This window comes from Temnothorax nylanderi, unplaced genomic scaffold, assembly GCF_030848795.1.
Source record: "Temnothorax nylanderi isolate EJ_2023f unplaced genomic scaffold, tnyl_v1.0 TNYL_tig0004_pilon, whole genome shotgun sequence".
Classification (NCBI taxonomy): Eukaryota; Metazoa; Arthropoda; class Insecta; order Hymenoptera; family Formicidae; genus Temnothorax; species Temnothorax nylanderi.
Genome location: NW_027249066.1, coordinates 3,403,506 through 3,475,594, shown reverse-complemented (window position 1 = coordinate 3,475,594; position 72,089 = coordinate 3,403,506). Strand labels below are relative to the sequence as shown.

General features: G+C 41.7%; 2 protein-coding genes across 3 annotated transcripts in view; one reads left to right on the top strand and one right to left on the bottom strand.

Moving 5' to 3' along the window:
* LOC139775035 (solute carrier organic anion transporter family member 1A2) overlaps positions 1 to 3,703 on the bottom strand; it is a 5,841-nt gene extending 2,138 nt beyond the window's left edge. Inside the window, exons 1-8 of the mRNA XM_071710687.1 lie at positions 3,498 to 3,703; positions 2,833 to 3,101; positions 2,260 to 2,469; positions 1,849 to 2,107; positions 1,562 to 1,703; positions 1,107 to 1,392; positions 538 to 727; positions 122 to 380 (exon numbers count right to left, since the gene is read on the bottom strand). Coding sequence (XP_071566788.1) covers positions 122 to 380; positions 538 to 727; positions 1,107 to 1,392; positions 1,562 to 1,703; positions 1,849 to 2,107; positions 2,260 to 2,469; positions 2,833 to 3,097 — 1,611 coding nt within the window. The 5' untranslated portion in view covers positions 3,098 to 3,101; positions 3,498 to 3,703. The remainder of the gene's footprint in view (positions 1 to 121; positions 381 to 537; positions 728 to 1,106; positions 1,393 to 1,561; positions 1,704 to 1,848; positions 2,108 to 2,259; positions 2,470 to 2,832; positions 3,102 to 3,497) is intronic.
* Positions 3,704 to 26,553: 22,850 nt separating this feature from the next.
* On the top strand, positions 26,554 to 71,358 carry Dve (SATB1_N and homeodomain domain-containing protein dve). Of its 2 annotated transcripts, none has more exons than XM_071710676.1 (7): positions 26,554 to 27,716; positions 35,502 to 35,772; positions 64,640 to 64,782; positions 65,127 to 65,351; positions 69,213 to 69,749; positions 70,002 to 70,388; positions 70,749 to 71,358. In XM_071710676.1, exons 1-7 carry the CDS (start codon positions 27,642 to 27,644, stop codon positions 70,923 to 70,925), a joined length of 1,815 nt encoding a protein of 604 aa, XP_071566777.1. In that variant the 5' UTR covers positions 26,554 to 27,641; the 3' UTR covers positions 70,926 to 71,358. The 2 variants fall into 2 exon arrangements, with proteins under 2 accessions (XP_071566777.1, XP_071566768.1); XM_071710667.1 differs by having other exon boundaries at positions 26,556 to 27,716; positions 65,127 to 65,429.
* Positions 71,359 to 72,089: the final 731 nt, after the last annotated feature.

Here is a 72,089-nt window from a genome sequence, read left to right as displayed (position 1 = left end):
AATTTAGTTATGTATAATATAAAACACAATTAAAATATAATTAATTATAATTCCAATTATAATCAATTAATTATATACTTATTACACCTTTAAAAACAAAACGAGTGAAAGGTGTAATTACCTCAAAAAGCATCCAGGCGGCCTGGCATTTAGTCGAATCGCACGGGCCATCTTTCGCTTGGTCATTACCCCATCCTGTCTTGTCCTCCACGCAGCTGCAACCGCTGTAGATCTTCACGTTGTCGACGTAAATGATTACGGAGCAGCCGGCGTAGCAAGGGCTATAGTACGTGAACTTTCCCAAGCTGTCGCAAATCGGTCGGAAATCGGCGTCCTTAGAGCAACGACAGTTTTTGTTGCAATATTTCAACAATGTGTTGCTACAAAAGCGTCAGTCAATAAATCTCACTTGTATGTGCAATTACCGCGAAATAAAACGGAACGTCGCAGAATGAGATACGTTAATTACGTTTTGTCTCTTTATTTTTAATATTAATGCTATTCAATAAATGTTAATTTAAGTATCGGAGTACTTACGAGCCTTTTTCTAAACCGACGACAGGTGGTTTGTCGCAAGTGCCAAAGATTAGCGCGATGATAATCGCTATTGTCAGAAGCACGATAACGAAACTGTAACCAACAATAAATCTCGCTCGTGGTTTTGCCTTGGCTAATACTAGGCCACTGATGATTACGACCAGTCCAATTACGACGGGTCTCACAATAGCTAGAACGGAACGTAAATATTGCATTTATTTTACATACAAATTATTTTAACTGTTACTTATGTAATATTTTAACTTTCTATAACGCCTTGTGACTTGGAAATTATATATATATTTTAAGTCTCAATAATTTAATCATTATGTTCCATTTACCGGTTACGTAATTCTTCTTTCATAAATAAAAAAATAAATTATAGAGATTTAGTATTTACACTTAATCTCTCTTATAGATCGATAATTAAAAGAAGACAGAATTTTTGTTTTCGTCTGTATAAAAAATAGCTATTGATAACTCCATGTTCCAAGAATTGACTTTTTAGCTGATATAATTTTTTTCTTCTTTTATCTATATGCCTTAATAGAGATATTGCTTAATCTTACTGATGATTAGCCTGGACAACAGAGGATCGTTAAATCCACGGAACATTCCTGTCGGTCTAGGTACGTGAAATCTGGACTCTAAGAAGATGTCCTCGTGCGTCATAAAATTTACAAAAGCCGTGGCGCTGAGTACTGTCGCTAGAATATTGCATATTAAAATTTTGTTAGTGATCAATCTGCATAACGACGGCCAAAAATCGGGACTGCCGACATTGGTTGTTCGGTGGGGTGCTCGGTTACGTATCGCAGCTCGATCGAGAAGTGAAGCTGCAGCTTGTTCGACAACCTAAGACAAAATAAGTATAACTACATTAACTGAAAATTTTGATCTTTTTTTGTTACAAAAAAATGCAATATAATAAGAATGGATAGATTAGTATTAATTCGGAACGCTTGCATTATAAAATCATATAGAATTTCAATTAATTTAGCAATTCGTGTTTATGTTTCTATACCTCTGAGGGTAGTCTTCTTGGGAACCACGAAAGCAGCAAGCCAGGAATCACCAATAATATGGAGAGAATTGGGAATCCAAGCCACCACGCTCCGACTTGATCCTGATATGATTGTATAATACTGAAATCTTCCGCGTCTATCCTGGGACACGAGTTAATAAGTTTAAAAATAAATGTACATATCTGTGTCTGTTTTATAATCACATTAATTAATGTAATTAATTCTTAGAGTTAGCAAACATAATAATTACAATTACGTAATTACTAAAACATATCGTAGTACTCACCAAAGGCATCCCCAACCTAAGAAGTACCCGAGAAAAACCCCGATGATCCTTACGGCGATTATTACACCGATGAAAGCGGTCACGTTCTTCCTTTTTGTGTTATCGTCTAAATAAGAAATTCCTAGTGCATAGTATGTGATATTTGCAATCCCGCTTACGATTAGTACTAGAATTAGGATAGTCATAGTAAAATAGCAAGGCTCGTCCTCCTCTGTGATGATCCTCGATGATCTGGCAGTGCATAATTCTGGACTATCATCTAAAATCCAAAATACATACTTAATGCGAAAGAAATTATTTTTTTTAAATAAATTAAATGCTAACGTGATTTTTATGTAAAAAATACTAGTATCATTTACGTATTAAATTAGAATTATTCTGTTTTGGAGTTTTATTGTTTTGAACACTAACCCGCGTACAATGACATATGAGTGATGTTTTGTGTTTCCTCGATCACACGGACACGATGTGTTAAATGGGGTATTATCAAAATGAAATACGAGACGCTTTGTAAAAGGGTTAAAGCTCCTATCCACGAAGCCCTGTGTATTCTGTCGCCCCAATATGCTACCATCAATCCTAATATAACAGGTGTTAATTCTGCTACAACAAGAATCCAATCTGAAAAAGATAAGTTTATTTAAGAAATAATGTACCTTAGATTTTTGCATCAAGAGCATCTTAAATTTATATCCAATGATTTTACGTGGCATATTGAGAAAATTTTGAAGGTTTTGATTTGTGAATTATTATTTTTTTTATTATCGAAGTTATTCTTGAAAGAAGAAAGTTACTGATGCCGAATTTTTCATATGTGATATGTTAAAAATAGCGTAATCTTATGCGAAAGACTTATATAACAATTTAATAAAGCAGTTTGCATATTTCATGCATAAAATATTTTTATGTATATAATATTGTGCAAATTTCTTTCAAGAGTTCTTTTAGTTAAATATTTTTTTACGTTGTCTATGATATACGCACCCATTAAGTAAGGATCGATTTGAAATCTTCTAGCTATTGTGGATCCCGTCACATGAAAATAAGCATATGATGCAGTTTGCACCACACCGATCCAACAAATCAATCCCACGAAGAGTTTCCGCGTTGCAAATTTCGCCAGTTTCGGGCATTGCATTTGTCCGCAACCACAATCGATTGATTGGCTGGGTATTGGATTCGCCGGTCCTGACAAACCGCCTTCCACCTCCGATCCGCTTCTTATTACTTCCGGGAAACGGACCGTCATTTTTCTGGAAAGGAATATGTGCCTTTTAATCGAGAGATCAAATATATTAAAATCTCACTCGCGCACGTGCAGACGTAGCTTTTCATTTAGTTAAGTACCGTGGAAATAGACGTAAAAAAAGATATTCCGCTACTTTCAATAAATTTTACATTATAATTTGGAATATCATGTGCAATCAAAATTAAGAAGAAAATTGCGGCAATATCTGTCTGATATCGACTTATGTGTCATCGTGAGTCATGGCGTTAGTAGAATCGTAGAGGCCTCGTCAAAAGTGATTGCGATATTGAGCGTAAATTTTTAATAAAATTAAATAATAGGAAACATTATTCGCGATAATTATTTAAGGAATCAATAAAGTTGTGATATGGAGACATACGTTGCACAGTCGTCTACTTACGTTTATTCAGGTTTGCACTGATGATAAAAACAGTTATTTTTTCGTGCTAATAATTCACCTTTGAGGTAACTTCACATGGCGACAACATCTCGCGTAAAATTTCACTCCTCGGGAAGCTCGTTTTCCGTCTTCTCACCTCTGTCCTTGCGGACAAGAAACGAAAGCGTTCAACGTGGGCGCACAGGCGCGGCACTATTCGACGACGAATACGCGCGTTATCTTCTTACAGATATGCCGCTGAGATATCTTCCGATAAAGTTAGAGTGTAATACGCTCCACGATAGGGATAACATTACCGACACCGACGTGTCGCGCGGAGGTGTGTGTATGGCGTTGGTGCTATTCGCATGAGTGCACAAGGGATAATTGTACAGCGTTCATTCTTTATCACAATACTATTGGCATTCGAATTAAACACGTATGCTAATTACGCTTAAATTTAATTTAACATTTGCTTGTGTTCGAAGATTCATTTGACAAAAGGTCAATTCTCTCGAGCAAACGCAGATTTGTTAATTCATTGAGTATGTATTATTGTTATTAACATATTAACATGGCTTAATCGCGATTTAACAGTAATTTTGGTTAGAACTTTATGAAAATTGTATAAGAAATTCTTCTCTCTCGTACATGGTTTTGAATATACAATGCATTCTTTCACACAATTTAAAAGTATTCTGCAGATTTTCTGCCGGTTAATTAAAATAGAGAACCGTAACATAAAAATATAAAAGATCTTTCGTGCTGTAAACGATCGAAGTTGACACTGATATCACATATAATTCGAGCATATAAGCATGTACAATAAGAATTATCTTTTGTCTTTATATGTAGCAGCATTATGTAATGATAGCAATCAGTTGACATTAACAAATTGATCAATCACAACAAATTTTAACATAATTATATGCAAAAACATTTTTTTTAAATAAAATTCGCAATTAAATAAAAGTCGTCATTACCTTAGATCAAGTTAAAAACTCCATGAAGCAATGCGTAAAATGTGTAATAATAATCAACTTTAGTTGATGTTTAGTGAAATTTAGTTTGAAATACAACGAACGAAATATTTGGCATAAATTTTATTTTGTAAATATTAAATATTAAATATTAAATATTTTGTAGTGACAATAAACTTGGTAACGTTCGATGTTTAGTGTTTGTTTTTTGCAGTGTACAGCGGACTTGTAAGATCACAGTGTTATCATTCGCCAAGGACTCTCGAGCGAACAGGTAGTGGCGCGAGTCGTTCCGTGTATTTTATTAAAAGTGAACTTTTAACACGAAAAGAGCAGCTTTTATGGAGACCGAAACGAATCTGCGCGAACGTAAGTAAATACCTCTTGTAGTGTATGACTTTGTATAATATTCATTTTTTACGTAATTATTACGCGAGTATATATCTTCTATTGTTTTATTTAATTAAAGTTTGCATTTAGTTTCCGATATTGCAAAATCTCTACGATTTTCTTTTCGAAGCATTGCGACAAGTGCCAAAGATTATACAAGTAAAAAGACTTAACATTTTTAGAATATAAAGCACGTTTATTTAATTATATTTTTCCTTCCTTTTTCTCCCGACTGCTGCCAACCTTCGGTTGGCGAAGAATTCGCTCTTCCTGTCCACGAGAAGTGGTCCGCTTATTACCTAACACCCTGTATATACATGTTTAAATAATTGTAAATTTAAATTTATTATATATAAATAAAAATCATTAAAAATGCAAGGTACAATATATGTGTTAAATAAGTATAAAATTTGGCGTGACGTCTCCCGACTGTTCTTTTTAAATGTGCAATTAATTATAGCGTAAAAATAAAATGTATTAAATTTTTAGAAAATTCGTATTTTTTATTCTTTTAAACTTTTTAAAACTGTTTCTTATTTATTATTATTTCGAACTTTTTAAACTTGTCTTTTTTACCGTTTAATTTTTTTAGTTTTTTGTTTTTTTATTATTATTTAATTTACTTTAGGCAGCAGTCGGGAGTCTATTTTTTTTGTTAAACTAACTCTTTACCAATTAATTTCTAAGTTCTTGTTTTTTGTATTTTGTTTTCTATTATTTAAAAAAATCATGCAAATTCCCTATTAATCGCATGTCGTAGTCGGATGTCGAAACGCAGCCATCCGATGGTCCAATGAGATAATTTCTTTTTCGAAAAAGAATTTTTCTCATTGGACCATCGGTTACGTTCCGACATCCGACTCCGACATACGACTGATTGTAGAACCGACCTAAATGAACATTCGGTGTATCACAGTTTTCTGTAATCTGAATAATTGGATTTTGGCGATTCGTATATTACTCCGCGATGCGATCCGCGAACAACGACATCAGAACGGGCCGCGGGCGCCGCGGTAACATGAGCAGTGGGAACAGAGAGGGGTAGGCTTTATACACGCATACCCGGCATACCGAACTAACCGACCGCGGCGACCGCGCATCGTGTGTAGTCACCTTACCCCCACTCTGTCCCCACTACTCATGTTTACCGCGCTCCCGCTCCCGTGAGTCCCGTATCCCGTATCGCATATATCGCGGAGTAAATACACATCGCCGGGTCCGATTGTTTAGCTTGCGAATTGCGAAAAACTGTGATACAGCGAATGTTCATTTAATTCGTGTGCTTCGCGGATATACGGATTGATATACGGATGCCGAGGTATGTCGCATTCGATAATAGTGACTTAATTTCTATTACATTCTTTCGGACGATTGATTTCGCTTTTCTCAACCGTCAACTAGATTCGCGTCTCGCTCGCGTCGTGTCACGCGATTTCAGAATCAAGTGGCCGTCGTCCGTCGTTTTCGGAACACGGATAAAGAATACGAGTGGACCCTGTGTGTGTGTGTGTGTGTGAATCGAGTGACGCCGCGAGCCGCGAGCCGCGACGTGTTTAATTAGCGACAGTATCTATTAACGATTTAACCTCATATTTAATCGTGTTTGACGATTTGGCGATCGTGGAGGATAGGTAAATCGTTCATAAATCGATGATTTAATTGCATGTAGTTAATCAAAATGGCGTAATCGCATTCTCGCGACAGTTGCTCCTGGCGAGTGAAGTTGGCCGTGCGATTTACGAATTTCTCTCCGCCACCTTCGCTTCACTTGTCGCGTCTACCTGCGCGCGGGATGACGGGAAGTCACGGCGCGGCGTCATGGGTGTCAAGCGGATCGTATATATATATACTTTAGTTTCGTTCGTAGTTTCTCCGACCGCGACGTAATTCTTCCGTCGCCGTGTAATTAAGTATAAGTACGCGCCGCGTCGCGAGATTAAAATCGGGAGTGCCGTGCTTTCAGTGTCGCGCGATCATAAGTGACGATATCGTCGATTTTCGGCATTTTCGCTCGTGAACGTCGTCGCGTCGTGAGTGAGTGCGACAATGGACCAACGGAGGAGGATCGAGGAGAGGAGGAGGCGGCCTGGGAGGCATCGGGCAACGGCGGAGCGACCGTGAGGTGAGTAGTTGTTATTCCTTTATTATTTTGCTGTCCTGTCAGTCCTGTGGCGGATGGCAGATTCCGCCACTCGAACTCCTTTTGAGATTCCACTCCGGCGCAATTTCGCAATTTCGCAATTTCGGAGTTCGATCTCCGGCATATGCGAGAAGAGACATTACGTCGCGAACGTCGATCGCGTCTCTCTTATTCGCACGGTCGTGATATTACTCGCACGATTTTTCGCGCGAACGAGTTAATGCGCGGAAATATGCATTAGCATCTTAAAATCAAACGTATCTGTTAAAATAACGTTTTAGAAAATTAACGGGCGCGATATAATAATTATGTACTTCAAGTATACCTATTTATTTTCTTGGACGCACTTGCACTGCTTTAATGTAAAAATATTTCTATGTTACAGATCATCGCAGGGCTACAACTTACAACTCCGCTGTTGCGCATCGGCCGGTGAGTTATTTTTTTTTATTTTGCATGTGAGCGCGAGTCGAATCGCGAGAGGTCCAATTACGAGGACGCCGGCGAGGCATAGCCAGCTCTCTAACGCCGGGAAAAGGAGTTAGCAGCCTTAAGCACATTTAAGTCGGCGCCATAAGAAAATGACGAATGCCAATTAGCATATGAAAAGCTCCCACCCCGTCGAGGTGGCGTCTTCGTCGGGCAAGCTACGAACCAGTTCCGGCACTCTTGGTAGGGCGATCACGTTTTTGAATATTAAGGGCAGGATTACACCAAGGGCTTAACGCGCGAAATTTAGTCCGGCGCGAGGCCGAGGAACGAGAAAAAATCACCCTTAAGACCCTCCGCAACGGCCGCCCGGTGAAGCGGAGCCGGTCTTAGAGATGAGACGGAGAGGAACCGATACGTATAGATCCTTAGGCTTTCCGTCAGAAAAAACGCGTGTTATCCCCTTAAACATTCTTCCCAGACAATCTCCGGGATTTCTACTTACTGACGATCATTAAAACGTTCATTTATCAACGACAACAGCGTGGATCTGAGAAACGATTGCGTTAAGATTAATAATATTGAATAAACAAGTAGGATGAAAGTAGAAGCAGAACTGCTCGTTCTGGATTTAAATTCAAGGACATTAAATTCAAGTGAAATAATAAAAGTGGACATTAATTCTGGACATTAATTCAGTAAAATAATAAAATTTAATAAATTTTTACATTTACAACTTAATATTTCATTTGCTTCCAATATTTAAATCATTTATAGTAAATTTTGAATTAAATATTTTACTGAAATATTTTTAACTAAATATTTTAACCTAATATTCTAAGAAAATGTAAACGCAGATCATTATATCTCGTATTATATTGGATGCATTATTAAAATCGTAGATATATAAATATCGAACATTTACACGAATATGCTGCAATAATTTATTGCTGAAATGCATGTAATTTAACAGAAGAGCGATAAGAACAGCTTGTGAAATTTGCACAACGTTTTTTACAAATAGGTATATAAATGCATTATAAATATATATATGGAATTATAGTATTTGTATAGATATAGTATTTATATAGATATATATAAATGTCTATACGAAAAAAATATATATATGTGTATGTATATATATCTCTTGCAGGAGGATGCAGGCTTTCCATTAGTGGAGTAAGTGACCAGCGCTCGCATTTTCTTTGATGTCAGTTAATTTACTAATAACATCGCTTCGCGACCACCGTGCGCTCGCCCTCTAAATATTTGTACCGCCAACATATCAACTTGGTCTCATGTAATTAAGTTTCATTATTATTTGAGGGCGATCGGCTGGGAAAAAGTCCTTTCGCAAGGTATATTTCGTATCAGTTGGTCGAAACTTCATTTCGCTCAGTTTCACCAGCGAGGATGTTCGGTTTTTGCTTATCGACCAAGACCGCGTAAGCATGAAGTAGGACTCTTTTTGTACCAGAGATCCAAGATCCAGCCGTTTTACTTAACTTTCAGATAACAGCTAGCACATTCATCGAGAAATCCTTTCATTTTCTTACACAAACGTAATCCTGAATGATTAGCAAGCGACAAAGAGCATATCCTTACGTGGAGGGAGAATGAAAATCTCGATCGACCTTACTTGAAGCGGAAGAGCGTGGAAAGGGGTGACGAGGTTGCACGAGGGGGAGGAAGGTTCGGCGATCTTAGCAGAGGATTACGTAGAATTAAGTCCAGAACAGGGGCGTGCCCCCGTAACACTTAATTTTTCCCTCGATTTTTTAATCTCCTGGTAAATATCGTTCGCCCGCCCGCCTCTCCGGCCTGGTTGTCGTAGCCACCCCTACTCGCCTTTCGCGTTCTCTTACCACCGTCAAAGGAGAACCCATTTAAAAACCTCATCAATGCTTAAGCCCCAGCGCTACCATAGGAACTAATCCCTCCTATTTTAACGCAGGACGAAGAAGAAGAAAGAGAGAATGAGCGGGACGGAGGGAGAAGGAGAGCGAAGTGCGCGCTTTTAAAAGTAAGACTCCGCCTTTATTAGTAGATACAACAGTTTTATTTCTCCACCGAAAAAGGCGAAGGTAGGAGGGATTTCGCCTCGTATTTTTCTCCTTGTCTCTCGATGCCTTTGTCTATCTCCGTTTACTCCATCTCGCTCGCTCTGTCTGCTCTCGGTCTGACTCGGTTCTGATTTATTCTACTAACGTTGAGCGTACACGCGAAAGTCCTACGCCTAGAGACAGCCTAATTGGCTACTTCTATCAATACCAAATTAGTAATATACCGTTTTTTCAAAAGCGTCGATTAAACGAGCGCAAATTATTTCTATCAAATTTGAAGCAATGCGACGACAAAGAACTTGATATTTATATACGTCATTCGAATATCGATTCCTCTCGCTGCTGTACTTTTTTATTATACTACTCTTTCCAAAATCATGTTATTCACTTTCGTTAAATAAAAACTAAGTTCTCTTTAATAATCTATAATGTTTTATTAAATACAGATGTAAAAAAAAAACGATACTTCTGTCTATTTGTAACAATCGCATACAAGTTATATTTCTGCCTATGCCGTTCAAATTCGCCAAAATAATATCGATGTTAACTGGGCTTCGAACGGTCAAATAGATCAACTTGAACACGCAAATATTTCCATACGAATTTTCTTTGAACGGGTAAAGCCATCATTTTCCCGAGCGAATCATGGCTCGTTGGTGTTGATCGTGCGTGCGAAGCGCTGCCCAACGATGCGACTGTAATACGCTTTAAACTGTTAATAGAGTGCGTGGAGGGTGTTTGCTCGCGGTTGGATCTCGAGTGTTGGGCTAACATTCATGATGAAATTAATCTGGACCAGACGGACGGACGGGGTGACATCGATTAAAAAGCCCGGTGGCTTTCGCATGAACAGTCCGTCGCGTAGGGTTTGTCTCCTCTTCATTGACTTCGAGCCCTTCGCTCGATCTACCGCGATTTGCGTTCCTCGGGAACAAGTGGCTGTCATCAACAAAATAGTTCGTCTATCATTTGAGCTTATTGAAATAAAAATAAAAGATCTTTTTTGCAATCGAATTAAATTAAATAAACTACAAAGAATTTTATGTAAATATGTATGTAATTAGCTACATTTTTTATTATTTATATACTATCTCTTATATTTTTAAAATTTATAAAAAATTAGTAAGTATAATATGCATATTGCATTGCTATTCTTGACCCATTTAGTATTAATAAAATATTACATCAAAAACAAATTACTTTAATGTTAAAATTTTAACGAAAAACTTTGATCAACAAGCTTATGCTCCACCACTCGAACAGTAATGATCGAATTTCGACTTTTGCAATTGCATACCTGGTTATTCTTCAATAGGATTATTACTAATTACGTTTGTAAGAGGATGCACTAAGTTGCGGCCGCGCAGAATACCGCCAACAATAATTCGACCTTAATAGACGATAATGGGTTTGCGCGAATTATTCATTCGCTAATAACCGCAATAACAATAGCGCGATCTTTACGTTTCTTCGGTCATTGTTTTAGTCTCTCGTTTGCGGAAAATGAGGAGCGGGTGGATGTTTCCGTGGAAGCGTCGTCGAGATAACAGACCTGGTCGTAAGAAGAACGAAGGGTGGAAACGGGGGGGGGGGGATGGACGCTTAACATTACAATGGCCACTCGAAGTTGTCGCGACCCCTACTCTGCCCCCTCGTTGCAAAGCGCCGTCGCGATTCGGGATTAGAAGTCTTTTATGAATCGCAGATCTTGATGAATCGTTCCTTTCGCGTCGCTTTCCGACTTGCGATCGCCTTTACGACTTCTAAGATTTCCATGCGAATTTATTTTAATTATTAACAGAAGTCGTGCAAATACACGATTCCCGCGAGCTGTATTAATTATTAGCTCTGATCATTATTTTATCGATTGTATAAGTGCAAAGTCGTTTCGAATCTATTTGCCGAACTCAATAGTTAATTATTTTACTTAGTTTTATGAAGATATCTTTATAAGACAATTTACAGACGATATTGTCATATTGTGATAAAGAAATTACTAATTTTAAGTATACCATTATATATACTATTTTTATATTTATTATTAGAAAACATTTTTGATATATACATTTGATAAACATTCAAATATTTTTCTTTAAAAAAAATCGGGATTAATTAATCCTTTCTTAAACAAAGAGTTATTGCTAATTCTGCCCACAGGGATAACTGATTTACATAGTTATTTAGGCTTAGCAAATCCACGGACCTAAGCTCAATATACAATGGATATTTACATATATTTACACATTACACCCACACACAATTACAAATATTTAGCATAATAAACAATCGAAAGAAAATCGGAATAAAGTATAATCTAAAAGGACAAGATTAAAGAATTAGAAGTCAAGAATAAAAAATACACAAAAGCATCGATACTTAATTACAATAAATCCGTGACAGAATTCTTTATTTTTTTTCTAATATCTAAAAACGTGTAAAATAAAAAAATAAAGAGATAAATGTGAAAGGCCTTTTCGGGGGATTTTACGCTATGGCATACCAGCGTCTTCTCTTTGCTCTGAAAATAACCACTCTTCGGCAAAATATCAGCCGCGAATCGGAAGTGCAGCGGTGGGGGGAGGGAAAAATTGCGTGGATGGGGTAGGCAGTCGGAGTTTGCTTCTCTTGCGGGTTTTTCAAATAGAAATAAGAGTTTTAAGAATCAACATACGCGTCGCGGTGGTGTACGCAGATCAAAAGGCGCGCCGTCGATAATTGGTAGAAATCTTTTCGCCCACTTCCACCCCTCCGAAGATTCCTCGGTCTTCCGCCCCGATCTCGAACCTCCTTTCGCGTCTTCGTTTGAGGATTATGCACATTTCACGGTGGCCGCGACGGGGAAGCATGGATGGCATATTTATTTTGTCTCTTCGACGCTCAGCGCGGTTCTCGAAGACGAGCGGGAAGGATGAACGGGAACCGGCGAAGGGCGGGGGGAAGGGGATGACGAGACCGCCTGCGATGAGATTGAGGGTGGTTTCCATTCGTGCGGTCTCACGCAGCGAGAGGGGTAGTGGAGCCGGATGTCTTTACGTTGCTACACTTTTATTTATCTATTTGAAAGAAGCGGAACTCAGCGCAGAGACTGGCGCAGACATTTGTCAGTAAAAAAAAATGTTTTTTGTTTACTACTAATTGATATTCCGAGAAGCTTTTTGATCTGTTGGATTTATTTATCTTTAAACACGTGAATCTTTAACGGCAAGATTCACATTCACTATCGACAAATTGTCTGTTTATACATTTTATAATTATATATTATATCGTATTGCTATTTGAAAAAGAATTTGTATTGCGTCTAATTTTCGAGGAGATCAGGTTTAATTAAAATTTTTCATGTCGATTTCAAAGATAGTACGCCTAAAATTAAAACTCAAAACTAGGAAAAGGACTGCTGTATCTCATTAATAACGCACGGCTCCTCTCGGTGTTCGCATAAAGTTTAACTCCGTATAACTTAGCATATTACCGCCTCAAACTGTTCACGTGAAGCTCACGTAAAACTTTATCATATTGCTCCAAAACTCCTTATGTTGCACCACGCACTCCGCAGATTAACTGCGTGAAAAATGCGACGTACCGTTTATCAATCGAGAATCGAAGGAACGTAAGTTTGCGCCAAATAAAAACATTGCCGGCAAGTTAAAAATCTTCTTAGTTTTGGGACGTAGATTCGTAAGAAAAGAATGGACGGACGCACAGGAAGGGGTTAACTTCTAATTGTTTTGTTAAATGACGCGCGAGTAAGAATCCCTCGGAGGACTTAAGCCCCAAAGCGAGCGCGCCAGCAGTGGTTTCAGTTCATTTTGTTCTCTCTTCTTCGACCGCGCACGTCTTTCTTTCTCCGTCGTTCCTACTTCCCTCTCCTCCGAGCCTCTCTACGCCGCCTTAATTCTTAGCTTTATTCTCTCCTAAGACTCTCTCTTAATTTCTTATTTCTCCCTCCACCCCCCGTACCATCCCCCGTTCTATCCTATCTTTCGCAATTTATATCCGAGAAGGAAGAGAGACAGGTCGCGCTGCGGAGAAAGAGAGAGAGAAAGATCACTGAATGCCAGGCTTAAGCAGACAATGCTTCGCTTTCAAACGGCGGCTTCGAAGACCTTTCTTTCGCATTAGATACTTTAATTCTTTAAACGTGTCCTGTTGCGAGGCGAACGATACCCTTCCTCGTTAAGGGACGTCTTTTTAAAACTCGAGCCCGATGAGCCCGCAGCATTAATTTTGCTTATTTCGATATTTCTCTGAGGTTTCGTAATTGAAAGCAGATAAATGAAGAAGCTACGATAAATTCTCGAAGGGTAGTCTCTACACGTTGTATAAATTAATATTTTCTATTGCAATGTATATAGAAGGTAGCTCACAATGTAATTTTTATGTCAGATTGATTTAGCCCCTTGTTTTTCTCAGTTATACTTAATTTCTAAATATGCTGAATATTTATTTTAAAGATGTAGATTGTAGATAATTGTCATAGTTATTCGTTACATCAAACGTTATTAATTCAACATGTACGTAAAGTTACATCGAATTGTACAAACGAACGGACGGCGGTGTAATTCCACGACATCAATTTTACAATAGTATCAAAACTCTGACAACAATGACAGAGCCAGGCGACTAGGACATTATTACTGCGACGACTACGAAGCAACTGTAACACCCGGAGGCTTACCGGAAGGACGTTAGTAGCGGGCGAGAACTATCGAGTAACTGTCAAATGTTCGCATATACAGGTAGGTAACAGGTCAATTATCAAACCCTTCGCGTATGTTAACGGAGTTGTGACCTAGACCCTATGACAGAAGTGACACGCGTTGCCCATTGAACATCTCGCATCTCGCGAAACTGTCACGGAACGGATTCGAAAGACTGTTTAGGAAATCAGTCTGCGCATCTCGAAAGTGCGGCGACGGGGTAAATCAAGATTCGGTTAGGATAAAATAATTTATAATAAAATATTTGTTCCACGCTGCACACGTTGATTCTAATCTTCCGCATAGTTATTGTGTTTAAGCGAAACTCTTGTCGAAAATGGAGAAAATAGACAATTTCCGGAATATCAATCGAGCACTAGAAGATGCGACCGCCGCAGTAAACCGCTATATTAATTATTCGATACCCCTTGACACACCTAATTGGACAAGTTCGCCGAGAAATGCTAACCGGAAGTGAGTAAGAGCGCGGAACGAGGGCGGGGGGGCGCGACGGCGAGGGAGGCGTGGAAGAGCTAGCCGTCGATTTTACTGACCATCTACGAGCCAACCATCGGCTGGTAATGGCCACTTTGAGGGCCCACCATAAGCTTTCCCAAAGAGACGAACCCTTGCTCTAAGTGGTCTTACGCCGACGTTTCCACGAGGTAGATACTTACTTTGCCTATCCGCAATATGACCTGACCTTTTGCCCCTCTCCACTCTGACCTTTTCCTCTACGTCTGTCTGTCTGTGCCTCTCTATGTAATCGAGCGGATATCAATTGCTCGCTTCATCCAAATGGGACCGTCAACGTGCAAAAGTTTCACGATCTACAAACTACGAATTCTAATAATCAGACGTGACAACCAATAAAAATATAGCTATTAGAAAATAATATTGTTTTATTTAAAGAATTGTTGGTTGTGAAAAAATATTCTACTATCTACGATCATACAAACTTTGAGTCACATAAATTTTTATTGCACGAACTTGTCATATAACGATTTACATGAAATATAAACGGCTTAAAATTAATTATATTTATATAATCTAAAGTTCCCATATTTCTTGTTTTTAATTAATTGGAATGTGACTTTTTTTTATCATTATAGATAAGTTCCTAATCGTGGCAGCACGATGGGTTTTTCCGCTTTAATTACCGGCACCGATGCGACGCGATCGCTCGCTGCATCTGCACCGGTGTACAAGGGGTGTACAAAGTATACGCGTGTCCTCCTCGATGATTTTAATATCGCCCAACGACGGAAGACATGAGCCAGGAGGGGTGGGGAGGCGGGGATGGGAGTACCGCCGGAACAGCGGGTTTCAGAGAGGCTAAATGGAGGTACGGCAGAAGCAAGGGTTAACTCAATAGAGGTCTAAGTGAATTACTTATCGCGTACACCCAGTATACAGACTAGATGCGTTTAGCTATAGGTGAGGTGGATACCCAGGGCCGATCCTACGGCCCGCCGATGAGCGTCGCCCGTCCTTTGCCTCTCTGTCCACTTTCCTGCCCTTTTTCGTCCATGCAACGTCCGTCTCGCAACGCGCGCCTCGAACAATTGCATTAAAGTCTTTTGATGTCATATTACTCGGAATGACAACCACTCGAAACATTGTGTAAACGTCACTATCGGTATTCGCAGCAGATTGGCTTGTTTTTGGGAAAGAACGTTTCACATTTGGTACCGTGTTTCTCGAATTAATTAGCCGTCGCACCTTTGCCACCTTTCCTTTTTCATCAAAGTCGATCAAGTACCAGACTCGCGTGTAGTCTACGAAGAATCGATTACGGCCCTGCCTAATTGTCGCGGAAAGGATGCGAGCGGGTTACGATATGCCCTTCCGAGGGCCCTTACGAGAGGCCCTTCCATCGCCAGGATCTTTGATGGACGCCTGACTGCTCAAGAAAATTCAGTTAGTCCGCAGCTTTGTGCGCTATCGCGAGCGACGAGGAGCGATAGAACGACACGTAGGTAGATAGAAGGACAAAGGGGCGAAGGGTTACAGCAGGGTGGGAGTTAGTGCTCGGACCGATGTCTCCGCTTCGAACTTAATTAGCCGTCGCAGCCTTAATTGCTACCTGATATTGCCCCCGAGACAATTAACGCAATTAATCGGAGAAAGTGTGACGCGGAAGAGTCTTTTCTTCCGAGCTGCTTAGTGCCTTCGCGTTCAACTTTTTCTCAAATGCGCCCTCCGATCGCGAGCGATGCGCCCTTCTGCATTACGGACGTTGGAAACTGTCCGGCGAATTCGATTAACTCCGGCACCGACTGAACAGATTTTTCCCCTCTTCGCGATACACGTCGTCGTTCTATAATATTATAATTAAGTTATACATCCGAGGACAGAGTGTGAGAGAGAGATAGATATAGCGAACTTTGTTCGTATGTAGCGGTTAATTGATATATCGCGCTGATATTTACACTTTAGTTTACGTATGCTTTTAATAAATTTAAATATTAATATGACATAACTTGAGCAGTATAGGTTTACGCTAATTTTTATGGAAATTAATGCTTATTCTTCCGAGCATTTAAAATAATTATAATTTTCCTATAATATTAGTTGTTTCAATTACTACGTTTGTGTAACTACACTTATAAGTTAAATTATTTATTTACTGAATTTAGCGGTCTTTTCCCTCGACTAATGATATTTTCTTTCAAACTTGACTTCGCGGGCATCGCGGGGTAACGACGTAAGCTGCGTTCGCCAACTTCCGACTCGAAGTTTGCCGGTCCCCCCGGCACCATCTCCTTATTCTGTCGCACGCGCGGTATCGGAGATTAATTGCAAAGTGCAATTGGCGAGGATAGGCGGGCGGAGCAGATAACTGCAGCATCTCGTCGAGAGCCGGCGCAAAACGGGGGTAGAAGGAGATGGGTTGGAGTGAGGCGGCGCGGCGGGGAAGGCGGTGGTAGCTGCTCGCATAATGTACTCGGCGCGGCATAATAATTCAGAAATTTGCATGTACGCGGGCTAACTCCTCAAGTAGGTTATCTATGCTGGAAGTTTTCTCCCGTGATATATAACGCATCCCACTGTCGAGTGGTGTATAGGGGCGCGCACGCGAAGCCACGTCTACAACGCCTTACGTCCACGCGGGCTGAAAGGGGTGAGAAGACTGAGGGTGGCTGCTTCAACTTGCGTAACTACGCGAGCGAGAAGGTATATATATCTGCGGTGTAGTGCCGACACATTATCTTTTCGAATTTCAATTACTCCTGAGATAAACGATTGTCACGTTTTCCAGAAGTATTCTTGGAGCAATTTATTCGCCCCTTTGCGCGCTTTTGTCGCGAGTCTCACTCTTTCTGATGAATTTTGGAGATCGGAATACCGCGTATGCCGCAGGCTTAATGTTCTTGTTACGCCGCAAATTTCTCCTTTTTAAAAATATTAATTAACTTAGATTTTAGAATTTTATATTTATCAGGTTTAACTGCGTTCAGTTACAATTGTAAATTATATTACTACTTTTACAGATAAGATATAAAATGAATAATTTATTACAATTTTTATTGCACTTTCCATTATCATAATGTTATAAATTCTGCAAGTTATAGTTGTAAAATAGTAATAAATATGAAGAGATAGAAAGAGAGAGACAGTATTTTTTGAGACAGTATTTGATTAAGAATTCAAAATTCCTGACATAAAAATTATTATTTAATTATACACTCATCTTTCGAGCTTCTGTATCTATTGATAATTTCTATTTTATGTTCAAATTAGAACTTTAACCATTCCCATCAATAGCGAAAGTTGTAATCGCTAGGCCTGATTATTATGTTTTAAATTTATGTCGTCGCGCGATTCTAGAAACAACTTCCTCGATTATAATTTAAAACTCCACGATTCAATATTTTCGGGCTCGGCATAATTTAAATTCACCGAATAAGTATCTGTCTCGCCGGCAATTCACGGTCGGTTAGCCTAATACACGATTCGGGCAATCCTCGCGAGTTAACCCGAGTCCCGGTTGTTGTCTAAGCAGCTTGATGTCGGTCGCCATGTGGAGAGTCCTTATTCGCAACGTCCACACACGCACACGTGTCTGATCGCTCCGCGAGGACTCTATAAAAGGGACATTGACGGACCAGCCCCGCGGTCTCTCCTCGTTCCGAAGGTCCTAATCCAAATTTCCAAACCTCATATTTGCCTTTGACTCGCTCGTCTATCCTCTCGTCGTTCTCCTCTTGGCTTTCCTCTCGTGCGCTCGCTTATACATGTCCCCATCGCATCGTGCAGATAATACCTCCCTCGCCCAGTATCCCCTGGCTCACCCCCTCCCTCCATTCGGGCCTCCTCCTTCTCCTCTTGTACCAACTGAAATCTCCTCTTTCCCATTACATCATATTATATGTACAGATTTCCCGCAAACTACGACCGTGCCTCGATAGCCTTCTTCTCCGTCTCGCTCTCGCGCGGCCGGCCCTCCCTTTGCTCCCGGTAACGTTTTCACCCTCAAAGGACTCGCGCCGAGGCAGTAGTTGGGGGATTACGGCGTACAAGTCTCCTACGATGAGTTAGAATTTAGCGGTGACACGATGCGACGTGTAGTACAGCACACACGTGCGCGGCCGCAGCCGGAGTTTATTGAACGTTGAAGCTGTATTAAATTCTGTATCGTTCGCGGTCCCGGCTGGAAAGCAGTCGGCTGGCCGGAAAGCTGATTGCGAGCTGATCGACTTTTCCGGGGAAAGAGCGCATCATGCGCCAGCATTTGCGTAAATTTCGTCCGTCTTCCGTCATGAATAATCTAGCATTTTTTCGCAGAAACATTTTATCTATAGAAAGTTAGAACATGCTGAATATTATTGTTTTAAAAGACAACGCATACATTTTTGTTACCATTTTTATCTCGTATCAGTACATCTGACGCGGAAAATTGGTAACAAATAAGAGTTCGGTAAAATATCTAGAATTAATGTCGCAATTTTGAGATGTTTATTAATCAACGGATATAATCGTAACAATTATATATAATAATCGACGAATTTTATAATTCAAAAATATCATATTGCATCACGCAATATTAGCTCCACTCGACTTTACAAAAAAATCGAAAAATTTGCGCATTGCATATAATTTTCGTCTACGTTCCCATTTTTATCGCAATTTTTCCTACCTCACCGCGCATTCCATTGATTCGCTAGAGCGAGATATAAATAACGTAACGCAGACGCAATGTATAAAACACGCCTATCCTTACTTTGAATTTTTATCTCTCTCCATCGCGCTCTTTATTAACGTTCGCGCACACGTTACCTTCGGTTCAGCAAATTGCACAGCCGTGTATATTCCGCACGCGAGCTTCCGCTCGATCGAGCGATAAAAAGATCCGTTCCGATGCCTCGAAATATTCCGCGGGGATTCCCTTCTTGCGCCATGTTTAGCGAGCGTATGTATATACGCGCGGTCGCTTTTATGCAAGTTAAAGCATCGCGTCGCGCGCGGATCCATAACGTACCATAACCCTCCGACCCTCGTAAACCTGAATTTATTAACACTTCGAATGACGGGGAGATTTGCTAAATGGTTTTCAATTTGTATCTTAACGCCGCGAGACCACATGCTCGGCGCAGATTCGGCGCGACAGATATCGCGGGCGTACTACCTCGACGGGCGAGAGAGTACGTATCTTACCCCGCAGTTTGCCGTACGAAATGTCTCTTTATCATTGCGCTTATTATTGCGAGCCTGTATATAGCGACGCCGCCCGGGCTATGAAATTGAAATTCGAGAAGGAAGTTCATTTTATTGCGGTCCCGCGGGCTAATCAATCGAAAAAAAGTAGAACCGCGAACGCGAGCGTGTGGAATTGCGGGATAAATAATCGCGATGTAAATTATTTAGACTGCTCGATATATTGTACAAGTTGTATCTTATATTATTCTATCTATATCTTATATTAAATTTACTTATTATTAATTTTATTAATTTATACTTCCAGTTTTATGATATCCTTGGTTTTATTGAGAGTAAAATGTTTAAAGTGTTAGATAGGAGATTCAAAAGATTATATATTATTTTAATACTAATTGTATTTTGTCTCAGTAGCTTATCTTTCAACTGAAAGTATTTGCTGATACAATCGATGATGGAACAAACGACAGATTCTACTTATTTATGAAGATATAGTTATATTCTTACAGGGATGTGTTAATTGTTTGGTATATGCACTCTAATATATATGTATACGTGCAGATTCATGTAATAAGAATCTCTGAGAAATCAATATCTCACTTTCGTCAGTTGTAAATTTATTTATTTTATAAATTTATTATTTTCTAGAAAAAATTATATTTACGTATGTATACAGGTTTCAAATTATCGAAGTCGCAACTTGCATAAATAATACAAGCAAGATAATCCTCACAAGGCTTTGTTATCAGCAATAATAACAGCATGACAAATTTAACGTTGATAAGAAATCGGATTCATCTTATTGATTCTTTCATGTTATAATAATATATTAATCGCAGCGTAGATAATCAATATAAACATGATTTCGGGTCTCCCAATTTTTCAGTTGTTAAATGAAGTGTCTATGAATGTCTCTTAGCAAAGTATGAACGCGACATTCTTTAATGCCACTATAGAAAGTATCATGAGATATTTCCTGTGCAGTGACGCGCATTATTTTGCCGAGACGTGAATGTATCTTGTGGCAAATGTCGATGTACAAGATGTGCAATGGCTGGATCTTCGTGTTGGTAACTCGGAAGAAGTCTCTTCGGTATTTGTAATCAATAAAGTATTTAAATTCAACACGATAAAATTACTTGAATTATCAAAACGCAAGATACCTTAAAAGTAGTAAAGTGTTCACGATTCAATTATGTCATTAAATTTCTAAATATTCCATAAATTTTGAAATAATTCCTTGTTAAATTCGAAAAATGGGAAATATTTAAAGATAACATTTGATTCTTACCAGTAAACCTTGTCTGAAATATTCAGTGAACAGAAAACGCACGAATCCGCAATGAATTTGTATGCAGCGATTGATATACGTAGATGCATGGCATTTGAAACGTTAAGCTTTCTTAAAGATAAACACTCCTCCACGTCGAAAGTCACGTCGTTGCAGTTCAAACGTCCGGGGCTTTCGAGCGAGCTTCCTTTAATTCTAGCCGAGTATCACCGGGACCGTCGTCCATTGGACGGCGAGGATATTCGGATGCATCGCGTGAGATGCTCGTAATTTCCCGGGTAAGCTCCGGCAAATTAGCTCCGGGCATACGTTACTCTCGCCTTAGTTGTCCCTCTCCTGCGCTTCTTAGTCCTCTCCCTCTCCCGCTGTTCTCCTTTATCGCCCCTCTCGGAGAAAACCCGGCTTTTCTCGTAGCGAGCCAGCCCGCCTCGTCCGCGCGTTTCTCCTTCACCGTTTTCTCCCTTCTCTCTCCATTCCGCCTTCTACACCTCGGATAAACGCGCGTACACGCGCGCGGAAGTGTGAGACGTCCGTGTGCCGGTCGTAAGGTGGCGGAGGCTCGTCCTTACCTCGAAAAAGCTCCGGATGGAAAGAGAGAGAGAGAGCCCGGCGAGAGAGGGCACCCAAGGTGGGGGCTACACCGTCCTGGACGTAGGACGAACGCGCGCCGGTCTTCGTGGTTCGACACGAAAGCTCTGTAGTAGGCGTGCCGCTCAAGCTCCGCCCGCAAGCTCGTGGCGTACACGCCCAGGGAACAGGGCTTTACCATCCGGTGCTTTGTCGACCCTGGCAAACCACCCTGCCAAGGGCCACCGCGCCCGATAACGTTAACCCCCGCGCCAACCCTCTCGTCCTGAGACGCTACCTAGGGCGTGCGGTCCTTCTTCCACTCGCGGCGCACGAAAACCCCCTTGAAACCCCCTTTGCACCCTGCTTCCTTTTCCCTTCTCCCTGTTCGGCGACGGTACCCCACCCACGGCCCTCCGACGTAGGAGTTGCAACTTTAGACCGCTTTGCACACAGATTGCATCAGAGCCATCCGCGGATGCAATCGTTACCCCACTGTCGTGTTTCCAACCCCGTCATCTTTCTCCCCTTGGAAGCGGGTGGTGCGCGAGCGCGTGTACATGTGCGTATACGCGTGTGTCTGGTATACGTTAAAGGAATAGCTGACGCCGGTTCCGTTGGCGGAGCGAAGAATGCACCGCCGGACTGCGACGGGGAAGTTCGAGACGAAGCTTTTGATTACGATGCTTTATTGGCTTCGGCGTCGTGATCAGCGATGCGGGATTAGATGCCGGGTACATTGACCAATAATATTCAACGGGAATGAGTAATTTACGAAACGCTTAATATGCATAGACAGCAATGTCTGTGCGTGAATCGTGCTCTCGATATTTATTTAATCCTAGAAACGAAGAACTTTATTAATAAAGACGTATAAAATGTACATGGTTGATCGTTATTATTTATATTGGCATTTGCATTTAAGAATTATATGTAAAAGTAATAAAAAAAATGAATAAAAGAGATAACATTTAAATTTTACTTTAATAACACGTTTGCAAAATCTTAAGCATTTTAACAAAATATTAAAAGCTTCTTAGAGGCTTTTCCTATGATTTAACATTTAATTAAACTCGAATTATAACAGGATGGATTAAAACGGATTAAGACGAAAGATAGGATAAGGTGCAGATGCGTTTATGACGCGTCTAGTTACTGTCTATCCCCGCGAAATAAAGCGCTCGGATGTGGCGAGTGTAAAATGTTGTATCGGCGAACGAAATCTCGCTAGACTCTTAGTCTGTCGAGACAAATTTGTCTGGATAGATTTACACGCGCGGTTTTCGGTGATGCGCACGAGAGCGCGCACGACAGGCATATGTCATAGCAAATACGTGTTCGAAGAATGGACAATAAGTAAGATAAAAGTGCATGATAAGTAAAATAAAAAGATAAATATTCGAAAACGGGAATAACTTTAAATTACTCTCGACGAGTTTTAAACGACCCGTTTTATAAAAAAAAAGTTTTAATTGAATGCAGGTTCTGATTAATTGAATTGAAAAACTTGAAAGTCTTAATTAAATTGTTTAATTAAAATGTTGGCGTTATTCTAAACTGCCATTGCGGTTTTGTTTGGCGTGCACTGTTATAACAGCAGTTAACCGTTCCCTGTGTTGTTTCAATTGTAATTAAATAATTTCTATGAAAAAAATTAACGCAGCCGTTCTGCGTTACGTAAAAGCAATATCGATCGACACACCGGCAGATGAATAAGGCATTATCTCGAGCACTCAGTGTAATCTCAGGATTATCCAGTATACCAATCGGACGTTATTGAAGCTAAAATTAAACCATATATGCTATGATAGTCTGCACTTTTTTTTGTTCAGTTAACATGGATAAAACACGAGATAGGTTTTATTCGGCTGTAATTAAATCGATGTAACTAAAGTTATGATAAATTCGTAAGTTTGTAAATGTCCTTTGTAAATGACAAAATTATATCAACAAAACTATGTGGTTAAAATGTTTCTAGAGTGACCACCAAAAACCGGAAACGATAATCCATGACATCATAATCGTCATCGGTATTTTCCTATTACGTAATTTTCAATGAATGTTCAGGAAGGAAAAAACAAAAGCGCATCCCATCGAACCGATTTTCGTCGCGGCGCGGCGATAGATTAGGTAACATCGTCGATAAAAAGCGTTATCGGATAAACTTTGCCACCGATTACGTAACCGTCGCATTATCTGCCGATCCTCGTAGATATCCCTCTTACACCACAAATACTTCATTTCATCGTTAATCCGGTGATAAAACGGTCAGGTGGAGTTGCGAACTTACCTAATTCTGGCGGATTATCAGACGATAATAACGTGCTCGTATCTTGGAGCACGTCGACACCGCCCGCGCCCGTTTCGTATCACATCCGACGAGGCGAAGCCGTATACGTGCATTACGAGAGCGCGTGTGACATACGCAAACGCGGAAGGATGTAATCGGGAAGGACCGCTCGCTCGCGAAGCACCGAAAATTCGCGGATACCGCGAGATTCGGCAACGATACTACTTTTGTCCTCTATGGAAATTAATTCCCAGATATTGTCTAATCTGACGGCGACGTTTACAGGAACATGCGAATACGTATGCGTATGTGTATATTTCCTTTGAGGCTCTGAGTTTCGAACGATCCGTTTTCGTAGTGAAGAGAACCGTAGTTAACATATCGTATATATCTGCTTCCATATTAATTACTGCTTAATCTAAAGTCATTTCCGCTGATTAATCAGATAAAGCAGCAAACAAAAACATTTACATTACAAAATATTAAAATTTAGAACTTTTTTAATGCTGATAAATATATATTTGTAAAGTTTCTTTGTTATGCTACATTTTTTGTATTTATCTTATATCTGTATTTTTTATGAGTTGTTTTCCTAGTTCTTTCTTTCTTATTTATGTAAGATTTTTCTTTCAAGTTGATTTAAAGTTGAAATCCAAATCATATTCTTGGCCCAACAGATATCAGAAGATATAGGTTTCTTAATATTAGCTCATTAATCTGTTTGCTTATCGATGGATGAGATTTCGGTGTCTCGGATCTTGATCGCTTTTATTATGAAGGTCGAAGAATGATTCTATCGAATCAATTTCTAATCCGAATACACATCTGTTGCTTCTTATCGCGCGGAATTAAACACATCGATTTATTGAAACGTCATATTTAATTTATTACTGCGTATTCAGTTATTATTACATATGCAACATTATATCTACATATAATATACTTTATACATTTTCCCGTTTTCTACGTTATCGCACTATCGAGACACTGAGATTACACACTAATAGCGTTTTTCACTGGCAGAACTGGTGCGCACTCAGTGCACATTAAAGCCGTTGTACACTGATTAAATCTCTAATTTTTAAAGTAAAATGCAAATATTTCGACTGATAAAATACCCAGTACATATTTTACCAAATAGTGCAATAAAGAATATTGAGGATTTCATGATTTAACCCGTTTATATTAAACATACAGTTTACGTTGGTTTGTGTACGACGGCTTTAATGTGCACTGAATGCGCACCAGCTCTGCCAGTGAAAAACGCTATAAGATTATCCAGAAAATATATTAATAAAAAATTTAAGCTTGATATATTTTTAAAAATATTTTACTTGAAAATAATCTGTCTCACAAGTAATAATATTAATGCGTCATGCAGTTTGACATTTTACGATTATCATTGAACATCCTTATTCAACGTGGTTATTTCAAGTTTTAATGATTTAAAGCAAAAGGTCAGTTCAAATAAAGCTCACTTGAAGATTCATTTAATATAAAATTCCCGCGGATATAAAAACTTGTTTCAATGCTTTGCAATTGAAACGACCGCGAAAAAATCGATACGTTGGCGATAAATATCGCTTCGTGCTTCTTCCGCACTTAAGCTCGGTCATCAGTAGTCATGAGTCTCTCACAAAGAATATGCGTTGCAGGTGGACAGGTGTACGTGCATATTATCTTTAGATACACTCCCGGAATGACTCTTGGTGGGGGTGCCGAAGTGCAGAGAAGAGAGTGGGCAAGAATCGAATTCGACAGAGAAAGATTTCGAAAGAAGGAGGGCGAGATGGGCTTGGGATGAGAGAGCGGATCTTTCATGGCGTGAGAAAGAAATATGAATATGAGCGAGAAATTGGACGAGAGAAAGAGAATTGTGGTAGTTCTCAAAAAGAATGTTTTGACAAATAAGTAGAAATATAAAACTGTGGAGAAAAGCGAGATAAAAGACGGATCAGTGACAGGGAAAAATGCGAGATACAAAACTAATTTAAATAAGATTACAAATGCGAAAAAAAAACTCCAAAGAATAAGAAAATTTTTCTAGATTTCGGGGAAAATTTACAATTTTGCTCATTTGCAATTTTATTTAAAAGCGTGTAACGATTGTAATATTAACGCGACGATATTAAAAGGCACAAAAACAGATGAGAACATGATCGGAAAGGAACTCAATGCGACAGACAAAGAAGAACGAGAAGAAGGCGGTTAAAGCGCGAAAGAGAGAGACGACGCCTTATCCGGAGCGAGGAAGCTTCGCAGCGAAATCGGGGGAGGATAAGTGGGAGCGGGAACGAGACGGCGGGATCTCGGGCTGCGGGGTACGGACGAAGGTGGGTTCCGGAGGAGTCGGCGAGCGAGAGGGTGAACCAGCAGCCGAGTGAGGACCAGAGGAGGCACTCGGCCGCGATATCGGTAGACGCGGGACGACGGTATCGCGCGGTGGGCGATGAAGGTGGTGGTGACGGTGACGGTGATGGTGGTGGTGGTGGTGGTGGTGGTGGCAGTGGTAGCGGCAGCGATACGACCGGGTGGTGGGGTTGATACTGACGGCGCGCTCGCGGGTAGGGCGTCGTAGGGGCAGCAGATCGAGCGCCGCGACGCCTCGACGCGCACAGTCGCGGCTCGAACGCCGTTCTCAGCGAACGTGTGTTGTCCTCGCGGACCGTGCGCCCGTCCTCGGCGGCGCGAATGACATTCCGTTGGTGCTCGGCGATCGCACGCGATTTCCAGAGGAGACACTTGGGACGAGAGGGAGATGGGACGATGACGTGAACGCGTTTGTGATCCCGAGCCGATCTCCGAAGAGGCTTCCCGAAACTAAAGAACATCCGAAGGGATCGATCGAGTTTTCGGAGCCACGCAGAGCCACGCACATGTTTGGTGCTGATGACTGGTGACGATCTACGCGCACCGAGACAGTGTCTCGCGGCTCTCTCAGGGTGATGACCGGCAACGTCGTTGACTGATCTTGTGATCGATGATCGAGCGACTCCGATCGATGTTAACGTTCAGAATTGTGTACGTGACGTTCTGAACGGGCGGACGTGCCCAATTGGTGATCGCGAAACGGGACGAGACTTGTAGACCGCTCTATTTACTCCGATTTTACTCCGGACGATACTTATCGTAATGAGTTGCGAGCACGTGTGTGATTTTCCGCAGTCTAGTCAGAGATACGCGCAGTTTAATCACATATTTAATATTTTATGCTAATACCAAAATAGGAACTTAGAGCAGATTGTAGTGACTGTAATGTTCGTTCAGTATAATGAAAAATGCACCCACGCGTCGTTAGCATAGCACTAGCTAGAAATTAAGAATTTGTAACTGTAAAAACATTCTACTTAAATAAGCGGACATTTCATAAACGTCTCAACACGTCTGTGATTTCGATCGTAAATAAGTTTTATGACATTCGCGCGATCTTTAACACTTATCGTAGGCACCGGTGCTCAAAGTGACGTTTAGAGGACAAGAAATACTGGCATTCGGCTTAGAGATCTGTCAACATCTTTCCGATCGCATTCGACTCTTAATTAATCAGTGCCAAGGCTAAAATTGACGCTATGAGTTTGTGAGAATTCGAGTATAACGCGATATGTCACGAATGGCGGCGACTTCCGAGGCTCAGGAGAATTATTGAGGCCCCAGGAGGGAATGGATTTTCAGAGCGCAATGGACACCTTTGTAGAGGCATGGATGGCTGCTAACACGAAGACGGATCAAGTACAGGTAATCTCTCATTTTTGTTTCAGACATTTTATTTCATTTTTGTTTGTTTGTGTAGAATGAAACATTGTATATAAAATATTAATAGTCATGCATACGATAATATCTTTCCTTAAACAAAATTGGAAAAGTTTATTATAAAATCGAAAAAAATTATGTGACTATTATTTCAAAGATTTATGAGAGTGTAAAAGGTATTACATTTTTTAAAAGTAATATTTATTAAGAATACATATATGTATAAGAATAAGCACAATTTAAAAAAAAAATATTTTTCTTTTCTGCGATAAATATAACAAACAAAAAAAAAGAAAAAAGAAAACTAAATATAATTTGTAGTTTACCCAGATTATTTTTTTCAGACAAGCTCTTTATTAGCAGATCAATAAGATTAAAGCGTAATTGAAGTAAATTCTATGTAGGACCAACTTACCGATTAGAATAATTAAAATCCCTTTTCATAAAAATCATAGAAATATTTTTAATATTTGAGAGACTGATAAAAAGTTACAGCTATATATATCGAAAGTATGTGACCTTAATTTGACAGGGAATAAAAAATTCCGATAAAACGGTTTACGTCGTGGATTAGCGTGCCAGCGTCGTTTTCGGCGTTCGGTCTGCCGAACTTATAAAAATAACGCAGCGTCTATACTCGGTGTCAGCAAGTACGAGGGGCGAGAAGCACAACCCCTTTCTGACATTACACAGCCAATTGGCCACCCTATCGCCTCTTGCATCCCTCTCTCTCTCTCTCTCTCTCTCTCTCTCTCTCTCTCTCTCTCTCTCTCTCTCTCTCTCTCTCTCTGGACGCGCTTTCAGCCCGCTTAATTCCTCGTCATCAATTTGGCACATTCTTTCGCATCTCAAAGCGGCTGGCCACTCCACGTGTAACGCGCGATTATCTCGTAGTACCTAAAATAAATAGAAAAGGCGTTGTTTTTATATCGTGCAATCGTTTATAAAATAAACTGGGAACATTATGTGGAAAAATGCGAAAAATTCCGATAGATTTGAACGGAAATCTTTATTTTCTCGCACGCGAGTCTCATTATCTTAAAATCTTACCTTTCAAGACGAGCATTCAAGTTAAAATGAAAAATATAGAGCAAGTGTGTTTATACATCTAGGTAGGCATTTACTTAATCTATGCAGCATCGAGAAGAAAAACATATTATTTTTCAGATGTATATGATCGCTTTGGAAAGAAATAATTATCCGTTTAAACGCAGCGCAAGCGAGCACTCTCGCTCGGATTTAGGATTCTCGATTCTCCGCATCAAAAATCGCGTACCAAATTCAGATCCGACGCGTATATCCGACGCGCTTCGCGATCTCACAATGAAAACCGAGGGCAACGTAGGGCGGGGGATAATCCTTGGCAAAGCCGCGGCTCGCGTGTGTGCTGTGCGGACGAACAGCGCGTACGTTTACACGTGTATGTACGTATCGGGGGGTCACGGGTTCTGACCACGATACGGATGTGCCCCTGCCTTCTTCCTGTGCCACGACCATGTTCATGTTCTGGCATTCAACGGAATAAGACCGCATGTCTCCATTGACCGCTCGATCTCTCGATCCATGGCCGCCTTCGGCTTACCATGACTATCGAAAAATTAACGATAAAAAACTCTGCGAATACATTCGTAAAAAAACCGTTTACATGAATCGTCGTAACAGATAAATTAATAGCAAAGTATCGCGATAATGTAACACGCTCTGTTTTACAATCAGTCCCACATCCTATTATTTTGACTGTTACAAAATATTAGAATAAATAGAAACATTTTTGCGAGTTAATAAATCATAAGTTTATTGTCAGAAACGATAATATTGGAATATTACACTGTATATGTCATTTATTTTAAAAAAATTGCAAATTTATTACACGTGAATCACATAACATGGATCATTTTGTCAAGAGAGTTATATATTTTATATTTGTAAAATTATTGTAATCAAGCGCAAATAAAATTTTGAAGAGGGAGGATATCCACTCAACTTATATGAAAACATATGCACCTCGAGAGATGCATTATCCATACAGATGTATTTTAAAAAAGAAATCAAAGACTGAGAGATTAGTCTCGTAATACTGTTAATCCGAAATATATGAAGCTCTGTCTTCATGTTTGCGGCATTAACACACGAAGACTCATTTTATAGTTTTCTTGTGAAAACGTAATGACAATATATTAACTTGGAGATTACAAAATGTGTAAAAATTCTAAATTTAGTCTTTATAATTAGCATTATAGTCATTTAAACCGTCAAAGGAGCAAATTAATATGCGTAAATAACAACAATTGTGACCATAACTTATAACAAAGCGCTGGCGCGATTGCGAAACTCGAGTATAATAATCGCACGCGAGGGAAAAATAAAAAAGAGGATAAGCGTAACGTGCCAAAGTTAATTAAATTTTTCTGTCGCTATCAATATTATAGCTGGATCTATGACGCTTAATAAACGTGTCGTTGACAAACGTAACAGATTTTAAGCCGCGCAAAGTCGCGATATATTAAGCAGCAGAGAAACGTCAGTGAGGAGAGAGCAGCTCGCGATGTAAAATTTTCACGCTGCCCCGACGCACCTTCTGCATTCTGATACTTGAAAACGCGTCCTTGCAGCGCGTTGCACGCAGGACTGCCCGTGCACGCACGGGCCGCCACGTGTGTACTCGAAAGTGCGTCGTACGTATATACGTGTGCGTGCACGAGGATACGTTTGAAACACGCATGGTCACGGTATTTGACCACCCCAGCTCCCGGAATGATTGTAATCCATCTATCCGGCCACCGAAGCCGATATATCAAACGCAGGTAGAGCTCGCGGTCCTCTCTCCGTAGGCCTTTTACGTTGCCTTTTTATGCCGCAGACACGATCTTTTGTTTTCTCGGTGAATATTTTGTGAGGAAAAATTGGTTACGGCGATGAGAATGGTCTCGTGTCGGGTAACTTTATTATAAGAGCACGCGTTCTTATATCGTACTAATTTATTTTAATTAGAATGCGTAACAGCAACTACTCCACGAAGATTTACATAATAAAGAATTCTATTTTCAAAGAGAAAGAGAAAGAAGGAGAGATTTCAGAAATCATGATATATTATATTTAGTTTGAACCCAACCATTATGGAAAAAAACATTATATTCTTGTTTTAAAATATTAACATTACATAAATGTTTCGCTAGACAAACTTGAAGTGCGTTTATAAATGTCCTGATGCTAATATTGAAGAATAATTTATGTACATGGTTAATTGAAAATTGTAAATTTTGAAAAATTGGTATCCCCCCCTCGCTGCTTTCTCCAGTAAACCCTCGAAATCCGTGATCATTGCTAGTGCAAGATCCTATCTATTGCTTTCTAATCTTTAGCTCTACTATGTTTTGCACTTAGGAACGAGGTATCCGACGCCACAGTCGGCAACAGTTTACGTAACGCGATCGCAAACGCATCAATCCGCGGATTATCTGTCACAAAGAGGCAGCCAATTATCGCTCAGGGATATCGTCGGCTCGATATTTCGATAAGCGTGATTAGAATGTTGCAGATTAATATGGGTCGCGCCACATTTAATTCCGTTTCATGCGATGACCGCCGAAAGATAGTGAGATTATCACGCGCGCTGAAACAGATAGTGAATCGCTGGAAATTTTGTTAAGTAGATTTACGAATTGTTATTAGTACACAACGCTGCATGTTATTATATCGATGGAGATTAGAAGCTGGCGAGTGCTTTCCAATGTTCTATAAAAGTATAACAGAACCAGCTTATCTCCATTATTGGAGTCTTTAACAATTACGGAACGATTATATCATCATTATCGAATTTTCATAAAGTTTCAGAGGATTTACAATAGAGTATCCAGTCTCTGATTTTGATTTTAAAAAAATTCCGACTCCGCGATAAAAAACTAATTGTCAATTACCTATGATTTGTTCAGCAAGAATCTCTATTGAATCAACAGAGAATTGCAAAAAAATCCCAAAGACGAATGAATAAGTTCCTTCCTTATTTCGAGATCAGCTTCGATTTTTCTCTCGATCGTGAAAACGACAGACTTTGAAAGAATTTCAAAATCGATAGCTGTTAGAGTTATTCCTTCTCTATTATTTCCGCTTTATTTCCAGAAAAAAAATGCAACTAAAATAAGCTTATATTTTAAACTGATTTTACATCCTGCAAGAATGCCACGCGGCGTATCGCTTCACAGCGCGAACCGCAGCGCGATTTTTCATGACGCGAGCGCTCGCGGGTTAATGCAGCATTCGAAGAATTAATAAAGACAAGCGAGACGAGCGTCCGATAATTTGCGCGCATCGAACGTCGTCGCAGAAACCGCGACGAGACGAGAAGAAAGGATCTTCGTACGACGAAACGAGAACATCGTGAATCTCTCTTTCTCTCTTTTTTTTTTTTTTTCAACGGGTAGAATTGATCGCATGAGGAACGATGCCGCTGACGTAAGATATACGCCGAAAAGGACCACGCGTTCAATTGGCCAAACATTAAAGACTGTCATCGCGATTCGGCCTTACGTAAGCTCGTTTCGTGCGGACGATCCGGAGCGCGCGCGGTGATCCCGCCGCGCCGCCGCCGCGTCGTGTTCCGTCGCGATGAATTCCGTCGAGAATTCCGTCAAACTCTCTCGCTGGCTCTTCAGGTCCACGAAGGATCCTGTGCACGGTCAGCGATTAAGGTTATCGCATTAACGGGAAACACACCAGCAGGAAACGCCGTCGTATACTATGCGTATCTCCGTTACACCCGGTAGATAAGCTGATCCGTTGATAAACGCCTGCCGAACTGTCGTCGTCCGTGGTGCAGTGCGATATCGCGCTCGCGCTTCGCGGTTAATTATTTGCCATTTCATTTTTACAGTCGTCACGGTTCACGCACGTACTTCACGCTGGCTCGCCCAAACTGGATGAGTCCCCGCAGCATTCGTCGCTTTTTGTACCAGCAATACATCGACGAGTAATGCGGACAGATATAATTTCATTTAAAAAATTTATTATAGCTCCAACTCTTATTTAAACAGTTATTCTTGTTTTGTTAATATATATATTTAATAAGGCGATAACTTAGGACGATAGCATGACGCGAAAAAATATTTCGGCAATTACTGCGACTGATATTATTACAAAACTTTCCCATGCATTCTCCTCTAACTCTTTATTTCAATTTTATCTTTCTACTGAACATGCGAGTCGTTTGCATCGGTCCAGCTGACAAACGTGACTATCGTTGAATTAATTACTACTTGTTGTCGGATTAATTACCGCGCAATTAACCTGGCCCCTGATAAGACGCAATTTTTATCGCTCGAGGGAGCGAAAATTTTCGGAGGACCGTGTTCCTCGCGCCGGACGTTTCTTTGGGCTAACGCCTCCGGACGCGATTCCCGGATTCGACGGGAGGCCAAGCGAATTCTCAACCGCGGCTCAAAGCCGGATCGATGGGCGACCCGAAATTCCTGATTTTACGACAACAACGTCGTAACCCCTCGCACGTCACAGCGGAGTTACCGCGATATCACTTGGGGCGTTAGCCGGATAAGCCGCTAACCCCATCCACCTGTTGCCCCTTCTTACACGCTCCCGCTTTCAGTCAGCTCGCGTTCGTCTTCATTCCTCGCGTGGAAACAAGCCGGGGACCCTCGCCATCCTCTTCCGATCCACGTGGACCCTCGGGGCCCGTCGTTCCCGTTCGTCTCTCTCTTTCTCTCTTTCTCGTCAACGATGCGGACCAGCCTTTATCTCTCTTCCTCGCTCTCTTCGGCACCTTCAGGCATCCCGCTTCTCCGCTCCCTTCTCCTGCTCCTCCTTCTTCCTCTTCTTCATCGTCGTCTTCTTCGTCTCACTCACTCCCGTTCCAGGGAGGCAGGCCCGGGTCTTCAGCGGTCTGACGTGTTTTTTGCGAGTGCATACCTCGAAGAGCTCCCGAAACAGTAGCTGGTACCCCGGTACAGTCCGGGCAAGCGAAAAAATCGCCGGTTGATCCTTTACAGTCGATCGTTAGATCGATGAGAAAAGCAACGTATAAAGATATTGAAAGCTAGATGGAAAAAGAAATACTTCCTTTTCTTTCGATCTAAATTCAATGATTATGTATGCATTTACGTTTTAATATTTTCTATAAATAAAGATACGCGAGTAAAAGCTGTATTTGTTAAGAGAAAGTAAAGGAACTGAAGTTTAATTGATTTGTGACCCGATGGAATTAATTTACAAATATAAAACGACGATGTGAGTTTCAATCGCGTTCGGTTAGGAATTGAGACTATCATTTTCGTGCAGCAATTAATACGACGCTCGTCGCCATCGATTATTCAAGGTTGTCTCGTGGTGGCGCGTGCGTGAGTGCCGGCTGATTAAATTTGATAATTTCGTGATTAAATAATGAGGCTAAGTACCCGCGAAAATCGAGCTTATTGCGAGCAAACACGAAACGCGGGCAGGAAGTCGCGAAGGATCACGGAGGGTTAAACGCTGCCTCGCATCTCTCGGCTCGTTCTGCCGCGCTCGACGCTCCGTATTCCACGGAGGCGTCATCGACGATCCAGTTTCCAGACGAAAATCATCGCTCCGCGGTGCAATTCGCACATCGGCGGCGACGGCGGCGGCGGCGGCTGCTACGGCTGCTGCGGTGGTGGTGTAGGATTGTCGCATTCTGGGCCCAGTTGACCCCAGTTGACACCGTGGACGGCTTAGCCGTTAGTGTTAAGTTCAGTTCACTCATACATAAATCTAAGTCCGCGCTTATGCCTTAGCCTGGCCGCCGCTCGGAATTGAGCACGTGCTCAGATTTCATCGGCGACGACGCTTAGATCATCCGGCTCGCTCGGCCCGACCGAAACGTCGTAGATTTGACCGCGTTTAGGCGACGCTCCCACCCGTGAATTGCCGCCGAAGGCTTTTTTAATCGCTAGATTGCCTCCAATCGCGCATAGTTAATTCGCGCGCGAGTTAGCTTCTTTTTCTTTTCAGAAGCACGTTCTAGTCAGTCGGGCGGGTTTCGGCAAAAATACAACGTCGAGCCTATTTAGTTTATTCATAATATATTATCATCGTAAAAATATGTTTAAACAATTTTGAACTTATAAAAATTGAAGATACAGACAATTAAGATACACATACAACAATGATTTACGAGATAATATTTTGTATATAAAAAAATTAGTAAAAAGCTACGTCTCTGTAACCTTTATAGTAATCGCCCCCAGTAAAAGTCATGCGACCGTTAGAAGCATGATGTGCCAGGGATTTTTTTTTTTCAGAGATTAAGGACAGCAAAGGATTTATATTACCCCGCGGCGATTACCGCACTCTCGCTGGATTATACACAAACGAGCGATGAAATAAACATCACAATAATAATTTACATAACGTGCTTTTGTACGCAGAAAATATTTTTGCTGTGAAACTTTACCAAGGACAATGCAGAAGCCGGGGAAGAACTTGGTTGCCTGAGTAATAAGCGTAAAAATGTACAAATCATGCTTCCCAGAACTTTCTTTTGCATTCTTTCGGTACATAAAAAGATTCTCACATTTTATAATGTAGAGCTTATCGAATTTCTCTGTATAATATTCTCGTCTATACTTTAAAATAGATGGGATTACTTTCCTCCGCGTCTCCTCTTTGGCAGAATGAATGTGCCACATTTATGCGTACGATGGTCCTACATAGTCAATATCATCCGGTGTCGCGCCGAAATTGTATTTATTGCGCGAAATAAATTTGTATAAGAAAAAAATTGATGTTCTCCCGCGATTACAGAGCCAAGCGTTGGCATTGACGCACAAGGCCTCACCACCATCGAGACCGAGCAGCGTGTCCTCGTTACCGAGGAGCCCTCAGTCTCACCAGTCCCAGCAGTCTCAGCCGCAGAACGCACCTCAGCACCCGCCGGTGCATCCGCTGCAATCGCAGACACCTCTCGGCACACCCCAGACACCGTTCTCCGCTCACAACCAGCACCCAAAGCAAGAAATCAACGTCAGTCCCAAGCAGGAGGGCTTCGATCTCAGCAAATCCACCTCCAGCACAGGTAAACAGTTTCTTTTTCTCTTATATTTTATTGCAGCTGCTTTATATATAATTGACTTTTTAATTATATGCAAAGAATAGAATTAAGCGCATACAATAGCAATATCAATACCTTATTTCAATAAAGTTGATATTATTTGATAACATTATGAGTAAATTTTAAATAGTTTTTACAATAATTTAAGAATATTGCAACATAATATAACGAAGAAACTCCATATAGTTATTAATCTGAACGTATTCGAACTTGTATTTCGTATAATCAAACGTTCACCCTATATGTTTTTGTTTCCTCACCGTTTTATCCCTACGAGTACATCTGTATACACCCCATTACTTCGGGTTGCATCTCGAATGTAGTGGCTTGTACAGAATTCCCGCGACCGTAAATCGTCAATTTGTCGGGTGAATGAAGTCACCTTTTACGAGAGACCGAGTGCGAAAACAGCTTTAACATCTTTACAACGCGTAATTCGGTCGGGATAACTCGGGTAACGGCGGCGAGGAAAATGCGGTAACGACGCACCGATGTCATGCCCATTATGCTGAATGCATTCTGCCGAACGGAAGCGGCGTTAATCGTCGTCACCGTCTCGCGTCCGGCGAAGGCCGATATAGCTCTTGTGTAATAAATAAAAAGAACAAAAGGGGGAAAAACGAACATTCAAAGTTCAAGTAATTTTATATTCTTAATTTTTTCCCCTTTTTTACTCCACTCAAAATTATGTAATATCGTTTGTCCAGATTAATAATATCCGTTTATAAAAAGAAATATAGAGTAACAGTGCAACTCTATACTTGTGGTATTATAAGTATTATAATTTGTAGAATTGTAGACAATGGTAGTATTTTAGAATGCTGTCACCATCTATTTATTGCAAAAGACTGTTGCTCAATAACGTATTACACGAATAATATAAAGAACCTGCTCGCATTGCTCTTATTTCATTCGTGACAATCCAGAAATTCAGTTGCCATGTCGCGTCATAAAGCCCGCTTCCGCTAAGAATGACGAAGACGTGCGCACTCGGTGGAGGTCGCGTGAGAGGGGTCGTTAAAGCTCGCCAAACGAGATAGGACTATCGGCGGAATTTCCTTGATCCTCGATAATGCGGTGGAAACAATTTGCACGCGTCCGTTTGTAGAATTAAACGTTGTATAAATATAACACTATGTATACTGATTCGAGGCTGCTTATGCATAATGCTTAGCATTCTAATTTCAAAATGACATTAAAATTCGTAAATAACGTCTAATGAAAGAATTAAATACGTAAATGTATTTACAGCACGTTTATCCCTGAATACATTCGACAGCAATTTATTAATTATATATATTTGAAGATTGCTAAAAGCGGAGCCGAAACGTCCGTTTCTTTGTAATCTTTTTATTATATTTAAATAAATTACAAATAAGCTTACGCACTAACAACCGCGTTTTTTGCTCAACAACTCTCAATGCGCAATCTTAAGCTCATTTTTGTTTCATTATAGAGAGTTTTATTAATTATATTTCCTCGAATCTGAATTATTCTTGAGTTATCTTGCTATAAAAATATCTTTAAATATTGAAGGAAATATATATATACATATATGTGTGTTTGCAAATCTACTTAATTGCATTAACGATCGATAATATGATAACTTGTTACATTCTCTTAAAATTGTTTTTTAAAATTTGGACTTAATTAAAAAATAAAGCATTAAGCGTAGCTGCAGGTATCTCTCTTTTATGCATTTTGTTTCTCACGGAAAATAGACAAAGTTGCTACAGAGCGGAGGTAATCAATCTCTTTATGTTTACAAAATCGAAAAATTGTTGCAAGTCTTGCCGTTAAATTTGTACGTGTCTCTACTCTTTATCCCTTGCTTGGTTTTTTTTACGCGATATCGCTACGAAAGTTCGGCATGTCGAAGACGTGCAGGAATGCAGGGAGCAAAAGTACATATTTGCTTTTCCAGCCCCGACTTGGGCGAGGAGAAAAGGGTGGCGCGATGCGATGGGGGATGCGGGCGGACAGAAGCACGCACTTCCTAAATCTACGGATTTCGAGGATCCTCTTTAAATCTCCCGTGCGTCACAGTTAATCCTTCCCCTCCCCGTGCTCGTGGATCCTTTCTGCCTTTTTCCAGTTCTTATCTTCACCTTCCCTGTGCCCTTAGTCGAGACAACAGTTTTTTAAATTCTTCGAATTTTCGAAAGTGTGACCTACTTATTTTTAACTGAGGTTGCGATAAGACGCGCAACAAGATTTATGGTGACAAAGTAATGGTAACATTGGTTAAAATAAGTAACAGTATTAAATCTTCAATATAATTTTTATCGCTTTATACGCAATGACTTTAAACTTTGAAAATTGATTCGCATAAGAATACAGATTATACAATGCATTTTTTAATAATTATAATAATGTTAGTCTCTTATTTTTATCTCATAACAATTCTTTACACAAGAGGCTGCAAGAGGCTAAATGAGAGAGCGTCTAAAAATAAAGGAGCTGTCATCGTTTTTTATCATGAAATGATTTCGCGTCGGCATGCATCAAAGATGAGCTGAAAAGATGAGATCGTTTGTCCCCTTTTAGCCCGCGAGCCGTAAGCGTCAGCTCGGAATTAGGATAATCGTCCGCGTGTGTTCCGTCCGGATTTACCTGGACGTCTATATGCGCGCATCCGTGTGCAAGAGGACGGTGGGGCGGACGGCGACGAGGTGCAGCCAGAGGGGAGGGTATTGTGACCCTTACGAACTAATCCGGATTAAATTCGAATCCCTGGCTATGCGGCTAGGCGACCTGCGAACATCCACCATGGCGTCTTGCGCCATACGATCGGGCTCGTTACGCCATTTAACCCTACGCGATACTCTCCCTCCCGAGAGACCGAGAGACACCTTTTGTGGCAGAGAGCCTTTGAATTCCCGCCATTTACACTCTCGTCAGTGGACAGAACGATAAAGCTCCCAGAACACATAAGTTTTGATTTGGTAATCCCCAGACTTGCGATGCAAAACCGTAGAAAAATATATTTGGGTGGGAAAGACTTGCGATGATACTGCAAACTTGAAAACGATCGCAGGCTTTATATATAAAATAAAAAACGTAGCATAGTTTAATTCAAACGCAGCTACCCTTCGGCACGCCTGCAAAAAAACGATTTTACAGATTAAAAAATTTTATTTGTGCAGTTTTAGCATGTTTTAATTTTTAGAAGTTGTTTTATTATTTATAAATAACCAGGGTATCATAAATAATGTAATAATGAGTAAGTTAATATTTAACGAACTCATATATTTTTCATAGCATGAAGATTTACAAATTACAGGAATATTTCAACACAAAGGCGCGTTTGATTACAAAAATTTAGAGATACATTTTGTTCATGAACATGCGTGCAGTAAAATTATATATTTAACATTTAGCAGAATATAAAATAGCAAAAAGAAAAGAAGTACAAGAAAGCTTTTTAATATACAGTGAAAACGCATCGATTTTTCAAATTATATGTGTTGTAATAATATAGTGCATACAAATTGCAAAATAAAAAACCCGCGCTATTTTCCTTCATTTCTTTCTCTCACGATTCAGGAATGATTCTCTTACAGGCCGCCCTGTATACGTTCTAGCTTTCAACCTGACCACGCGTTAAGCCAAAGGCAAAATCGATATCATAACTCGCGAAGAGCAATCGTGGACCATATTGCGAATAGATATTTCTCACATGTACGGAAGTGCGTGTGTGTCCTTATCCCTATAGTTCTTACATTCGAATACTGTCCTACATTTAGCTTACCGAGCAAGTTCTTACGATACATTACAAAATCTTACTCCTATATACCAATGCAAAGGCTACCGACAAAGTAAAACAGTACGTATAATAACAGCGTAAAACACTGTTTACGCTGTGCTCAAATAATTTCTTTTTTTGGAATTGCAAAATGTATCTTATAATTTTACTTTTTATACTCCTACTTTTTACAGGATATACAGAATATTCCAAAATATCGTGCACACTTTTTAGTTAACAGCTTTTATTTTCTAATTAATTTGGAGTTCAATTTTCCTTCTAGCTGCAATTTTTCTTTGACAGGGTACTGCTTTAAAAAAATATCCCGCTAATTGTAAGCCCAATTTCGAGATAGGCTATTGCTCATACTCGAACATATAAGTATTGATTGAAATATAATTGGAAAAATAGAAATCTCTGGTCTGTAATTCATATTAATATAACGGTTAACTACTTCACTAACTATTTGTCGTGACGCAGTTCGAATAATGAAGGTTGTAATGTAATTGCGGGCTCAACGAAGCTTCAAGCCCCACTTAAAAATCACTTAAATCTCTTCAGTGTCCCAGTCGCGCATTATCCGTGACGTCATCGGCATCTTAGACAATGGACATGTATATAACGTCATTCCGTATATAACGTCAGTTTTATCCCGATGTTTTATAATCGCTCGCAATTTCAATCTCTAAAGCTAGTGTTTCATACTTTCTATGCACTATTTCCATCCTCTATTAACAGACAAATAGTTTCGAACATATCGGAAATATTGTTTCAAAAACGATACGGCGCAAGGTATGGAAGATGATTGATGCAATAAAATGTCCATGAAATTTTGATAAAATTGAATTGTCGTGATTGAACATCTTTGAATTCTGACCAAATTTACAATCCTGCTGACAATTTAACAATGATCGATTTTATCACTTCTATTAAAGGCAAAATTGATCGATAGACTTACAGAGATCCTTGATCAATGTCAATATGAATACTTTAATGTCGATCGACGATGCGCTCGAAAATCGGCACTTTAAACAGGCATGGCAAAAATAGAACGTCGACGGGCGTGTATTTTCAGGCACACCCTGTAGACAACTGTTCCGAACTGTCGGTGGAGAACATATAGGATACGGGAGTGGAGGGAAGCGAGGTGAGAGGGCGACGAGATGCAGGCGAGAGAGGGTGAAAAGGGGGTGGGTTAGGATTAGCTGAGTTGTGTGCGTTGGATTTTGGATTTGGACGGCGGGCGGCGCACACACGACCAATAATCCCGGATTAATCCCAGACTCACGTGTACGCGCGCACGCACACGGGCGCAGTTCGCGCGAGCGCGCATACGTGCAGGCCGGTCAAACTCGGTGACGCAAGTGCAAACGTGTGTATGTGTGTATATGTTGCACCCTTGTGCCTGACACATATACACACGTACGCACGAAAGAGAAAGAGAGAGATAATCGGGCGGGAGAGTGAGTGAGAGAGAGAGAGAGCGAGAACCGGAGCCACTAAAGGATTTGGCCACGCACACACACAACCTGGCCTGCACACGTATATACGCGCGGCGCCCAAAGATAATCCCCACGAATACAGAGCCCGGATAATCCCCGTGCAGGGCCGCGTATACGGCCCGCTTTCTGTCCCGTATGCGTGCACACGTACGCGCTCACTCATACGCGCGCCGTGGATGATGGTTCGTACAAAAGGGCGGTCGAGAGGCTGCCGGAGGGGGAGCGACGGCGGGAGGACTATGGCAGAGCACACAAGGTTTAGAGGCTAAGCGGCTCATCCCCCAGGAAGCTTTACATCCCGTCCTGATACGACGGGAATTCTACGAACGATTCGAAAGATATTGTGCCTGTGTGTTAGCATGTGCGTGTGTATATATATATATATATATATATATATATATATATATATATATATACGTGAGCCCGCGAGTAACGTCGAGCTGCATCGGCGAGATATTGGTCGGCGCGAAAGAGATCTGGAACAAGGCGCGCTTTGTCACGCGAATGATGGACGAGGAACGACGGGAAAACGCGGTGACGATGTCGGTCGACGACGTTTCGTGAAACCGGTGCCGGAGCCACGTCAGAGACGAGTCGCGAGATAACGCGCCGAAGTTACGGGACAAATTACCGATTTAACGAAATATCGCTTGCGTTCAAACGTGCGACCCTTTATTCTTATGAGTAAGTGCGTGACATGTTGTTCTTCTTTAGCCGATAAATTTGCGCTGGCACAAAGGTAGTTGTAATAATTTCAACGATGGAAGATAATATCGATCGGCACTGTGGTTAAACGCAATTACCATCTCTGGTTTTCTTTAGAGAAATCAGCTATTAATAGCCGCGATTTGAAATGCAAATGGATTTTCTTCGCGCTACTTCAAATACGATAAACGCTAAAATGAATATAAATGAAAACACAAATTAAGAAGATGGAAACCGCGACTGGTTACAGTTCGATTTCAATGTTTATAACGTTAGAATGTTACCTTCCATGAACTTATAACGATATAATGCATTTACATTCACGAGATGATTTATTCGGTGTACTTCTGTTTTTTATGCGCGCTACATGCCCGCGGAAACGTTTTATCTTAAAAATTCGGAACGCATATGGCGCTTCACGCGATTTTCAACCGGTATTTCCCCTTTCATGGGAGAAAAATTCCGAAAGGTACGAGGGGTCGTCGGTCTATGACCATAATCTTAATCCCGGATTAAGCGATGCGGGGATTTGTATAATCCCGCTATTTTGTCTCCGCGGCGCACCTTGGGATTAAAGAGTCTAAAACCTCGCGGCGGCGTCGTCTCCGGCGATAAATCTGCGGATTGTGACCTTGGATTACGTAATGCCGAATACGCCGTAATAAATGATTCATAAAAAAAGATTTAATATCTTCGCCGTGTGTCACCTGACTTTTCAGCATTTTCCGTCCGGCGCGCGGCGCGGCAGCACCCGGAGAGTCCTTGTATAATAAAGATACAGTGGGATTTCGGGATTGCGGCGCTTTATCATCGCCAAGTAATATCAAGGTCCGCTGGCTTTGAGCCTTTTGCAGTACTATTAACAAAATTCTGATTATCACCACACGCCGCTGTCGCTTAATCCCGGATTATACGTTACAACGCTACAGCGGAAAATAAATTATATGTAACGACAAGCCGAAAATTCGCGTTGAACGTAGAAATAACGGGTTACATCGAGAATTCAGGATTAACGATTCACGTATCAATGAGATCGCCGCGAAAAACGACATTAATTAATAATCCTCTGCTTTGAAAAAGGAGCGTTTTAAATTTTTAACCGGGATATATTTTTGGAGAAAGCTCGATTATTATTAACGTCGCATACGCGAAATTTTATGTATCCTATTACTATTATGTATGTTGTAAGCACAGTGACAATAGCATGTTGCGAACAATTGTTGCGTAAAATTTTTCACTGAAAGAAATCTATTTTAAGAAGAAAACTGATTTGTGATAGAGAAATATTTTTAGATGTTGATTTCTCTCTCGAAATTGAATTTTCTCATTTATTTGGGATCTCCCTCACGATATTATTATATCACCGCAACATTACCTGAAAATGGAATTAGATCAAACGAACGCACGTGTGCGCGGCGGTAAATTCGGTCTTCTCTTCGGCTCGTCCTTCGAATAAAGGGGATTATCATGTCTCGCGACCCCGCCGACGTTTATCCCCTTGATCGGGATAGAAACTTCCCAGGAGATTATTGCAGCGAGTTTCGTAGGCTAGGATAGCAGGAGGTATCGAGGAGGATCACCGGCCACGTGTAGATCCTTTGTGCGTGCCATCGAAGAAGCGGCGAGTTAGCCTGTTGCTCTACGTGCGAGGACGCGAAAGAAGGAGGCACACACGTGACTCCTCGAGTTTCTGCGTCGTTCAAGGACGCGCCGCGAAGTTCCGTCGCGCGAGGATTCTGCCATTCTGCCATTGGGATGCGCGGGATGCGGGATCACTCCTCCGGATCGGGACCGCGTTATCCCGCGCAAGGGAATTGGGATAAGGAGCCGAGGCGGCAATCAGGCTCGCAGGAGGCGCGATAGCACGGCCGTCGCGCTCGGCGACGCGAGATATGAAGGCCTGTTACTCGCGGATTTTTGGGCTTCCCGGTTTTCCAGAACTCCTAAAACTCGCGGCCGCTAGCCCCCGGGCCCTCCTTTGGCGAGATCCTGCGTTCCTGTTGCTCAAGGGTCATCTACTACCCTTTTTTACCTTCCTAAACGCCCGTCCGTTTTCTTATCGACCACTCGCATTGCTCCGTTCTCTAATCTAAACGAAGCAAACATTGCTTCTTATAATAATAATGCCAATATTTTGCTGTCGTGATGTTTATTTTCTTTTTAGACAAATTTACAGTTGTAAGATACTGGTAGCTACAAATGTTGAAAACAAATTATAATGAAAATGTTAAATTTTATTAATAGTCACATGTGAATCGCATATAATTCTATTAAAGAACAGGAAAGCAAAAGTTTACAATAACGATAACTTGTTGCAAAAATTCTTTTTATAAAATGCGTTTGTTTGATATAATTGCACATATAAAAATATTTATGACTTATTAAATATTAAGATACTTGTAACACATTAAAAATATTAAGAAATAAGTAACTTTTTACATGCAACGATATGCAAAGTAGTGCGGGTATTTTCAAAATTTATTTTTATTTATAAGAATTTTAGAGTTATTAAAATTGAATAAATTTGGACACACAGAAGTATTTTTAATGTTAGAAAATCTATTTCTTCGGTGCTTAATTTATTTATAGTTTAACTATATTTATGCTTACATCTTTATAAGTATCTAAATTTCTGTCGGTTTATAAACAGATATTCAGTTTTATTTTCCTCAAACTAGCATATAATGATAATGGATTGAACTATCTGAATATTGCAATTATTCATTTGCTATTTTAATTTAGAAGCTGTTCGTTTTTCGTAATCCATAATTGACGGATTAATCCACTGAACTTACAAATTCGTCTCATAATTACAATGCATGCATGAAATATTATTTGCGGAATAACATCTCATAAATTTGGAATATAAAAAGAAATTTACGCGCACGCACGACAGTACTTTCTACCAAATATATAAAATATATAAACCTTACAATACATAAAATTCTTATCCCGATTAAGTTATCGATACTATCGACAGATATGAGATGCCTCTGAGACACTCAACAATCCTAAATCGCGATTAAATTCACCTTTCGTCGAATCGAGTGAAATGCCCGTCACCCCCAATTTCAATTAACAACTCTCCATCACGACAGTGCGACTCGTTTCTTTTTATTGTTCAAGTATACACCCCGTTGACCCCGATTACACCTACCGCTGCGCCTCTTTCCTCATCGGCCTCCGCTTCTTCGCAGCTGCCCGCTGCCCGCGGGATCGATGCCTGATAATTTATAGGCCTAATAGACGTCTCTCGTACCAGGAGCGCATATCCCGGCGCTGAGTGGCCGCGTCGTGCCGGTTCTTGGCTCCGTTCGCGGAGCGCCTACTCGGCCGGGCGACTCGGCACGGCTCTGTCTTGCCGAAAAATATGCAAATGAGGTCCTTTGTCCGATACCTGTCGCCTTATTTTCGCTGACCGGACAGCAGGAGCGACAGGAAGGTGTCCCGCATCCTGTCCCGGACCCTCGAAATGCCCCGTGACCCAAATAAGGGCTTTTGTAGGACCCCGTCGACCAGGAGAGCAGGACGGCAGGACGTGGCATTCTTACGCATGTGCCGCGCACGCACCCTTTAGCTTCTCCTCTCCTCTCCCCCCTCTCCCCCGCCCTCGCCCCCGCCCCCGTCGTTCTCTCATTCTCCCTCTCGTATCGACGCGCCTCTTCGTTCTTCTCCCCGGCTTTGCATCCGCTTCGTTCGTTCGGCTTACCCCCGGTCCCTCGGCTCTCTGGCTCTCTATCTCCCTCCGCCAGCCAGCCGAATTGTTTGACTCCCGAAGGACCGCGGAATCCAGCAGGGTGCGTATGCTACCCTGCTAGTTGTTTACGCACGAGAGTCGTGAAAAAAATCCTAGCAACCGGTGGCTGATCGGAGTAGGGGGATAATACGTGAATGAACCCGCGCAGCAATAATTAGCGGTACAGAATCGTTGTAGCGTTGTAGCTTTCGTTTCAAAGATCGCCGTTTAATCTTAGAAGTTTGAATCTAGCGTCTAAACTCGGGGCTTATAAATCTCTCGAGTTAACTTTTGCCTCTCTCTCTCTCTCTCATTTTGTCTTTATATTTCTTTTTCTTAACTTGTCCTCTTTCAAAATTATGAGCTAGATAGTTTCGTCACGATGACGTAAAAAGTATAAAGAGACGTAACTAAGAAGGACGAGTCTAAGCGTCTCGATGTCAGCTGTCTTAATTATGTCTCTATTCTTGTTTTGTCGTCCCGAGTATCATTCGGGATCTCTACATTATCATCTCGGCCTAATTGTTTTACAAGGCAAATCGAATAAGTGATGTTCGACTTCTGTGAAGGCAAAAATGGAGGGCAATGCGGTTAATGCGAGGATGATATATTGCATCGTATAAGTAAAAAATAAGCTAGTCCAATTGCGAGCTGTTGTCGTCAATGGCTTACCACTCGCACGCATCTCAACTGATCTCGACGACGTAAAGATTTAAGTCACTTGGGAAGTTTTTCGACAAACATCGACGTATACTTTTATGCTAGGTATAGGTAGATATATGATTAGGTTTTGCAATAAAAAAATTAACGAATTTTCGTAACGCAGTGACTCTTTTCTTGATAAATAAATACAACAAAATGTACAATAATATATAATTACACAAATATAAGAATAAAAATAATACAATAGCCTTTTTTTTTAAGTATAACTATGACATTAATATCTGAATTAATAAATGTAAGTGCATTCATCGGTACGCATGAAATTCATATTGATGTCAAATTAATTGCCATGTTTCTATCTTTCGAGTAAGCCCAACGTAAGCAATCCGCTGGATTATATAATCCCGTCATTTAGGACTTAGACTTACTAATCCTCAAAGCGGTTTCGCCAAACAAAACGCCCAGGGTTATATAATCTCGGAGATTGGTTAATTCATTATGGATTACAACGGAGACAGTTTGAAACGCGACGTAAACGTAAACGAACATGTTTCAAGTTTTAATGTGCTTGGCAATCATATTTTTACAAGGCTAACTATTATTTGTTAGTTTTACACGTCCGAATATAACGATTATAACGAGCACAGTTATAAAATTAAAAAAAATCAATATAAAACATCTTAAATTAATACACATAATTAATAAATTTAAAAATATACTCAACGAGAAGAGAATATATAAATTATATTTGTGAGTCAGATCTGCCGATTGATATCTGACATAAAGTTTATCTACATAAAAAATTTTAATTAATTAGATGACAAAAAGAGCACAATTAAAACAGAAGAGAAAGGCATCTGTAAAAAATTTAGAATCTTTTTTGACGGAAAAAATTGCGGTTGCGCGCAATTGAAATGATACTTTTATCTCTATATCAATACCTACTTTAATTCTACTTGAACAAGGAGCTTTACGAAAGCGAGAAAGCGATAAAGATGCGCAAATCAGATGCATGTGTCGGCCTCCTCGCTCTTTCTGAAAACCTCGGACAAACTTATACCTCCAGTACCAAAAATGAAATCCTGATCATTGCAATGAAGTCATCGAGAATATACCGACGCCATTCGGACGCGTCTGCGTTCGGATGGTATTAGACAAATAATATCATTGTCGATGCTCTCCTGGTCCCTCGGAACAACCCTTCGTTTATCGAAGAACCGACCGCTTGATGTTAATAATTTTAAGAGGAGAATTCCCTTCTATCTTACAATTAGAAGAAAGGTATAGCTACTCTCTTTTATCCCTTGACACTTTCTGTGACGCTTCGAAAATATGATGCGAATCTTCTCGCCTCGTTGAGAATGAAATTATACGAGAATCATCTCTTTGCTTATGAAATGACATTCTTAAGTGAATAGAGAAGCATTATAAAGATACATAGATTTTATACGCAACGTCGAAATATCAGAAGGAACGTTAGAAATTAGAAGTGGATTTTTTATCTCAGACTTTTCACAGATCTACAAAAACTATAAAAGGATAAATTCATCATTTTACTTGGAAAAATGTGTTTTACACAACTTACATATGCATCTTGAAGGATAATACAAATAAAATTAAACCGTTAAAATTTTTATTTTATTATAAATTAATATATCTTTTCTTTTATTAGTTTACATAAAAAAGAGAATATCGAGATACCGAGATACACAGATAAATTTATAATGTTTATAGATTATAGAATGTTTATAAGTATCCGTCTCGATATATTCTCGTTTTAAATTCTGAATATAAACTTTTAACACTACTATGTGATTGACGCCACTTGATATTGCGCGAATTTTGAAGATATTTCAACGTTTCTTCCTGCTTACCGTCTGTCCACGTCGTTGCCCATGAAATCTTCTCCCTGTTCGCGCGTACGTGTTACTTTAACTATCGAGCTCTCTCGTACGCACTTTTCAGTGTTCCACCAAACGAGCAGCCCCGAATGTTTGTTTCTTTGACACACACCCCCGTCGCGACACGTCGTTTCCTTCCCGGTCCTTTCCCCGTGTTATGCTCCCCTGGCACGGAGAGGTCACACGGTGGCCTTACCCACATTCTCATGGGATATCGTGGGGAGCCGACAGGGATGATGACCCGCCATCATCCAGCAACAGGCACGCGGATGGGAGACCAAATCCGGTGGCTTGCGTAGGCAGGCAAAGCCGCGGTACGATTTTGAGTGGATATACAGTTAGAGAGGTATCAGGGCTACAGGATACGGAGGGTCCTTCGGCGGAATCCTCTCGCGGCGAGCGGTCAAACGCGCGTCGCCGCGTGCGAACGGATTGCGAAAACTTTCGTCATAGTGCCCTGGTGGCAAAACCTCCGGTAAATCTAGACAAATCCGTCGAATGGAAGTGGAGGAACTCGCTAATCTGGAGCCTCGTACACCGCACGTCAGAAATTGAAGACGCGCGTCTCTTTCCGCGCCAGGACAAGCAAATGTGATCTTGAGTGGTCTGTAAGTGAGATATCACGTGCTGTAGGGACGATGTTAAAATACGATATGATCCTTTTTATTATTGCACTGTAATATTTCATGCTGTTTGCGAAACAGTGCTGTATCATGCGATCTCAAAAATCCTCGAGCATTTTGAGAAAAGTATTAATTACAAAGTATTAATTAACATTAATTCGTGATCCGCGTTGATTATTTTAAGAAAATTATCGTGATTTTTGTAAAATCTAAGAATAATGATTTGTAAAAACTAAAAACTAATATATACATTAAATTAAATAAGAAATCTGATTGCGAGAAGCAATCAATGCTGTTATTTTATCTGGATGTGAAAATTAAGTTTTTCATTTTCCAGTGTTTTCACCGACGTAATCCTTCCATTAAGGAATCTTTCTCTGCATGGTCGTGGCAAAATTAATGTTTCGTTCGGTCGATACGAAAGCCGACGGATACTTATTGTTAGAAGCAAGATGATCCCTCGGGTGATCCTGCCATTAGGAACAAAGGCGCGAACCAGGCGTCAATGCGTAATCATGAACTCCTGATATGAAAACGCCCTAAACTCCGTCTAAATCCAGGATCAGCGAGGTCTCGCCGGTAGTTATCCCGGGCGCGCGTTTCTTCCCGCTAAGACACCAACGATTCGCCGTCTATCCTATAAGATCCTGGTACAAAAAGCCCTTCGAATTCAACGGAAATCTCGGGTGCGACCGGCGATCCTGCGGCGCGTAGTACAAACTTTCGATTCCTTTTATGCTACCCTGCTGACTTAAGGACTCGAGTATCCTTAGAAAGCTCGCTAGAAAATCTCGATGTCCTTTTCTACCGCTCCCGTCGCGTATTCAAACGATCCGTGAGGGGGAGGGCTCCGTGTACTCTTTCAGAAATTCGAATCGCGCACCGAGAGAGCGACGGACGGCGGATTCATTAATCAGGGGGATCCTGTATCGTTCGCGGCCGGCTTCACCGTCGTCGGCTAACTTTGATCTCCAACTAATTCTTCATCCTCTTCCGGTAGTAAAAATTAAACGATGATAAAGAGTAAGACGAACTACCGGTTACGGCTAATCGACCTTGGTGAAAGTGGCCATTAATTTTTATCGCGAGGCTCGATAAACTCAACGCGCAGTAATCGCGCGCGTCTCGGAAAGGCGCCATCGTTGTCTCGTTGTCGTTGTCGTCGTCATCGTTTGCAAATAAGTCAACTCTTCCTCGAATTAATCCCCGATCCTGGAGGTGGCTCGAAATAATCCGAGATTAAAGCTCGCGCGAGCGATGACGGCGATGAAAGAGAAGCGCGCGCATAAGTAAACTCGGGTCGAGCGGGAGCAACGCGACGGGGAGAAAGGAACTCGGACGCAAAAAAGGACGGAACATGATCTTAATTCCGTCGAATGGGGACCGTCACAAATCTCGATCTTCCTGCTTAGCCGTCGTACCCGGTGCCGAATAAAGGGACAGGCCCGTCGCGTCGCCGGGGAGGGGCGGAGGAGGGAGGGATGGGAAATAATTTCACTTGGTCGAACTGGTTAAGATTCATAATTTATGATCTTGGCAATAATCCGCGGCGGATGGGAAAGCGCGGGAAAAGGGAGAAGGGGCGATATGCCGGGGGCAGGGATGGGAAACGTGCGAGAAGGGGCGAGAAAGTATATGCGAATGAAAAAAAAAGAAAGAGAGAGAGAGCGAGAGAGCGGTAGGTAGGACTTATCCTTTGATCCAGGATTTATTTAACTACGGTCCCAGCCCGGGGCTTATCCCGGGGGAGGTTTTAACCATCAAGGGGGCACGCTATTGATTTTTAGCTCGAGGGGGATTAAAAGCGCACTTTCGTAACACTATACCGTCGCGCACACGGACAAACGCCGTACCGCGGCGCGCGATTGTCATCGATTGCCATGTCGAATGTGTGGAGAGCAACGCGGCGCGAGTTGAATTAATTTCGCGCTCTTCGTCGTCGCGCGAGACCGAATCGCGGGATCAGCAGGAAGAGATTTTCTTCGTCCTTGGCGCGCGTAGCCGCGATAACGCGATCCGCTGCTTATTGTGCGTTCGAAATGCGCCTGGCGTCTGTTTGACGGTAGAATTTCGTTTTCTTCTACCAAATCCTCGCCATTATTTATCGCACTTGTGTGATTTTACGTCGCGTTATCGGCATTTAATCCTCCTCATCGCGTTATCGGATCCGTGAACGTAATTTTTGTTTGCCTTGATGATTCCGAGCGTGAGTTGTAAAATTTTTGTCGAGTTTACGAATAAACTGGCGCCGTGTTTAATACGCAAAGATACGCAACTGCTTGCGATTAATTTGTCAAACGGCAGATTCGTTCGCTTTATAGCATTTAGAATATTCTGCTATTAATGATAGCGTATTATTAAACAGTTTTTAATTCACAAATGAAAATGAACACAACGATAAAAGAAATATAAAATGAATTACTGTTATTCAAAAAGACACATTGTTTATAGAGTTTTATTGTGCTTCAAAATATATGTAAGTATACTTTATACGACTTTTTTAGGACAAGTTGCTGTGTATCACAATAGCCGTAGGTCATAAAGCGTTATAAATAAAAATTTTAATATACTTGGTAGAGCACTTTTTGAACGTTCCTCGAACGTTGCTGTTAAAAACCCCCGTAAGAAGAAGACGAAGCGCGATCAGCGAAAATCGGCGATTGACCATGACTCGAGCGCGCTATTGAAGCCGAAGTATAACGAAATAATCCGCATGCACGTGCCTTTTCTCGACGAATGAGCAGTCCCTCGATAAAGGGGAAAATCTGTTGTGCCGCTGGTCGCAAGAAATGATCCGTCACCCGTCATTCTCGTCCGATCTTCTTTCCCCCCATGAGCGCGCGTTATCGAGGCGACGTGATTCCACGCGCGTCATAACGGACGGAACGCGTTACAGGGATCAAAGTGCAACGAACGACGGCGGCGATGCCTGGAAATCCGAAAGTCGGCGATGCAACGAGCCGTGCCGCGCGCGCGGGGGTTGATAAAAAAGCCGCGGCTTACGCGCGCGACGAGGCACGTATGTGCCATACCAGCGCAGCGCAGCGCAGCGCGGAGAGCCGATCGACGGCTTTAGAAGGAATACACGTCGGTTATCTTCACGGGTCAGCGCCCACGGGTGCCGGCTTAATCTTCGGCCGAAGAAGGAAGAAGAAGACGAAGGAGGAGAGACGCGCCGCCGCAGAGAGAAGGGTCGGGCACTTATCTTTATCCGGCGTTCTAACGACCGTGCGAGGAGTGTCGCTCGCAATCGTCGGCTCTTTTACGAGTCGATTCGAAACGACGCGCGCGGACGATTAGCGCGCGTTTTAATCACTGAAGGGAACGAGCGATTTCATCGAAGATCCTTTCTCACGCGGTTTTTTCTGTCTGTCAGTAGGTACTTCTCGGCCCGTGGCCGTTCCCCGAAAATGCTGCAAAAATACGGACAGTGACGTGATAACGGAAAAATGTCGAGTGTAAAAGTACGTAGTAATTAACGTAGCACGGACGTTTCTCCATAACAATAGAAGTATCGAATTGATTTACGTTGATATGTTAGTTAAGATGCAATAATCGTATGTCTCAGTTACCGAGAAATATATGCGTTACAGCTGTTCCCCGTTTGCCGTACTATACAGTATCGCACTTGAGTAATCTTGTAAATCATAAGAATGCGGCAGCTGGGACAGATAACTTGTGCACAATTGAAAGAGCAAGTGGATGCAACATTTGCAATGATTTAAGTTTATCTGCTTTAAAGTTGAATTGATGTGCGTGATCACCGTAATGTGATTTAATATTCCATATAGAGACATCCCTTCGCCATGGATTAGGTCCATTAAATACTGTCGCCCCATTAATTTCATAGCGCTATATGCAATTGAAAATTACAATTAAGCCGTAAACTTTTTTCTAATTTTTCTTTTAACGCTCTATTCGTAAAAACGAGAATAGGTATGCGTATGTATCTCTCTCTATTTCCTTTTCCATCCGTGGTTGACGATTCCGCACGATTTTATCCGGCGTTAACATTTTCGTAACATTCTCCATAAATGAAAAGAATTTCGCTTTTCCGAACGCACCAAGAGTACCTTTTCAACAGGAGCGAATATCGTTCCTTTCCGTCGTCGTCGCTAACGAAACGGTCGTGGCGCGTTTTTCCGCTCGAAATGAATCGCGGCCGGTATCTATTATACAAATATGTCGGCGTTGTACGTGTATATTTTTGCGTTAACGCTTCTAATGATTAAAACGAAAACGCGCGGCGCGGCGCCTGGAATAACGATCAGGTGCAACCGGCCGAATCGTTACCGGCTAGCCGGGCTGTTGCGTGCGTCCCTGCGAGCACGAGCTGTGTAAATCGTATTAGGGATTATTGCACGATCAAAAATATCCCCCGTAGGATAATCCCCGAAGGTGGCGGCGATGTGTTGGTGGCATTAACTCCGACGTGTTATATCGCGATGCGTATAGGTATACGGCGATCCCACCGACCTCACCTTTCCTCTCGCTCCGCCACCCTCGTCAACCTCTCCTCGTCTCTCTTTCTCGTCATGCGTGTCTCCTATTCTCTCTCTCTCTCTCTCACCCTCTTTCTCTCCTGTATGTTACCGCGCGAAAGCGTGCGTATACGTGTGCGCGAAATCGTGTGCGTTCGCTCACTCGCCGGCCTCCGCGAAAATCCACGCCTCTGCATCCTGCTTTCGATTTATCTTTCTCCTCTTTCAGACTCGGGGCAGGTGATGTCGCCGGGAGGTATTTTTCAGCCGACCGGTAATAATCATTAAAACATTGAGAATGGCTAAGCGACGCGACAAGTAACTTGAATCTATTTGCAGCATTGTTATTGAGATCAATCGCTGCGGTTTGACTACAATAAGTGCACCGAGATTCGAAATGGTGGCATAAATCAAATTAAAATAAATTAATAAAATTAATTAAAATTGTGCTTAATTATTTTGGTGTGACATAAATAGTTTACTATCTTTACAATAAAGTATGATTTTTATATTTATATCAGATATTTTTATAAGCCATTTAAATACGATTTATGCCACTGTACCGATCACGGTTCGAAAAGAGAGAGCAGAGCAGCTAATTATATTTATACCATTAATGAAATTACTTTATTAATTTATTAAGTATATGATAATAATTGATATTATTATTTGCTAATTTTACACGACTAATGGATAATTGTGAACATCAATATTATTTTAATTATGACAAAATTGCAATTATTAAATTTAATTCTTAAGGTAGATCTTCAAATATTCCCGATATGGTTTGACGCAGATTAAATAATCAAAATCACAAGAATACATGACGAGTTAATCTCGACAGCTCGTATTAATCCTACGATTCTCATAGGCATAAGCTGAATAAGCGAGTGGAACTTTACTCGTCGATTAATGCGAGTCGCTTTCGCAGCCTTAAAGATACGATATCGCGCAATACATTATCCAAATACATAAGAAGAGTAAAGAAGTTATACGGCAAAGGGAGGCTTCTCATAAGCCGAATTGTCGAATTGGCTCCCTTTTTAATTATCCCCGACGAGGGATGAAGCCGCGCGACTCGTTGGACTCCATTGTGCATTCATAATGGTCGCAAGGCAGAGAGAGCCTTAATGTTCTAAGGCTCTTATAAATATAAATATAAGGCGGTGTCTCGCAAGGAGCGTCTTCGTGTTGTGCACTGACGGGGCGGCCACGACGTCGGCTCGCCGTTGAACGCCACGCTCGGTCTCGGCTTTACCGCTCCGCATCTATTTTTAATAGGATTTGTTAACTGACGCTGCATGTATACATACCGAATTTTACATAGATAGCGATACACAATGCGCCCGCTATCGCGGTCGAAAAAGTCGTTTGCAACGCAAACTCGCCGTCTCGCTTCGGATCGTTAGATCGCCCTCGATATCGAAGTTTCTGACGATGTTAATTAATACCATTATTATCTATTATCTTTTTTTTTTACGGAAGGTTGAAGTTTTGTTGATGAAAGATCGATTTCGGCTTCGAGCGTCGAGATGAAACGCCGGTAAATTGAATTTGTACGAGCCACGCCAGTTTTTGATCGCAGCTCCTTATAAGACACGTGTCCGCGGTTTCCATTCTGTGAAGCGCGGCGCGACTATTAAAATGATATTGACAATGACCGCTATTTATCGGCGTTGTTCTCGAACGCGAGCGCATTACGCCGTAATCATCATTAATTATTATTTAAAGTTTCACCCGGCGACGATTGGTACTCCGGGAATCCATTTGTCTTCCGCTTCTCGCAACAGCTGCGTAGCCGATTTTTGTTACTTTCTTTTTCAATTCCGCGTATCACGATACAGTGAGGAAGGAGAAGGAGTGAGAAAGGATAGTAGCGTGGGGCGCGCATTAATCACTTGCTGAAACATCATGCGCGTTTTCGCGCCCGTTCGCGGAGCAGCGCATCGCTGCACTGCGCGCATACGTTAGCCGATGCAGATCAACAAAAAGCATTAGCATTCTTCCAGAGTGCTTATTGTTTGAATATCTCGCGGATTATAACGAGACGCCCCTGTGTGCTAAAAATTCACGTATGTTGGTGATTTCGTTTTTTAGTCAATAAACGTTTCCATAATTTTATTACGCTTTGTAACATAAAATGCTTCGACGATAGAATGTTCGTTTAAATGAATGCATTAAGAATATATTTCTGATCAATCAATATTATACCATTTCTTCTATACAATTTCTAAAATATTAATTAAAATTGTTAATGTACCAAAGAACGGTTGAAACGAAGATGAATGGCGTCATCGAGAAGACCAATGATTCTTCAGGGCTGTGCGAAAAGCTAATTAGAAATGTATATAGAAGCGCAAACCGTTGAACTGCGACTGATAGAAACCGAATGGAAAGCAGCCCCTTCGCGCGAGACAGAACGGAAGACGCGCTTCGTCGCCTTCGACGAGGGCAGGACAATCCTATTTCTTTCTTATGCAAAATCTCCGTATGCGTAGCGTGTTAAGGGATTAAAAGTCTGCTCTATAGGGTCAGCCGGAGGCTTACAAGGCCTAACAAGATTAGCCTAAGACGCCGAGTCCGCATACCCCGGGGATTACACATTATGTATTCACCTGGATGTATTCGAACGGAGATCTAGTTCGAGTTCCCGCGTCATGCGTGTAAGAAAGCGCAAGTCTGGATCGTGCGTGTGTGTGTGTGCGCGTGTGTGTGGCCAGGCTTAACGATCGCGTCTCTCGGTGCCTGGTATGAGCGATCCGTTGCATCGGAGCTCGCCGATTTCGGGTCGTCAGAGGCGGGAATGGATTTGCGGATCTTCGGGTCGTTAAACGAGATCGAAACGACCGGTGGAACATTGCTCTTTCGAGTGCTGCGTTGTTTTACTCAACTTCACGAAAGACACGCGATCGAGATATTCTGTTTCACCATTCTTAACTTCTATAAGATTCATACGTTTCTGATAGTGAAGTATATACCGCGTATTTCAATACGACTTGTTCTAATTGCAGATGCGGTAATTATTAAATTGAATTACGAAATGTCAGCAGGATTAACAGAAGTGAATCAGGTAAAGGTAGAGAAAAACTGTGCCTCGACGTCTCTTCTTCAAGAAATATATATTTGCACATACATTTTCCACATTTAGGCTAATCGATGACACAGAAAACCATTTCAGATTGTATTTAACGGCGCATAACATATTTAGCGACGTTATTCGCGAACGTCGCACTATTGTTATGTCACACAGACTCGCTCTCGTACGGAAATTGCGTAAAAAGACCGCTATACTTCGCCGCTCGCGACCCCTGTTCTGATCTGTCACGGTTTATCACGCGGGCCGAAACATTTTTCCGTTTCGCCGGGGTCTGACATAATCTCCTCACCGGGCGTGGAAATCGCACGCGACTCTCTCTCGGCAGGCACGTCTGAATGTATTGTAATAATAGAGCGCGCATATAGAGCGATCCTATAAGAGCGCCGGAAAAGAGAGCGGAGCTCTCCGAGGGGGAGTCTTATCTTCCCTGGTCGGCTAGAACTCTATTTCGAGGCGAGATACGCGAGTCTCGACGGCGGCTTTTAATGTCTTTTCTCTCTCCGTGTTTTGATTAAGAGAGCGGAGCCCGGGATATGCTTAGCGATCGCGGCGAGAAGGAGAGAGAGTGATGCGCCGGAGCGGAGAGACGAGATACGACGAGAGAGGAAAAGACGGGAGGAAGAGAGCGCGCTTTGAGTAATTGTCCGCTTGTAACTGTCAGCTCGTCAGAAGCTGACTACCTTCGGGAGTACGGCGAACGAAGATCGAGATAAGCCAGCTCTAAATTCGTTATGACGAATCGTGAATCCGAAAGAATCAATTTCTCAAAAAAAAAAAAAAAAAAAACAAGGCAGCTCTATCACGAAATTGGCTTTATCAGGCTGAACAGTATTAAACTACGATTATCGGTACCCATTCGATTTAGAACGATAACTTTTAATTGTTATCCCGAGGAATTCGGGAATGCTACGTGTGGAATACTTTCTCCGAAAGGGTTGCGACGCGACACGCGAGATTACGGGAGAACGTCGTCGAATTTCAGCCGCGACCTTCGTGACCATGGTCGAAGAAATAGGAGTAAGAATTTCCTTAGGCGGATACACCGCAGATACCGGGCGAAGATGGGTAGGAGTAAGTGGTGGTTTTGGCAAGGGGGATGTTCTGATGCGATTTCACGCTGGATTTGCCTAAGATCTCCGCTAAGGAGCCCTTTAACCCTCCCCTTTTACCCTTCCCCCAGGCTTCACCCTTCTATCACGAATCCTCTGCTCTAGTGGCTGCCGTTTTCTCCGCTCCTCCCACTCTCGCTTCCTCACTTCGATCTTAATCACTCTCCCGAAGAAACCGTCGAAGATTACGTATCTTAGCACACAATGTCGCTAAAACGCCGTCATTGTTTAAAAGAACCATCCCGGCAACCATGTTTCAATTAACTCCTATACGCGCCGAAATACCGTCGAGGTTTGAAGGGGAAACCGCACTGTGACGCAATTTGCTACACTTATCATCTATTCTTCCCAGTTGCGTATAAAGTGTCTTTCGATTAATAAAAATTCTAATTAATTGACGTTGATAAACACGATCATTAAGAAGCTGTTTAATGTCTACGATTCCAACTTGTTAGTAAGACGACGTTGGTAACACGGTGTGTTCATTATATCAGATCGTCGCGAAAAATGCAAGTCACACGGAGCGAGTCGCTCCGTGGCGCACGTCTTGCACCCATAATCCCTCGACGCGCCGAGTACCCTCGCGAGCTTGTTTGATCTCACTTCTCGACCTGTCCCCAGTCCAAGTCGATCCAGCTAAATATTTCAGATTGGTCAGAGCGAACTGGAATAGCCAAATCCGTTAGTATTCCTCGGCCAATGGGAATTCAGGTTTTGCTTGAGACCCTCGTGGATTAGACGGCGCCTCGGTGCCTCGTTGCGCGCATATCCGTGTTTTAAGGACGCGTGCACGCCGCCCCGTGGATGTGCCCCCCGATGTCTTAGTGTCGGCCCCATTCCACGTATATGCAAACCCTCTCATGGCTTAAGCTAAGGCTAAGGCCGAGGCTCTCCCCCGGGATTACTACGTCATTCTGCAGGACTCCTCCGGTCGCCGGAAGGATCAGCTCTCTTCCTTCTGAGGATTTCGCGCAGGACTCCATCCTGTTCCTAAATCAGCTTGTCAGACCGAGTCATTGCACGCCGTTTCGTTCTTATTTCGTTCGCGCTCGTCAACATTGCGCTTACGACATTGCGGGGGTACACCGGCACAAAGCATGCGCCGGGATCACGCTAATCTGGAGCATTTAAGTTCGTCGAATTGCGCGTCTATTCTTGGTTTATTTGTCCGTTGCACTTAAATTATTTCTTGAATTAAATCATCGCCCGAAAGAGATAAAGACCTTTCGTTTCAAATTTAGAATTACTGTACCATGTGATATTCTTTGATAGATTGCATTTATAATTAACATCAAGTGGTGAATAAAACAAACTTAGTTTTTTATTATTAGCTAATATTAAGATTGCGTTTAGTGTAATCGAACATAGATAGGTTCTACGTCAAATATTGTAGAATTGGATTTAGGTCTTCAGGTCTTTACAAGTATATTATATATCTATATAACTGTATAAATTGAGATATTATCCCTTCCCCCTTCGTCTCTGTAAGTAGCGCTAGAATGTGATATGAGTTCCTAAGTTGGTTGCAATAAATATGCTAATACAAAGATAGGTCTCTCTCGATTCTGGCGTTAATATTTGGAAGATTGGGCGCGAAGCTCCCGGTGGCGGCGTTTGCGGTCCCCCCCTCTCCCCGCCCCTACCGCCGCGACTTTCGCCCGAGAAACTTTTCAGAGTGACAGGCGGTTACGCGTCCCGATGGTGATAAGAAGTTTCTAGATATTATACTCTTCAGAATCCGAGGAATAATCCGTCTATCGCGCGGCGGTAATAGACGACCGGAACCTGTCCTTGGTGCCACCTAAATCATCCCCCAATGAGTTGGCGTTCACAATAACTCGTTACCGAAAATCCAAATTAAGCTCCTTAGCCGAGAAATTTACGAGACGTTCGCCCTCTTCGGGGGCCCCGCTTCGCGCCACCCCTTTCGTCCCGCGAGGCAGTTTACCGAAGTAATTTTAATCTTCCGCACACGCGGGGCACACGGTGGTGCGTGTGCCCGCGCGCGCTCGCGCACACACACAAAACGCACCGATCACGCGTTGTGCGTGCGAGCCGCGCGGTCGCACGTGTGCGCGTATGTGTGAAGAAGCGCAGACGGAGAACGGCGATGGTGAAGTATCGGAGAACTACACCCTTCTCTTATTCTCCACGTTGTATAAGAGCTTACCCTCTAAGCATCTTAGGGCAAGTTTTCACCCTTGCTTCCAGCGAGCGACGGGTACGTTCGCCGAACCGGCGATCACGGCGATCGTGTTTGTCGGCGAAGGGATCGACCGAATCCATTCTCGATGAATGAAGATGTCCGTTTTTTTTTCTTACGAGTAATCTTCTGACCATTTCTCAGTCTAGACACTATTATTCCAGCCAGTCCAGCCACTACACACGCTTTCTCGACAGTCGAAAAAATGAAGTATTGTGTATTGATATTAATGAAGATATATATTGATTTTTAGAAGAAATTGTAACTTTGACTAGGCAATAGTATTATATTTCGATAACTTCTGAAGGTGTAAATAACAAAATATTTTTTATTGCTAATTAAATTAATTGCACGCACGTATAAATTCCAAAAATGACAAAAAGGTACAGAAAATAGTAGAAATTTTATTTCTTTATTTTATTTGATATCGTAGAACAGCTGGAACAAGCGGAAATACTGTTAATCTTATATTCCTTGCGCGCTATCTAGATGCAGTTAGCTCACACAAATGTGAGAGTAACTTCAGATGCTATTAAGATACTTCGTTGGCTACGGTGCGTGATCCAGCCGCTATATGAATCGGCTAACACTTAGATTTAGAAGGTTTCGTTGCGTGGTCGGTGATCTTATAAGCGCCAGCTGAAAGGTTATCTAATTATGTCTTATCCGTTGTTTTCAACGGACGTAAAGCTTAGCGACGCCGAACGAGCTTAAATTGCACGCGAGCTTACGGACAATGGCATGCTTTGCATGCGCAAAGCAATGTGCGGAGCCCGAGAAAGCTGGAAGCTATTCAGTATTCTCGATCGATTGATCATAAATACATGACGAGCGTGGACCATCGGATAGCTCTCGGTTCCTTAATCAGTCGAATGTAACGCGTCGAATAGAACGGACGCGATGGTAGAATCTCAGCGAGCATTAATCCGAGGACCGAGGACATTAGCGGAGAGAGCTCGGATGACCGGGACGGTTCGTTAGCGAGAGAGGAAAATAAAAGCGACGCGGAAGAGGGCGGGCGGGGAAGCACGAGAAAGGAAAGAGAGGGGAGGAGAGAAAGAGGACGGGTGTCGCAGATAAAGACTTCGAAAGAGCCGGTCGCTTATCTGTAAAGACCGACATCCGCCGGATCAGCCCCAGATACCGAAACCACCCACACTTTCCTTCTGGTGCACGCGCTTAGGCTAAGTTCCGAGAGGACGGAAGCAGCCGACTTCCAGGGATCGCGAATTCCGCCGCACGCCGCCGCAGCTGGGGGCTTAGATATCCCGATGGCGCGATTCGTTTCTTTTGGACATGCAAACTGCAAATTGGGTTTTTCGGCCGTGCCCGCGCGGATCGACCAGAGGCGAACACGGGCGCGGGTCAGCCGAGAAGAATATAGTGTTATTCGGACGATTTGAACGTGGCTTCGTAGCCTGATTCGATTTCGAGAGATTAAGCCGAGTCGTCTTGGATTACCGAGTCATCAAGACGAAGAAGAAACCTTAAGACTTAACGGTCCCAGAATGCACACTGAGTTTGCGCTCTTCGGTCGTGGTATTTCAGATGAAGGTGTCAAACAAGCGATAATTTTCTCACGTCCTTTAACGACTTATATCTTTTATCAGGTTTATCTTGAGAAGCGCGAGTGCAACTCGATTTAGTTAAGTGGCTGATGCATTCACGTATGAATTGTAACTCAGAAATTCTTTTATGCTTATTCTTTAGCTACGTATAATGTTATGTAAACCACTTATAGATTTTTTTAATTGACTTATTTTACAACTCACGAAAGTTAAGAACGGTCTAACATTTGAACGGATTATGGCTCCTCTTTTTCCTAAATTGAACACTTAATTTAATTTAAGTGTTAAATACCAAAACTAAAAATCTAAATTCTTATCCTCGTTTTAAGCCACCGAGAAATTAAATTCATTTTATTTTCCCACTCCTTCGTCGCTCCGTTTAATCGCATCCGAGCACGCCGATATAGTGACGGAAACGTCACTGACGATGAATCTAAATGGCGTGTGCTTTTCCCGTCAGTGATTTAGAAAGATCCTCGGTAATCTCGGAGCGCGCTGGTAATCATCTCGCGCGGAGAAAACGAGGGTCGCGAAGAGACGCGGAAAGAAATATTCGGCGGTGATTCTTCGACCGCACCCCCTTCAAATCGCGCTTTCCGTGCCGAACGCGGCCATTATCGCGGCGGTGCGGAGTGGGCGATAGCGGGGTGCTGAAAAATATGTTCCAACTTTTTATCTTGTATCTGCACCACCGCACCGTCTCGGTGCAGAACTGAGCGGTCTGTTAATTTGCGAAGTTGAGAGTTTCGTAATCGTGCTACGAGTCCGATGCGTTTCAGCCACAAAACGGACGATTCCGCAAGAAAAAAGAAAACGAGATATTAGGAAGCTTTATTTCTTAATTGTAAAATTATTTTCTTTCAGTATAATATGTCTTGAATATATTTTTTACCTTTGCTGGAGATTAATTTTAATAATTATTACGTATCTATTTATAATTTCTCTTACTTCCGGGTTTAAATTTCTTAGCTTTTTATATGATTAATCATTGAAATTAATAATTTTATTTCCGATATTTGCAAATATTTCTTGATTTTTTGTAAATTTTATACATCAAGTCAGCGATAAATAGATTGCGGCGAGACTTAACAATACAAGAAATCGCTAACGCGAAATACAAGACGAAGCCGTCGTGATGAAAAAGAACCATCGAGAGAAACTGGTTTCGCTTCTTCAAGGGTTGCCCTTCGGATGAATCTTATCTTTCGACGAGAGCTGTCAAAGACGAAGCGGCATGACGCTTCCGTCGTGCGGGAAGATAACCGGAAGCCCGATAGGTTCTGCACCAGAAATGAGAAATGTCTTTGCGGTTGCAGAGATTAAAGATTTCGCGGATGAGTAGTTGCCATCGTTTCCACTTCTTTCCTTACGATCGATTTTTAGCGTGTTTTGTTACAGCGTATAAAAATAAATTGAACAATTAAAGAATGCACTTTGAATTGTATTTTATTATTATTAATACATTATACAGTATATAAGAATTATTTTTAATTTGTCCATAAATAGAAATAGAGTCTCAATTAATTATTTCAGTTAGCGTTACTTCAGTTTATGGAAAAAACGATCTTAAATTGCGTGATAGATCTCATAAACGGACACTTTCGTGATCAGGCAGCGAGAGTGTATCGTAGACTCGCGTCGAGACGACGGCGACGCGTCGGTAATAAACAGAGCGCGTAATACGACGTCCCCGCGATTAAGTCCTGCGGCGTAAAAGCCCACCTTAAACCAGCTGATCCCGGTACAAAGACGACGCAAGGACGGGGCGCCTTAATGAAAACTATACGTACCTAGATTAAGGTGGACACTGGTCAGCCTTCGGACCCGCCAGAGATACGACCTGTCTTATGCAACGTAGGGAGAGCGGGCTCTATGATGCCCGGCGTATTAGATGGAAGTTTCGGCCATTAATACCTAATATCATGCCGCTGGCAGTAAATCCTTTGTTGGTCATCTCTGACGGGGACTTAACGCCTTGCATCAAGTCCATCAAGAGACATTCGACCTATCTATCAATCCGGGTACAATCCAATATTGCACTTTGATTAGCTTATCATATTCGCGAGGAGTGCATTGCAATTTTGATATCAATCTACTGTCAGGAATATAAATCTGTAGGAAAAATTTCATCTATTTTCCTACTACAGGGATGTTACTCTACTATAGTCTCTTCTATGAATTTCAAGTTGATTTATCCCAAGCGAAAATAAAGTCACTTTTTACCACAATATTGTAACTTTTAGCACTAAATGCCATTTTATAATTAAATATTAATCTAAATTTCTATTAAAATTATTAAATTGTTGTTTGAAAAGTTATGGCAATGGCAATTGCTAAATTACATTTCTTCAGCAGTGCACTGCCTTTAGGGATATATACATTTCGGGTGGACACACGTGACATCGACTAATCCACTGATTTCGACTGACAAAAATGTAGTCGTGCATTCCGAACAATGCGAAATGTACGAGCATGTCGGTAAACAGCGCGTTCAGTAATCTCATCGAAAATTTGGTGGTGCTCTTTAACGGATGAGTATAGGTATATACCACAACCAGGAATTGTGTGGGTGGAACTTTCCCTCTTCCACCCCTCTCCCTTTCAGTCTTTCTTTCGCCATCCCTCTCTCTTCCTTCTCGCACTCCATTTCCTCGGGTTTCGCAGAAGTCTGGGATTATGACCTGGAGTGGGATAGACTCCCGGACTTAAGTCAGGGTTACACAAGGATCGCAGCTATTGTGCCATCGCACAGGTCCCATTGTCTCGGGATAGACGAGTGGATCTGCATATGCTTAGCACCGGAGTTAAACTTCTCTCTCTCCCTCTCGCGTTTCGCATCACCCTCTCTTTCTCTCTCTCTCTCTCTCTTTCTCTCCCTGTCTTCTCTTGGCGATCTTCAATGCGCGCTCCGCGAATCATCCTGCCCTTCGAATTTGGATGCCGAAACGCCGAAAACTATACCTATTGTCAGCCGGATGTAGAAGCTAGTGCTTCAGCTGAAGCTATGAGACGATTTGAGGCATTCATGAACTTCGCGGAGCCTTCGTGAAGATACCTTTGGTTTCCGAATTAAATTAATCAGGCTAAGGTCTTTCATTTTCAAGAAATCGTAAATTGCTTATTGTTAATACTTGATAATCTAAAGATCAATCATAGTGAGAAGCGTAGAGAAGTGTAAAAGAAACGTGTAATTGAAATATTGATAAAAAGTAAGACAATAATGTACTACAATACATTAAATAATTAAAGACCTTAATTAAAGACCGACGTAATTATATGAAAAATTATATATCTTGTATCCAGTGGAAATTTCAAAAGCGACGATGGAATTTTCAATCGAGGATTTACATTACATGCAATTAAGTCACGTTCGTAAAATTATGTAATTGTTAGCTAATTTGTTACCCATAGTAAATTTGTTACTCCATTGTTGCCCGTAATGAGAGCAGATTGTCGAGCGTCGACGTTACTTCACGCAAACTCTTTTGTCTGTCGCAGCGAAAAATCTGCCGGTGCATTGTGTGGTGGAGACGATTCACAATATCGTGGAAAGCCATGTGAGCAACAGCCGTGAAAAATGGCGAAGTCCCCAAGTGGAAACGGACTCTTACGTTATTATTCCGGTAGCTATGCCCTTTCAGGTAAGAATTATTTTCTTTTATTATAGTATGTATCATTATATCATTGTATCTATTGATATAACATAAATGTGTTTGTAGTTAAAAAAAACTGAGAAACTTATTTAGATCATAATATTTCCTATTTTAAGAAATTTATTATTTAAATAAAATAATAAGCAAATTGAATTTAGAAGGAAAGTAAAGTCTTCTCCACAAACACGGTGTATTTCTTTTTGTACAAGTCAGGAATTTTTAAGAAAAAAAAAAAACATTTTTTTGACTAAAATTATTGCAAGGATTTAGAGATATATATATGAAAATATTTCTAAACGACATCAACAATAGTTTTGTTCTTTTGCTGACAGGATTTGGTGGGCGAGGCGCTTGTTCGCCTGGGATACTCCAGTGATCTGATACCAAGTGCTAGAGGGAGCATCGTTATACGTAACTGGAAACCTCTGCCGATGGAGAAGGTCGCCGATGGACCGCTACTGACAGTAGGAGATATCCTGGCCGAATTGACGTCGGTGGCGACCCTGAAGATTCAGGTGTACAGATCCAGGCCGCCACCTCCCAGTCCAGCAGCTGAGGTTAGAAATAAATTGCTGAGGTTGCTCCTGTTGCACAGCCATACGCTTCTCGTCTCCGCCGGGTGCCCTTTGGACGAGGTAGGATGTCTCGAGATCTTAGGTGTTGAAATTTATATTTTTATATTTGGAATTAAGGGATATTTGAAAAAAAAGAAACGCACGTAGTTGCATTACATTAAATTTGTTAAGCACATGTTTAAAAAAACGTTTGCAATAGATACAGTGGCGAGATGCAAACATATTTAAACGAAATCCCCGTATCTTTTTACAAATATAAGTTAATTCTGAATATTCGGTAGTCATATCCTTCGCGTCTGAAAATTGCAGAACACTATTTTAAAAAGAACTTTCTCAAGTTCTTAAATGAGCGACATTTTTTAAAATTTTCTTTTATATCTCGGTGCCGATAAAAACGAAAATAAAAAGGAGAAAAAAAATTGCAGGAAAAGAAGAAAATATATAATCTGTAATGAAGGTGCGTTTATTTGAAGAACGAGGTTGAATAACGGCGTACCGAGAGAATTTAAGGGCCATTCGGAGGCGAGATCGGAGCAGGGAATATTCGTAGTAAGACGCGACCGCTTAAAAATGTAAATCTAGCCAGAGTGTGTTTGTCGTCGGGGCACTTAATCTCATTAAGAAGTCCTCCGGCTCGGTACCCTTGTACCTCGGTACCTCCCGGTAAGAACGGCAAGTGACTTGGTAATCTTCGGTAGATTCTTGCTCGCGGCTCGCTGATCCTCACCTTGAATAAATGCTTTCTTGGTTTCGAATCACCAGTCGAGAAGTCACCGCGCTTTTGGTAGCTTTCGTTCCCCGCGCGCGAATCGAAACGCTCGAATAATGAAGCTGTCCCCCCCAATCGCGATACTCGTCTTATTCTGGAATATTTTACGTACATTTGCAATGTTCATTATCTTAATCGCGCTAATTCTTATTATTGGTTGTTACGATTTATGTTTATCTTCTTCCTAAAAGTAGCGAAAGCAGACATTTTCCTGAAGCTATATCTCGATCGAGATCTTAAGGAAAAAGCGGACGACGGTTAGGTTTTTTTTTTTAACTGTAAAGAGAGTTTTATCACAATGTCAACATTTCGCTGACGGTTTCGCAAAGCTGATTCGACAAAAGTTTATTAATGCTGCGCGAACTACCGTCATTTGCTCGATCTTTAGCGACGAAACCGAGTAACGTAATTTCGACCAACGTGAAATCTTTTTCCGCGATGACTTCTCGAGAAGTTTATCCCGATTACGCGGATCCTCATCCCTTCCGTTCCCCGAAGATTGAAATAGACGCGCGATTTTTCGGGTTGGTCGTCCGCTCGCGCAGACGTGCCCTTCCGACAGCGGAAGATCTCGTAGCGTGTGATAGGATTACCCTTTACTCAACCAAATTCGCAGCCTTCATCAAAAGCCCCCTCGATATCGGTATTGGGAGGGGGGGAGAGAAGAGGAGCGGTACCCCGCCGCCTCCTCCGAGCCGGCATTATCTAAGTGCACTCTCTTTGAAGATCCCGCTACCCGCCCATCCCCGAACTTTAATGCCGCTCACGGTGGTCTATGATTACCAATTTTCCCTGGCAAACGTTTCCTGCTTGAGTTTCGTAGCCCGACGGCTAATGGCGAACCGCTGTGATGGAGAACCGACGTCTCTCGCATAGATTTGGCTTAATCTGACGATGATGCACGAAGACGTGCCGCCGCGCCGTGCGAGCTCCCCTCTTCGTTTCTCTTTACGTATCTTACGATACTCCTCGGCAACGGCACCTTTTTCAAAAGATTATAAATTATTCCATCTCTCGCGCTTACATTTTATCGCCGTGAGGAGACTTGAAGGTTCGAAAATTTTCCCTTGGCCACGAATTTCTTGCAAAGACAAGGGTTTTTTTTTTCTAAAAGAAGAATTAAATTGAATATCGTTATCTGACGTATACACTTTCATTAATCTTTAATATTAAATTCCAAATAAAATCAGAAATATAGCGTCAGATTAAAACTGCATGCCTATTACAGTCATATTAAAAAGCAAATGGAAAAATTTTTACTATTTTTTACATTCTGCAAATTTCGTTTAGCCTTATCTTGATGCAAGGATGTTTATCACAAGATTGCTACCAGTTATTTCTGGTAATCGTGACTCAAGATGAAGTGCACAATTTGTGGCATTCGGATATATCAAAATTGCTCTCGTTGGAGAGCAAAATTAGAATTTTAAACATGCACCGTCAGGCAAACCGAGGTGCGTTAAAGCACACATGATTTTTGAAAAGTACAAGCGCTCGTATTTCTTTCGGGATAATGGAAAGTTTCGGAAAGGTAATAAATACTTTTCAAGGGGGCTCGCGCGTGAAATTCGCATTAATTGGGATCGGCAAACATAAATCATCGGTGTCAGCGCGATTTCAGACAATAAAAAGCAACAAAATCTGCTTTGAATCCTATTTAGTTTGAAATGTAGAACAGTGATGTTAACAGACGTCGCCTGATATATCAGGATTAGGGCTTAACCGTATTTATAGCGCGGCAGCGGGGCATTTGATTTATTTACTATATATTTTTGCAAAATTCTTTATCGCGAAATCTGGTTTACATTTTACATAAATATGTGTATAAAGGGTTAGGAAGATTACGTTGACTTTAATAAAGATTTGGCGATTGTGGCATCCACTTCTTTACCAAAATAAAATCCGCGATAAAGTTAAATGTATCAGGATGGCGATGAATATACTATATCTTATATATAGCATATTATATCTTTATTAAAGTTTGGTAAAAAAGCTACAATTTTTATTTAAATAACAGTTTAGAAATTGGTTAATCAATTTTCGTGTTACTGAACGTTTATAATTCTGGCGTTTTATAGAAGAATTATGTTCAAAAGCCATAGCAACAGCTCCCGATAAACGCGTCGTGAATTTCGCGAACTTGTTGCGATCTCGCGGATTGTTTGATCAGGGTGGCGTGATCGCGATTGATTTACCACTGTTCTACGGATCAGCCGATTGCTGTGCGCAATCACTCTTAAATAATAAATACGTGTAAATCAGGCTCTCGAATCGCGGCTCACAGTGTCGTCAGATAAGCCGGCCGCTCCGCTTTCGAGCGGTGGTACCACTATTTGCCGAACGATTTCTGAAATCTTGAATTTGCCTGTCAAGACTCGCGCCACGGCCTGCCTACCTGGAGTGATTAAGTGCGGTGTCGTAAAACTGAGGCGGATGAGAATTCGAGAAGGTGACTAGCGGAAAGCCGTTTGCGCCCGGATAATTGTTGTCTTCGTATCTGACGCTACCAAGGTGCCAGGGATACGCGACGGATTACCGCGTTATTAAAGTGGCGTCGAGTGCCTGATCTTCCCAGCCCGGAGATATATTTGTTCTTATAAATCATCGGCCAGATAAGATGCGCGTACCGCTTCCTGAGGCGTGAAAATTTTCCATAATCTGTCACCTTAATGCCGTGGCGACGACGGTGACGCTAAACGATATCGCTCTGTAGCGCCTCTGCGTCAACAGCCAGCCGACGAGAAATCGATCGTCGGGAGAATTTGTGAATTCACGTAATAAATCCATCCCAGTAGTTTTATTTCCTTTCGAGTATTCTCCTGTTTTCGTATCTTATCTCAAAAGCGAAATGCAAGATGATACGAAGGACTGTTCATTGCGCTTACGATGCAACTACGAATTGATAGTCTCTTAATAAAAAGATTTGAAATATATTTTACAAAAAGGCGAAGCAAGAAGACAAAAATATTTTGACAGTCATTATCGACGTCATCATTTATCAATCTTTTATACAGTTAATGCAAGCAGGAAGAGTAAGGTCTTTGAAACAAGATCACGTTGCTTTCCTCTTACAGATGACCCTGCTGTCCCTCTGCCGAGGCGGCAACGACCTGTCGGAGGAGACAAAGAGAAATTTCGAGACGTGGCTGCAGCAGCAACAGATAGGTCTCGGTATGAACCCAATAGCACCCACTTCCAACCACCATCATCACACGCAAAGTCCGCAGCCCGAAAGCGGCGGCCCTATCCCACCCGGTGGCGGTCCGATCGGGCCGCCGCACCCGGCGCTCCTTCAGTATTCGCACAAGACCAGGATGAGGACCAGTTTCGACTCGGAGCTCGAGCTGCCGCGCCTCCAGCGTTGGTTCGCCGAGAATCAGCATCCGTCGCGCGAACAGATACAGCACTACGTCGCGGAATTGAATTCCCTGGAGTCGCGCCGCGGCAGGAAACCGCTGGACGCGAACAACGTCGTGTACTGGTTCAAGAATGCCAGGGCGGCGCAGAAGAGAGCGAGCATGAACGGCTGCAGTCCGCCTGGACTCAGCCCGAGGGGCGCCAGCATCGTCAGCGAGGACTGCACGGATGAAGAGGAGGACACTAGGCATCAGGTACGCCCTGAAAGAAGAATTAAAACTGTAATTGCAATATTAAAGAGGTGCCGTGGATTATTTAATAGCTTCAAGAAGCGATAACTCTCTCTCCTCGAAATCTTCTCAATAAAAATATTTTTACTAGATGAAAAATAGCAAGAAATAAAAATTGAGGCTTTTAGAATATTCTGCATAAGAGTATATTTCTCGATACTGCTTGGACTCTACGTAAAATCTCAAAGAGATGAGGTTCTTAACTGGTGCTTTCAGTCGACATCGGGGTCACCCTGTCCACCGAGCAGTCCACCGGTCGGTCCTCTATCCCTGACTACGAGACCCGAGGATCAGCAGCAGCCACCGACGTCGACTCCATCCTCGGTGAAGCAGGAGGACGCGAGGGTGTCCTCCGGTTCCGAGGACGACGAGACCAGGCACACGGGCCCCATTCCGCCGGGATTCTCCTTGGTGCCCAGTCCCATGTTTGGCCACGGTATAATGTACATGTCGCATTATCTGCCGCCGCGCGGGCCAGCCGGTTGTCCCACCAGTATGCTCGCCGACGAGAGAAGGAAGAGGAACCGGACGTTCATCGATCCCGTGACGGAAGTGCCGAGATTAGAGTATTGGTTTAAGCGGAGCACTCATCCAAGCCACGCGGTACGTATAAATCGATCGTACGTGTTATGTATCGTCGTTATCGCGCTAATTTGTCTCTCTTTCGACGGTGACATTAACATGTTACGAGAAATTTCTGTGGATTATAATAGCACGTTCGTAGATACAATTACACTCTGAGCAAAGTATTTCATTGCGCATAAAAACAATTGTGCACAGAAGCGCCTTCTGTTTTATGTGCATTAATAAAACTTCACGAATTATTAAGAATGTTTAAACTTTCTTGCTTGGAATTTTTTTACAAATAACTCCATTGCCGATTAAATGTTGCTATTCAGTTTTTTTTTATAACTCCCACCTTACGGGAGATTCGTTGAAAAGAATTTTATGATCGGTCCATAGCTCATTCTGTCGTACACGGAGGAGCTGAACAAGATGCCCTATCGCCAGAAGTTTCCGCGTCTGGAGCCGAAGAACGTGCAATTCTGGTTCAAGAACCGCAGGGCCAAGAATAAGCGGCTGAAGATGGCACTGTTCGAGGGCGAGTCGCCGCAACAGCATCCATATCACGCCGACTAGTTAATTTCCTTAAATAACGTTGTCTAGGGACAGAAAGCGCGAGTGAGGCGATGCCTTTCGCGGCACGGAAATAAAGGGAAAAAAAATCGTTAACCGACTTGTTACTCCTTACTATCGTTGACACGCGGCTTTAAACGCTTACTTCGGCCGCACATTCATTGTAATTATCACGTAACGATTAATATAATTATTATGGACTTTCATGAGTGTAAATACGAGATGATGTCGAATAAAAGGTATACGTCACGACAAGATAATATTATTAAGCATCTGCCCTTGCGCAAATTGGCGGGGACGTATCGACATAAAAAATGATGACGGTATTTCCAGACGATTAATATTTATGGTTAATTTATGTATCGATTAATTATACCTCGATATAAAGGCAATACTGGAAGAATAGAAATAAATATGGATCGTCTATGAACCTGTACACACATAATATCAATTTATTAGAATTATTTTTCTAATTTTCAAATTTATTATACAAGTTTGTTTACCACAAATTAACATAATATTTTATTTTATTATTTCTGAATCAATTTCCAGGGATACAGCGTACGAAAAATTTCTTTCTCGAAGAATTGCTATAAATTTTACAGCTCGTCATCTCACAAGAAGGACAAATCGAGAGGTAAGAGCTTTAAGAGCGTTATCATATACGTTCGTTCGTTAGTCGCGCAAAGGGCGAGCACAATAAATCGCCAAATGGTGTTTCGTGAGTTTCGTAGAGCCTGCAATAACGTATATACATGCCTAAACGGACGACGGTGTGTTCACGCGCGTGTGCATGCAATAGAAGCGCGCACAACGATACTGTCTCTCCAAGTCTACGAATGCACAAAGCGGCCGCCCCGACCGAAATCTCGCAGCTAAGATAAGACAGCCGAGCTGTCATCGAGTCAACCCTAACTCAAACGTCACAATAGTCAATGAGTCTTCCTCTAAAAGCGGCCGTTACTATCTGTCTACGGCGCGCTACTCGCGTTCGCGACGTTCGCGAGAGTTTCAGGGACAGTAAGACCGCGGATGCGCGACAGGGAATGACAAAGAGAACGGATGAAACGGAAGCAACGGTGTATTGACGCGCGTTGAAAAAATATCCGAGCGCAGAAAATAGCCAACCTCTTTCGTTACTGGCTATTTTCATTGCCGGCACATATC

Excerpts from the sequence above, each read along its gene's own strand:
- Dve (XM_071710667.1), top strand. The coding sequence starts at position 27,642 with ATGGATTTTCAGAGCGCAATGGACACCTTTGTAGAGGCATGGATGGCT. Across the intron at positions 27,717-35,501 it reads CGAAGACGGATCAAGTACAG|AGCCAAGCGTTGGCATTGAC; the intron begins GTAATCTCTCAT and ends CCGCGATTACAG. Across the intron at positions 69,750-70,001 it reads AGGAGGACACTAGGCATCAG|TCGACATCGGGGTCACCCTG; the intron begins GTACGCCCTGAA and ends TGGTGCTTTCAG.